At 33.8% G+C, this 72,089-nt stretch overlaps 1 protein-coding gene and 1 pseudogene across 1 annotated transcript; both read right to left on the minus strand.

The window, feature by feature from the left end:
- Window positions 1-13,750: 13,750 nt before the first annotated feature.
- LOC117905790 (60S ribosomal protein L17-2-like) lies at window positions 13,751-14,122 on the minus strand. Its single transcript, XM_034818657.1, has one exon. It carries the CDS (start codon window positions 14,120-14,122, stop codon window positions 13,751-13,753), a length of 372 nt encoding a protein of 123 aa, XP_034674548.1.
- A 24,756-nt stretch (window positions 14,123-38,878) lies between these two features.
- LOC117906047 lies at window positions 38,879-51,024 on the minus strand (annotated as a pseudogene).
- Between the last annotated feature and the right edge of the window lie 21,065 nt (window positions 51,025-72,089).

Below are 72,089 nucleotides of genomic sequence, written 5' to 3' on the forward strand. Positions count from 1 at the left end.
CAAAGTTGTGAAAAAAATTCATGCATGTGCCATGCTAAATTAGCAAGCTGTAATAACAAACTAAATTGGATCCATTAATTTTGCTAATGGTTTAGCAGTAACTAGATGGACATATTTTAATATAAAAACTATAAAAAGCTATAATTTTTTTTTATTATTGTTACAAGTTTGGAGTCAACCCTTTGTTAAATAGTAAAATACTATATAATTGTGAAAGCATATAACAGTGAAGCATAGTTATTCAAAGCTCGAGTTCATGGATCTATTAGACTAAAACAGAAAACTACCTTGTATCTCAGAAGAAAATAAAAAGTACGAAAAAAAAATACATTTTTCGGTGGTGTTTCTAAGATGGGTTTTTAAAAATTATTTATAATAATTGCTCCTATTTTAGGAAATACAAATAACTTACAACTACAAATTATCTAACAATGAACATTATGTCTTTGAAAAAAACCATTTTCAAATTCATACTCGGAGTTAAGCTTATCTTTCTAAGACTCAAAAGAACCAAAATAAAAAATAAATAAAAAACCAATACAAACAATCTTGCAAGTTACAACGGTTTTTTTTTTTTTATTAAAAAAAAAGTTGCTAAAACCGGTAAAGCTCCATGTAAGTTTGAAATAAGGGAAACAAACAACTCAATTTAGTATTAAATTTATATCTTATATGAAATTATACAATTTATGTTTTTTTTTTCTTTGTGGAAAGTTTAGCTTAAAATATAATGATAGTTATGCATATTCATAAACCAAGATAATAATTAATATTGAAAATAAATATTAATTTGGCCTAATATTAAAAGAAATAGCACTAGAACATTTATGAGACTAGTTATAAATTTTCAAATTATAAGGTAAATGTCACACCCTAAAATTTCAAATTCTTGATTTGTGACTTTTAAACAAATGAAAAAGATAGACAAGATATTTGACAAAATTTCAAACTAATGAGGGTTAAGTATGTTTAAATCAACCCTCATGAAATGTGAGTAAAATTAATTCAACTTTTATTTAAAATTTCGAAGTGTGAGAAAAAAAGAAAAAAAAAAAAAAGACGGTTCTTTTAAAGTACCAATGCTGGATGAATGCTAACAAATTCTTTTATTTTATTTTATTTATTAAATCACATTTCTGGTTTTAGTGGCAACTATCCATGCCCTGATTTCTTAAAATTTTAGTAGGATCCGGATCACAAAAATAATTTTTATAGCTTTCTAAACAAGAAATGAACAGGATTTGAATTTTAAGTTCTTTCTAAAACTGGTATTAATTAGGTTTCCTCCAAAAATCCCCAATTCTACTTCTAACTTCTTCTAAGTCTTTCAAAGTTGAAAATGGAAGTTTGGACATTTAAGAAGCTGAGAAAAATCATTACAGTGTAAAACTGTGAGTTGATAAAAAGAAATTTTCTTAGACTTGAGAGTTGTCTCAAAACAATCATGGAGAAAGAAGGGGGTTGCAAGCACGTCTTTATCACCTATCATACTTTCAAGTTTTCATACTTCAATTGGAAGTAGGGAAAAGGCCCTGAACTCTATTAACAATGAAATATTTCTTCACGGCTGACCCTTTTGGACAGAATGCACTGCTAAAAATGACTTAATTTTACTCTTTCAGCATTCGTTGTTCATCATTTTCATGCATCATTAGACAATTTTGACAATTGAAATATAATTTCTATTTAATCTAAAGGTCTTCATATACAACGTAGTAACTTAAATATATATATATAATTTCTATTATGTAGGCTTCTGACATAGCAAGGAGAGGTTATGTCTGTCCATTTTATTCTTTCGATATTTACTACTGAGCAAGGAAACATATTTATAAGTTCCAGTTGAGAGAGAAAGCCATATAAAACTCATATTTATAAGTTTCAGTCATGTTACCTCTCTCTCTCTCTCTCTCTCTCTCTCTCTCTCTCTCTCTCTCTCTCTCTCTATATATATATATATATATATATATATATATATATATATAGCTAACTACATTACATGATTAAGAGGTAAATGCTAGGGTTAACTACATTAAAATAAACATTCAAACCTTTAATCCAAATATTTTATTTTAATCTAACCATATAACTCATACATATTTTGATAATTAAATAAAATGCAAAGAGAGATGTAATGCATAATCCTACAATGCACTATTCTTATTGAGCTTTCATCAAATGATACACAGTTGTACCCAAATACGCTACCCAATCAGAGTTTTCTTATGATAAATTTTTGTGTATTTCACACTAAGGATCTCACTCTATTCTTAATTTTACATCTCTTGGGTCATTACTTTTCATCATTTTTTTTCTTTTTTTCTTTTTTCTTCTTTCTATTTCACACAACTTTTTATCATTATTTTCATTTTTCATACAACTATAATGCAAATGAAATGCACTAAAACCTATATATTGGCAACCATTAATTCCAAAATAAATTTTTATTCTTCAAACATAACTCAATCATTTTAACAATCAACACCAAATTTTTTCTCCAATTCTTATAAGCTATATCATCAACAAATGATATTTCTTTATTTCCTTAACTAGCAATTCATAAAATTATGAAGAAATAACATTCTAACAATAATCATATACCAAATCACATGTAGAAAACATAAATATAAACATATTTATCTAACAATAAAAAGATCTATAATTTTTTTCTTCAAAAAGAATATTAACTAAAAATTTTAGGGCTAATCAGTCTTACCACAAACTAAAAATCCAACCATTAAACTTGAAATCAAACTTTGGAGGGTTGCTCCTCATGACAAATAAAATATTTCCCTAAAATCTCTTGTAAAAATGAAGCACGTTTGGCTTGTTAAATGGCCTCTCAAAGACCGGCAACCAAACCCCCCTTTCTACTTTCACTTTTTTTTAAAAAAAAAAAATATTATTTTTTATTTTTTTATTTGATAATTTGAGAAAATTTATTTGATTTGATTTGATTTTACTATCCAATTGTTAAAAAATGAATTTGGTTTATATATAAAGCGATTTCTTCTATTAATGTAAAAGTAAACAAATTTCAATTTTTCCATTAAAAAATTATCTTAAAAAAATGATAAGTTAAAAAAGAAATCCTAAAAAATATCTTAAGTCTTAAATCAACTTGCTTTAAGATTTAAGTTTATAAAAAATAAAAATAAATAACCCCTAATTCAAATACAAAATTAAGGTAAAATGGTTTTAAAGGCATCAAATTTTGTTGAAATTTTTACATAAAATAATTATTTAATTTTATATATATATATATATATATATATATATATATATATATATATATATATATATATATAAGAAGTCTAAAACTTCTGAATAAGAAGACCAAATTATTTTGGATCTAAGATAAAAAAATATTTTTATTTATTAATATAAAATTCATTTTTTATTTAAGTAATATTACTACATTCAGATGCAGCTTTTTCTTGTTATTCTAAAAAATAAATTTTTTTATGTAAATCGTAGGAACTCTTATACAAAAACTACAAAATTATCTAATATTCTTGAAAACACTTTCCAAAATTTTTCAAATTTAAAAAAGTGTTTTTAAGAACATAAGATAATTTCATAATTTTTGTATAAGAGTTTTTATATTTTACAAACGAGTATGTTTTCAACAATGAAAAAAATAATAAGTGTTTTCAAACAAGTTATTTTATTGTAGATACTTAATACATTTATTAAGTGTACCTTCTCACTTCATTAAGCACCCTCTAAGTGAGGTCGGGGAAAATGTCAATTGATACTTTTGAGTGTGATACCAAATAATAGTTTAAATTTTAAGTTGGACACGATCTTTATCAAACATGAGATTTTTATGAATTTTAATACTAACTAAAACTGATTATTCTAAAATATTTGAAAATACAAAGTGTGTGAGTGCAATATACTAATGTCTCAATTTAATTAACCAACCAATTCAATGCTCTTAATAATTTTCTATAATTACCCAAGAGAAACCAAAATTCACAATAAAATTCAAAGATATAACCTATTGTCTTAACAACCTAAAGTTCTATATTAATCACAAATCACCTCAATTTTTAACTTTAAATTAATTTAAAATTTTAAGATACAAGAAGCAACTTTTACATGAATCTTACACTAAATTTGGTTTTTGATATGAAAGGAAAAAAGTGCTAAGAAAAATAATATTCTTCATTTTTCGTTTATCATAGAAAAGCAAAAAGATTAAAATATTAATGAAATTGTTTGAAGTTATTTAGGTTATATTTGGTTGTCAAAAAATTTGAAAGAAAAAAAAAAGAGGGAAAACAAATTAAATAGATAGAAAAAGTAGAACGAAAATTAATGTCAATGAATTATTTTCATATGCTACATCAAACATATTTCACTTATTTTATCTTTTTTATATGAATATTAAATAATTTAAAATGCATAAATTTCTCATTAATGGTAATTATATTTGATTTTCTTTTATATTTTGCATAATAAAATTAAATGAGAAAATCATTTTTCTTAGTATTTATTTTTTTCTTGATACTCTTGAAGAATTAAACATAAATATGTGCAAGCAATCAAATTTGACTCAAATGAGATGAGAAAATTTTCATGGTTTGAAGGTGACTAGAACTTATGATTTCTTGTATCATAACCACTCAAATAATATGTAAAAAAATAAATAGGTAGGAAGTGTATGATATGTTTAACATGAATTATTGGAAGTGTAAACAAATCATACAAAGTAAGTGGCATCATTTACTTAGCACCACACAATGCTATAAAATCGAAAGAACTAAGAACATGTATAAATATTCATTTACAACCTACTACTATAAACTCGAAAAGTATGTATTTTGAGATATTGAAGGAAATTAAAATTCAATGACTTTTTGGATTTACTTAGTGAATATGATACATGAGAGGAGATTTCAACTATGATGAATTAGAAAATTTAAAATTTACATGTCATCAAACTGACCCAATTATGACAAATGGTAAGTATTTCCTTTAAAAAAATTTGATCTATTTTTAAAATTGGGGAAGTGCAAGATTTGAATGGTTGCATGTCACAAAACGAACTTAGATATCACATAACCATGTATTCACTTCAAAAAAATTTGGATCTATTTTGTTTGAGAAATTTAAACACTTTTATGTGCTTATCTAAACAGGAAACTACATACTACTTACAGAGATACTCCATGATTTGTCACCAACCTTGATCATATGTTGATGCAACACAGATGACAAAGAATAGATTTGATTGTAGAGTTTCATCGGTAGCCAATTTAATAATTCTTCTCAATCTATGTAACTCATTTAACGAAGAATAAGAATATGTGGAAAATTATGTACATATTGTTATTACATGTTTCATTTTCAAGAGAGATGTAAGTATATGTGATTATTGTTATGATGATTTTCAAGAGAATGGAGGGAGGAAATTTGAGAACGTAACAATTCTTCACATTCTCGCCCTTTGCTTGGATATATGTGATTATATATATATATATATATATATATATATATATATATATATATATATATATATATATATATATTATATGGATACTTTTTTTATATATAGATAATGAGAAATAAAAAAACCTTTTTACAATTTTTTATTATTTTTTACCATTCTTATGATGCGTTCATTTGCTTTATTTAGTATAGGATGAGACCCCAGTGCTCATAGTTGTTAATTTCTTATTTAATATTTGTTTAAGAATGATCACATAATTTTTTAAAATTTTTTGCTATTAAATTTTGAAAACCAAAAGTAAATACGGATGATTAAACATGATTTTGAAATTTATTTTCAAAATTGTAATTCTAAAAATAGAAATTAAATAACAAAAGTTGCATCCAAAACATAATAATAATGTAATTTAAATGCTAGTCTTCTTTAGTATCATTTTGGTATATTTAGGAAAAATTTTGTAGTTAGTAAAAATTAGTTGTTATGAATCATAGTTAATTGTTTGGTAGATTATGGTTTAAAATTATTATGAGTTTTGAATAATAACATTTGTGAGGTTGATAAATTTGATTATTAAATTATCATCAATATGTATAATAATTAAAATAAAGTAACAATTTCTTATAAAATTAGCCTCTAATTAAAAAAATTATTATATAATTTAAAACTAATTATCTTGTATATCTACTATAAAATATAAAAATCTTAAACAATTTAAATTCAATAAAAAAATATTCATTATAAATAGATTTTTTTTTTTTTATAATTTTCACATGAGTAATATAAAATACAAAAGAGAGTATTATTAAGGCAAAGAGGTGAATCCTTTCCCATCTCACATCTAAAAGAAATGAGAAATGTGGACACTATATATCCTATAAATAGGCACCCACCTATGCTTGTTTATATCATCCCATAAAAATTTGAAATGAAGGATTTTTTTAACCAAAGGGAAAGAACATGTGTGTTGTCTTATTAATAGATTACCATGTACTTTGATTGGGGAAAGACGTCCCGTAGACCACCATTTTAAAGTCATTTATACCCATTTTAGAAGAACCCATTCATTCCTCTAAAAGCCTAAAGATCTTTCTTTCTCTCCTCACCCGCTCACCCCATTTTCTTTTTTCCCTTTTTCTTTTCTCTTCTATCCTTCTTCTTCTCTCCATTTTCCTCATACACCCATTTTCCTTTCTCCATGACTAGCAGCAGCATCTCCGTCCACCCACTAGGACGCCAGCGACACTACCAACCACAACGCCAGCGACACTGCAAGCCATAACGCCGACCGACGACAACCATCTCCCCCTATCTCTCTCTCTTCTCGCTTACCTATTTACTCTCTATCACCATCCCTTCTCACCATTCTTTCCACCTTCACCACACCAAACCCGCCACCACATCTCTGCTACCGACGATAGCGAGCCACTGTCGGCATGGTCGGCCACCACCATCTCCACATTCTCTCTCTCTCTTCCCCTCTCTCATCTTTCTCCATTTTTCTTTCATTTTCATCCCTTGCCACCTTCTATCCATAGTTCTTCAAGATTGGTTAAGATGTATTTTTGTTTTCCATAGTGATTGTTTCATTAGATTTCGTTTGTAGTTTTTCATTTGGGTTTCCATTTATTAATTTGTGTTTATAGGTGTTGGACTTAGGCTTGTGGATGTTCTGTTTTGGCTTTGATATTTTATTTATTTATTATTTTAATTGAGTTTGCGCCATATGATTTTGGATCGATGATATTCTTATTGCTTACTTGGTTTTGGGGCTCATTATTTCATCTTTGGGCTTATTTGATTAGGCTTGCATGTTTCTCATTTGGACCTACTTTGATTCAGGCCAATTCTTAACCTTGTGGAGAGGGAAGTGGAAGCCTTGCATGTTTATGAAACCCAGTCCACCATAGCCATCACCATTGGAGTCAATCATAGCCCACCATAGACATCATTCTTGCAGTCCACTATAGCCTTTGCTACCCCACCGTAGCCACTGCAGTACACCACCATAGCCTTTGCTCTTCCTGCAATCCGTTCCATTTCAAACTATAATGCATCTAATCGAAGGAGTGCACTTTAACTGAGTTTTTGACTGTTAAATCCTATAGGCAAGACATCGGTTTCTCTTGCATCAAAATTGATCTTTAAGGACTATGCTTTGTCACGTCTCAATCACTCTCGATAAGTGCCTAAACTTATTCTTCCTTTTTTTATTGTTATTTATTATTATTATTTTTTTTTGGGCTCAGTTTGGTTGCTTTGTACTAGTCCGCTGGTAATAAAAACAACACTTCTTTCAAGAAGATGTTAGTCTAGCAATTCTTGAGTGATTGTGGATTTCACTATGGGCAATATTACCCAATTCATTTTCTTGTATTATTATAAGTTAAATCCTATATGAATAGACAACATAAATACAATTGAACTCTCAAATTAGAACCCGAATCCTTACTTTGCATTCCTACATTCACTTAGTTGGTGTTATAGCTAAGGTTTGATGAGTTAATCTAGTTGTCTCCAGGAGTTGTCTATGTATGGCTTGCACGTTATGCATATTGTTAGGCAGTTAGGAGTTAGGTTCAGCAGTTACTAAAATTAGGGTAGCATTTATTTTTGAGCAGTTTTATTTTTAGAAAACGTGGGCTGTAATGTTAGTGGTGCAGTTATGATTTTGTATTTGCTTATATAATGAGAAAAACCAGAAAATGATGTAAGTAAGTTTTAAGCATCGCAAAAATCCTCTGTGTTTGTTTGAGTTTCAATTTTGTTACTGGCTTTAAGAGAACCAACATTTGGTATCAGAGCCAAGTTGTCAAAGCAATGGCCGGTGACGAAGGAGATCCATCTAAGACGCTTGCAGTCGTCAAACTGACGGCAAGAGGAGCCCCAATCCCGATCCAATATCCAATGTTAAGCGAAACGAACTACGGCATATGGGCTGTCAAGATGAAGATAATCTTGCGTTCGCTAGGAGTATGGTCAGTGATCGAAGGTGGAGACACAGACGCTGACAAAGATCAAGGCGCCATGGTGGCCATTTCTCAAGCTGTGCCAGATGATGTGATGATGGCAATCGCGGAGAAGCAGACGGCCAAGGAGGCTTGGGACGCACTCAGGGAGATGCGAGTTGGTGAAGATCGCGTCAAGAAGGCACGCGTACAGGTGCTGAAACGGCAATTGAACAAGTTACACATGGAGGATTCAGAAACAATAAACGAGTTTTCCATGAAGCTTACCACTCTGGTGGGTGAGATCCGTTCGTTGGGCACGAAGCTCGACGACAGCGAAGTTGTTGAAAAACTGTTCAGTGCAGTTCCAGATAGATTTCTCCAAATTATCGGAACGATCGAGCAGTTTGGCGATATTGAGAACATGTCGGTTTCAGAGGCGGTTGGCCGTCTCAGAACCTTCGAGGAAGGACTTAAAGGGCGACTGCACTCAAAGGGCAGTGGAGAACAGTTACTCGTTACCCAGGCCGAGTGGGAGGCAAGAATCCCAAAGGCAAAGAGAGATGAAGGTTTCAGCAACAACAAAAGAGGAGGACGTCACGGGAGAGGACGTGGTCGTGGGCGTGGATATGGTGGAGGTCGAGGAAATGGTGAACGCACTAACGAAGACCGAAAGCCACGCAACTTCGACAAATCCAAGGTTAAGTGTTTCAATTGTAATGAATATGGACACTTCGCGAAAGATTGTCCCAAGCCAAACCGAAGAGAGAGGGCCAATCTTGTTACAACACAAACCGATGATGAACCGGCACTGCTGATGGCCGAAACTTGTGTTCTCAGCCACGCAATACAGAACGAGCATGTGTTACTGCACGAAGACAAGGTGGTGCCAAAGATTAAAAGCACCCGAGAGAAGGCTTGGTATTTAGATACCGGCGCAAGTAACCACATGACCGGTTGTATCGAAAAATTTGCTGAAATTGACACGACCATTAAAGGGTCAGTCAAATTTGGGGATGGCTCGGCTGTAAAAATCCAAGGAAGAGGTTCGGTTTTGTTTGAAGGCGTCACAGGTGAACATCGAATACTTACTAATGTCTACTACATCCCGATGTTGAAGAGCAACATAATAAGCCTTGGCCAGTTAGATGAGAACGGATGCAAGGTTGTGGTTGAAGGAGGTGTTATGACTATTTTGGACAGATCACAAAGGCTACTAGCAAAAGTGAACAGGTCAAGCAACCGGTTATATGTGTTTAACATAGCACCAGCTCTACCCGAATGCTTTCTGGTAAGGAGCAAAGAAGAAGCGTGGCGATGGCATGCAAGATACGGGCATGTGAATTTTCATGCCTTGAAGTCTCTAAGTCAGAAACAGATGGTGCACGGCTTGCCCATAATCGAGCATGAGGACCGCATCTGTGATGGTTGTTTGATTGGAAAGCAACACCGAAATCCTTTTCCGGTAGTGGCAAACTTCCGAGCATAATCACCTCTTGACCTGTGGCATGGAGATTTATGCGGCCCAATTACCCCTGCTACTCACGGAGGGAAGCGCTATTTCTTGTTGTTGGTTGACGATTGTACAAGATTTATGTGGCAGGTGCTGATTCGAGACAAAGACGAAGCATTTGAGGCATTTAAGAAGGTCAAAGCTGCAGCCGAAATGGAGAAAAACAGTAAGCTGAAAGCTTTGCGCACGGATCGTGGCGGCGAATTCACCTCAAATGAGTTCGAGACTTACTGTGAGCTGTTGGGAATTAAGCGTTATCTCACGGCGCCTTATTCTCCTCAGCATAACGGAGTTGTTGAACGAAGAAATCAGACAGTGGTCGGCATGGCAAGGAGCTTGTTGAAAAGCATGGGAGTCCCAGGTGGATTTTGGGGAGAAGCGGTATCAACTGCCGTATATCTCTTAAATAGAGCACCAACAAAGAGCGTCGTCGGCAAAACTCCCTATGAAGCATACTATGACCGCAAGCCAAGTGTCGATCATTTTCGTATTTTCGGATGCCTTGCACATGTAAAAGTAGTTACACCGCACATTCCGAAGTTGGCTGATCGTAGCAAGCAAATGGTGTTCATTGGTTATGATATGAATACGAAAGGCTATCGAATGTTCGACCCAGCGACAAGACGAGTTGTGGTGACACGAGATGCAGTGTTCGAGGAGGAGAAGAAGTGGGAGTGGAGCAACTCTCCAGTAACAGGTACAGGATCAACAGGGAACACTCTTACAGCACACTATTTTACCATAGCAGGCGCATCTGATACGACAAATCAGGAAGATAAAGTAGCGGTCAGCGATTCTGGTATGGATTTCCCACAGCCGACACAGGAACAAACTGGTAACCGATACCAGTATGCTTCACCAGTGATGAACATGAGATCCAGAACATCTGTTTCAGACCCCGATTCATTGACACCACACACTCCAGATGCAACTTTTGATGCTTTTGAAGGTTCGGCCTCAACAGAAGGAGTGCAGCCCACAACATCTGATGAGAGTTCATCAGAAGGACCACGGGGTAAGCGTGACATCAAAAGCCTTTATGATAAAACCTTCCCAATAGAACTAGAGTATTCGGGACTGTGTTTGCTAGGAGAGGAGGAGCCATCAACTCTCGAAGAAGCTAAGGCAGACCCGATGTGGAGAAAAGCAATGGAGGAGGAAATTTCTTCCATTCGAAGGAATGAAACTTGGAAGCTCGTCCCATTACCCGACAGCCACAGACCTATAGGTCTAAAGTGGGTTTACAAACTAAAGAAGGACACTCAAGGCAGAATCGTGAAGCACAAGGCGAGACTAGTGGCAAAGGGGTACGTTCAGCGACAAGGCATAGACTTTGATGAAGTTTTTGCCCCTGTTGCTCGGCTAGAGACGGTACGTTTGCTGATCTCTATTGCGGCACATGAAGGATGGGAGGTGCATCATATGGATGTAAAGTCAGCCTTCCTCAACGGTGAGTTGGAAGAAGAAGTGTATGTAATTCAACCGCCGGGATTTGAAATAAAAGGAGAAGAGCACAAGGTATTGAAACTGCACAAGGCATTGTACGGTTTGCGACAAGCACCTAGAGCCTGGAACTCAAAACTGGAAAAGTCATTGAGGACACTCAGTTTTGAGAGGTGTTCTTTAGAACATGCCGTGTACATGAGAAATCAAGGTAAAGGGAATTTAATTGTTGGAGTCTACGTGGATGATTTAATCATCACTGGAGAGTATATTCAAGACATAGACAAGTTCAAATCACAGATGGAAAAATTGTTTAGCATGAGTGACCTTGGGTTACTAAGTTACTATCTGGGAATTGAAGTCTGTCAGAATTCTCAAAGGATTACACTCAACCAGTCGGCATATGCAAGGAAGGTTTTAGATAAATGCGGCATGAAAGATTGCAACCCTTCGCAAATCCCGATGGAACCTCGTCTGAAACTGAGCAAGGAAAGCACAAGTCCACCTGTAGACACAACTCTGTACCGAAGTATTGTTGGCAGCTTAAGATACCTACTGCACACGCGCCCAGATTTGGCATTCTCTGTCGGCATGGTGAGTAGATACATGGAGAAGCCCACAACGGAGCACATGGCCGCGGTGAAGCACATACTGCGGTACGTGAAAGGAACTTTAAACCTCAGTTGCGTTTATGAAAAGAAGGAAGGAAGCTTGAAGCTGATCGCTACTCTGATAGTGATCTAGCTGGTGATACTAATGATAGGAAAAGCACCTCAGGTTTAATATTTTCCTTGGGTCAAATCCTATTAGTTGGTGTTCACAAAAACAAAAAGTGGTTGCGTTATCTTCCTGTGAAGCAGAGTATATCGCTGCCTGTGCAAGCAGCATGTCAAGGAGTATGGCTGGGACGATTGTTGGCAGAGTTGTTAAAAACCGAGGTTAAGAAAGTGTTTCTGAAGATTGATAATCAGTCCGCAATTGCGTTAAGCAAGAATTCAGTTTACCATGAGAGGAGCAAACACATCGATACCCGATTCCACTACATTAGAGATTGTGTTGAATCAGGAATGATTGAAATTCAACATGTTTGCACAGAAGATCAGCGTGCTGATATTCTGACAAAGTCACTTGCAAGATTGAAGTTTTTGGAGATGAGAGAGAAAATTGGTGTGCGGATCGTCAGTGGAGGACAACAAGCTTAAGGAGGAGATTGATGAGTTAATCTAGTTGTCTCCAGGAGTTGTCTGTGTATGGCTTGCACGTTATGCATATTGTTAGGCAGTTAGGAGTTAGGTTCAGCAGTTACTAAAATTAGGGTAGCATTTATTTTTGAGCAGTTTTATTTTTAGAAAACGTGGGCTGTAATGTTAGTGGTGCAGTTATGATTTTGTATTTGCTTATATAATGAGAAAAACCAGAAAATGATGGAAGTAAGTTTTAAGCATCGCAAAAATCCTCTGTGTTTGTTTTGAGTTTCAATTTTGTTACTGGCTTTAAGAGAACCAACAGAAAATGGATGCTTGCTCATAGTATTAGGGACTGGCTGCACTGTATTAGAGGACTCTCCTTTGTGATGCATGGGTCTTCCTATTGTAGCGTCGTTTTTGACCCGCTATTACGTCTATTGGAGGAAGGATCATGACAGGCGTTAACCCCACCATAATAAAAATACAGGAAATTATCTTCTATAGGAGAGCAGGCCCATTATGCTTTTTATCAGGTGCAGCCTCGGCAGTAGCAGTTGCTGCTCCTCCAAAAGGGGATCCGGCAGCTGCAATATCAAGGCCGCCACCGCTGATAGAAGCAAGCAGTGCAGAGAGTCCAACCGTGGAAGCGCCACCAGGAACCATACCCAGCCCGAGGAGAACAAGAGTGGTTGGCTTGTTCACAAATAGCGATGATGGACCCATCATTAGCCCGACTAAAGCAGGGCCTCCCTCCGAGGGAAGTCCCAATCCCAGCCCAGCTCCTACCAGATTGCTATCTGCCTTTACATGCCCGCTCCACTGGGTGGTGCTGCTATCTTGCTGTGCAGACGAAGACGGTGACATTGCCAAATCCTAAACCCCGAAGCAAGGACGCGTTTGATGCGGCTGCCCCCATTTGTGCTGCCTTCTGCAATGATGCGGTAGCCGACATTGCCGGTTGCGGAGATGGAGCGTAGTGCCGATGGTTTTTTATCAGGGGTTGGAAAGAGGGAGGAGGCACTGTTGGATAGGTATAGAGAACTGAAATGAAAACCTCCAGTGCATGGCTCTATGTCAGTCCTTTTTCTTCATGCGCTCTACAAAGTGAGCTGCTTATGTGCAAAACGATGGGAGCTAAAGAGCTCATGCTCGTTTTGGTTCTGTAGGGCCATACACTTGCGATTTTATCTGGTGTCCTTTGTTTCTATGCCTGAGTCACTTGGATGTGAGATATGTAGGGTGAATTAACATCCAAACCTTTCAAATCTGCGTTACTCTCAGCGTGTTTAAGCAAAACTAGGATGTATTTAACAGATTTGACAGACGACCATCCTTGCCCATTTGAATGTCTATTCTTTGCCCGAGCAGTTCGTCCAACACCTCTACAAAAACGGGTGAAAGGCATGGCTTGCTCGTGAACTGGGGCGTCCTCCAAATACTCTCTGGCCATGGTCAAAAGCAACCTACTGGTTGCATGAGTAGTCTCCCTGGTATTCTTGAAATGAACTCTGAGATCTGAGCCCCTGGCCTTGCAAGACTTGGTGGGATTGTCTGGCTCTCTGGAGTACTTCACCATGGCGGCTTATGATGCTGCTGCTTCTCCTTCCTTAGACACCGATGAGAAAACTGATGCACACCATGGATGGGTACCAGGAACAGGGAAAAACAGAGAAAACAGAGCACAAGGGGAAGGGATAAAACGAACCCATACAAAGCCACATTTCATGTTTGAATCAATGGGCTTAGATGAGGGTGAGTGAAATCAAACAAGTATCCCATGGAATTGAAATAAAAATAACAAGACTTCCACATGATGCATAGTGAAACTAAACCAGAGCTGTGCTACTCTCGAATCATCCCAAAGAAAATGAAGGAGATAGCAACCAAACATGAACCATAAAAGCTAAACACAAGTCAAGCAATCCACAGAAAATATCGAGAAAAGAGAAAGAGACTATTTACCAACGAAGCAAAACAAAGGATTAGTGGCAGTCATACCTTTACCTTCTTCTCCTTTAAGCTGACTGCAACTCTCTCTCTTCCTAGTAACCTCAAAATATCTCAGGCTCTCTCCTCTCTCTGCTCCAGGAAGCCTCCTCTGTAGATCTTTAAAAATGCACCCCCTCTCGTCTGGCTTGCCCTCCAAGAAAGAATCCCTCTCCGAAAATATACCTGCAACTCCTCTCCTCCAGCAAAACTCTCCTCTCAAGCTAACCTTTTCTCCTCCCAAAATATCTCCCAACCAAAACGTCTCGCACCTCCCTCCTCTGCCAACCCACCTCAAAAACCACCTCCTCTCTCTGCCAAAAACCCCTCCTGCCGGTAACAGAAGACGCTCCTACACAACGGCTTCTACAGATTCTCTCCTTTACAGGCGTCTCATCCTCATTGGCTCATTCAATAGCACTAGCTGAATCCATAACAGCCTCTCTTGAGGCAGCACGTGGCTCTTGAAAGAGCCCTCCACTTGGCAAAGAAAATGACCTGCAGAAAAAATAAGAACGAGCCCCAAATGGGGGTCTGGTATTTTATTTTTGACGATTTTAAAATTTTGTTTTTGTGGAATATTTTTTTTGTCATAATTTTTCTTCTTGTTTTTATAAAGATAAAAAATATATATATTTATTGTACAATACAAAGGTCATAATCGTATTTGACGATTTTAAAATTTTGTTTTTGTGGAATATTTTTTTGTCATAATTTTTCTTTTTGTTTTTATAAAGTTAAAAAAAAATATTATTGTACAATACAAAGGTCATAATCTTTTTTGGGTGAAAACATAATTTTTATTTTTTTATTGTTCATCTTTTATTCCTTTGAGCATCTGTCATATGAATCCGATCAAGTTGCACTCTTATTAGTTATAAATAAACTCCTAAAACTATGAAACAGTTCAAAATAGAGAAAATAAGGGGATTTAAATTAAATTTTTATCGATATTTATGTGAATTCAACTGTTTGAATGGATAATATTTATGAAGATTTATTCAAATAATATTTGGGATAAGAAGATATCAAAATTTTTAAAAGTTTCATAATTATCCTCATTTTAAATAAAAATATTTTCAAAATGAAATTCCAAGATATAAAATTCAATCTTTCTCTTCTCCCCATTATTTAGTTTAAGCTTCTGAGTTTCATCTTTAATTCTTTTCCTTTTGTTTTATATCTCAGAAATGACCTTCTTCCTTAGCAAGCCTGAACGCTGTGTACGCTGTGTCGATGGTATCGAGTGTGTAATGCGGTCGGAATTAGAACGAAAAAAGGGAAAGGGAAGGTATGAATGTGATGGTAGGAGAAGGAGCGTCAGAATTTTGGCATGTAGGAATTGTAGAACCCCAGAGCAGGTCATATCTCTACAGTCTCTCATTTTCTTGATATTTATTTTTTCTGCCATTTATGTTTTACTTTATTATATTTTTAGGTGCATCTTCCCAATGGATTTTTTTTTCTTCATTTTTAATTTAGGCATAAAATTAATAAATTATTTATATATATTAATCCAAGTGAGTTTAATTTATCTTTTCTCCCCTCATTAAATAGTTTGAAATAAAACATAAGAAATAAGGGTGGTTTGGCCATGTATTGTTAAATTTGTTTTTAAAAATTATTTTTTATTTTTTAATTAAAGAAAAAAAAACAGATTTTAAAAATAAGTTTCAGAAAACATAATTAAACGAACCCATATTTTTCTTAATGGTTATCCAGGGTTCATGACATCTAGGTGAGTTTCAACATTCAATATCCATGATAAATGGAAATGTTCTTATCATGACAAATTGATTTTTAAAATTAGAATCTATAAAATTTGAAGACAAAGAAAGGGAGAGAAGTTGAAGTGAAGTTCAATAGTTGGTTTTGTTTTTTTTTTTTTTTTTTTAAATTTGATATTATAAAATTTCATGTTTTGTATAAATAAAAAATATAAGAAAGAAAGTAATATTTTTATTGACTTATATATTAAATGATTTTTTTTAAAAAAATAATAGTGATTCTTTTAAAATGTTTTCTAGAAATGGTTTTTAAAAATAAAGTGAAATGGAAAATAATTTTTAAATAATAAGTAGAAGTTTTTCACAAATTTTTAAAAATAAAAATAAAATAAATAATATTAACAAAAAGATAAATTTGAATTATTCTCTTCTCTCTAAGATCTACGACCAATATTAAAAATCTTAAAAAATAATATTCATTTAAATACTATATATAGTTTTCTAATTTTTTTTAATAACTATTTTTAAGTTAATTTTTTTAATAACTATTTTTAAGTTAAAAGAAAAAGAAAAGTATTGGTATTTTTATAAAAATATGGGTATTTAGGGAAAAATATTTTTAAAAATAAAAAAAAAAACAAAAAAATTGGCATGTGTACATGAAATGAATTCAAGAGTGTCCCTACTGAGGGAAATAGCGGGAATGAAAATCTATGACACGTGTCCGCCTGTAGAAGACAAACTCAACGAACTACCAACAAACAACCGTCATGGTTATAGAAGGCTCTTTTATCCTCCAAAATCTCTTCTCGATCTCGTATACCACACCTGAGAAGGTTTTAGAATTGTTGATCCAGTCGTTTGGACCAAGAAGATCAAAATATAGAATTGTTTCTTTGTTTCTTTGTTTATCTTTGTTAATCTAGCTAGTTTTAAATCTTGTGAATTCAATCAATCTTGAAATTTATTCGCTTGTTAACCCCCGAAAGAAACTATAGTGAAGCTTACTCACTGATTGCTATGAAATCCATATGGTCTTAAAAAACAAGAAGGGTCTCCATTTTTTTTACTGCTATGAAATCAATAAGAGAGAACAAGAAGGTTTCGTTGAATCAACCTTACTGTTTCCGCCTCTAGGGTACTGAGGCATCATCCATTGAGACAGATGATGCCGAGTTACCAAACAAGGGAAAAAGCACAAAAAAAAAAAAAAAAAAAGTAAAGTTTTCCTTTTTTAGACAATTTTCTGGAATATATACGGAGAAATAAAAAAATTCCTTTTTGTTTTCCTCCTGTGCAGTGACACAGAGGAAAGAAAATTTTGCACTTTCGGTTTTGCAGCTTAAAACATGGCATTACGTATTACGAGACTGGAAATTATTGCAGATGCGGTAGTGCAGATTATGGATGAACACCTTCAACCGATATATGCCACTCAAACAACCATCGCTGTTCCCGTGAGAATACTGGTGTCTACACTGTTTTATGCCCTTCTGCACCCACAATCAGAGTCGGTGAACCTTTCCCGAATACGTTTATGGGTAGGGAGGCGTAAGTTTTTTTTTTTTTTTTTTAAATTTATTTTTTCATTATGCATTTTGTCAATCATGCCAACGTGAGGATAGATGAAAAAGCCGTTTCCATGGCGTATCCGTCCAGCGGCATATGCATTGTTCTGAATGCAATACGCTGCAAAGGTTGTGACAGAGGGTTGGTAACAAAGTGGTAAGTAACTTTCGTGTTTTTCATATTTGAGATGTTTTTTTTATACCTATCTTTTCTAAAAATATGATTATTCAGAGGATGTACGCAAGGGACAGTTTATTCTCGTTGGAAAGTAAAATTTTAAGATCATAGGTATTTTTAGTATATTGATGTTCTTGAGTTTAATTAGGTTTTATTTATGTTTTTTAGGATGTCTGAAAAAATCCCTTAGTTGAATACTTTTTTGAACAATTTTTGTTCTATTAAGAAATATCCCTTGTAACAGAAATGATTGATAAAACTCAAATAATAATTTTTTCATTGTTATCACATGTAAAAATATGTTTTATTTTTTATTTTTTTGCTTCCATTGCATAGGATCTAAATGATAGTTTTGCTTGCACTTATATGATCTAGGATAAAAGAATGGAGAAATTCAAGTTTCCAACAATGAGTGATAGGACTTGGGCCAATCATCAAACCCAATTGGCTTGAAAGCACAATTATCTAATATTAATAAGTGTGCGAGTGTAGTTTGATATTTGATTTAATGTACAACACTTAAGATTGATAAGCAATAGATTCAAGGTGCCTTTTTAGCATTAAATGAAATTTGAAGCATTTGTTTATAAGATGCATTGGAAAACTACTCGTTTAGATACAGGTTCCTTGAGAATCAATTGGTATATCAACCATTAGTAGCAAGAAGTACAACTACTCATTGGAGGCCAAGCACCTCAGACCAATTGATCTAGGTGGTGACTGGTGGTTATTGCAAAAAAAAAAAAAAAAAAAAACAACTTGTTTGAGCAATGCAAAGTTATTGCCAAAAATATCTCTTACCATTTATGTAATTTTTCTTTATTTGACTCAAAAGCAAGGGCACAAACCACTATTAACTCCTATTAATTTTGAAAATATTTTAGGCCACTTTAAGCTCATGTTTTTTCTTCAAATAAATTTTTGACCAAATTACAAATGAATAAAATCGATTTTAAGAACATTTTTAATAAATGAAAGGTGCCTTTTAAAAAAAAAAAGTTTTAGTGCACCAATTTTACATAAATGAGTCCCTCGAGGTCTTCAAAGCACTTATATCATTATGACATTTCTTGATTGACTTAATTTCCTTCAAAATTCAACATCAAAGTTTAAAAATTTTATTAGTCATATAATCTTATTTTGTGATAATCAAAATATTATTAAGACAAAACACAGAGTGAAAAATAAAAAAATAAAAAAATCTCAATCCACAATATGTGAAAATAAATTCAAATAGATGATCTCATCACTTATTTGATATCATTATTAATTAAATATAAAATTATCAATTTTAATATAAAATATAATATAAAAAAGATTATAGTAAATAGGGAGCGAAGTTTTTTCAGGTATTAAATTACTATAAAATAAAATATAAAAAGATTATTAATTATTAATAACATTTGATAAATCTATCTTCATTGTGAGCTTCCATTGGAGCGAGAAAATTCAAAAACTAAGGGCTTGTTTGGCCATATTTTTTTAAATTTGTTTTTAAAAATTGATTTTTATTCTTCAACTTAAAAACAATTTTTAAAAACAAGTTTTATAAAACATATTCAAATGGGTCTATATTTTCCTTTTGTTTTTCAAAACTATAAAAAATAACTCTTACATATTATCTAAAAATTGCTCTTTATTTCACTTTGTTTTTAAAATTTATTTTTAGAAAACAACAACCAAATAGTATTAGAAATTTAAAAAAAGTATAAGTAATTTATAAATATAAATTTTTTTATCTAATTTTAATTATATTGGATTATTTTTCTTAAGCATTTTTTTCTTTTTTACTTTCTGAAATGAAACATAACTTTAAATAGAAAATTTTAATAAATTTTCTCAATCTTTTTCTTTTGTTAGAATTGTGATAACATTTTCTCACTATTTTAGATTGATTTATTATACATACAAGGCAAACTTAGAGGTTGAAGGGCCTTGAAATTTTCATCTTGCCTATCTCTCCAATGGAAAATCAATAGTGTTATTGACAGTGGCGTGCATGGCATGTCACGAGTCAGCTGGCTTCTAAGTGGCATATATATATTGTCTTTTTCTTTTAAGTGATATTTTAAATTTAAAGCAAATAATTTCTTGTTTTGTTTTAAATTCCTTTTAGCTTGGTGTTGATGATAATGATTTTGGAGAGTGGACCTGGAAGTAGGACACTTCATTTTAGATGCTGGGTAAGTTATATAGTATTTATAATATAATATTTGAATGTTTTTTTCTAAAGGTAGTTTTTAAATTTTTATCACCGATTGTATTTTTATTTAAATTATTTTTAATGTAAATATTTTTAAAAATATATTTTTAGAAGAATCACTTATCAAATATTTATTTAAAAAACACTATAAATTTTTTTTCAACATGAGTGATTTTTTTTTTAAATATTTCTTAAATTTTGCTTAATACTTAGGATGTGATTGACAATTGTTTTCGACAATAATTTATGTTATCTAGTATAAAAAAAATTAGAAAAATATGTTTGATAAAAAAACTATTTTTTATTTTTATATTTTATTTTAAGAACGAAAAATAGAGTGTTTTCAAATAACATTTTAAAATTATTTTTAAATTATTTTCATTTGTTTTCTATGGATTGTTTAAAAAAATAATTATACAAATATGTAAAATGATTAAAAATAAAACATGAAATATAAAAATAATTTGAAAACATATTTAAAATATTTAAAATATGTTAAAAATATTTTAAATTTTCAAACAAACTTTCATTAGAAAAAAATATTAGAGAACAATTTTCAAAAATTATTTTTAAAAATAATTATCAAACATGTCCTTAATTTTTATTTTCAAAAACACTTTTTGGGATGATACTAACCGATTGTTGGACTTTTCTCTAAAGATATTTAATATAAACAAGTATGAATATAAAATATTATATTTTCAAAACTAGATTCATAGCTATCATTTGTTTAAGATTTCTTTTTTAAAAAAAAACTATATGCTATTTTAGATCTTACATATATTTGTATTATACTTTGAATGTATCTGTATTATATTTGATAAGAGTGGTTTGTGGTTTGTGGTTTGTTGATCTCAAATTGTCCGATTACATTCCATGAGTTCATGAAGTAACCAGCGAAAGGAGAAGTTGAATCCCTTCAATAAAATTTATTTTGTTTTTTGATTATTCCTTCCATGTGGGATACAATGAAGCAAAATAATAAATTGAGAGGTCCAATGCATTTTATGCCTTAAGCATTCATTCCAATTTTACATTTATCATCTTTTTAGATTATGTTTGATTTCAGAAGGTACTAAAAAAAAAAAATATTAAAGAAAATGACTTTTCTTATATTTGATTTCATTATAAAAAAACATAAATATATATATATAATTAAAATCTGGTACAACTTAAGGTTGGCCAAATATTTAGGTGGACTTGATTTTTAATACTTGGGTTAGGTTTGAATTAGGTATTTTTAATTTGAACTCAATTTGGGTGAGGTTCAAAGCAAAGTTCAGATAATCCAAGTTACTTGATTTAATATTTTATAATATATATTATCATATATAATAATATTTTATAATATTTTTTTATACTATTTTAAACTTATTTAATTAATTTTTTCTTTTTCATGCAAAGATTAAGTAATTTAAAAATATAAATTTTTTATCTAATTTTAATTATATTGGATTTTCTTTCATTATTTTTATAGTAAAATCAAAAATTATTTTTTTAAGCATTTTTTTCTTTGTACTTTCTTAAATGAAATGTAACTTAAAAGAGAAAATTTTAATAAATTCTCTCAAAAAATCTTTTTGTTAGGATTGATATAACATTTTCTCACTATTTTATATTAATTTATTATATATATACATGGCAAACGTAGAGATTGAAGGGCCTGGAAATTTTCATCTTGCCTATCTCCCCAATGGAAAAGCAATAGTGTTACTGATGGTAGCTGCATGGCATGTCACACATCGGCGGGCTTCAAAGTGGTATAAATATATATATATATATATATATATATATATATATTGTCTTTCCTTTTTAGTGATATTTTAAATTTCAAGCAAATAATTTCTTGTTTTGTCATAAAGATGGGAATAATGCTGGAGACATAGACCCGGAAGTAGGAAACCTAATTATGTTTTTAAACTATTTAACTCATTTTAAATTTGTTTTAAAATAAATAAATGAATTGGATTATATACATATTTGATTGAAACATTAATCATATAGATGTATACAAGGTCTAAATTTAATTATTAAATAAGAAACTTTCATTATTAAATAGGTTAAATGGGTTACATGAGTGTTACCTACTTAATAATCAGGTAGTATTTGGAAAAGTGAAATATGATTGAAATTAATGATTTTTTTAGGTACAATGGAAGATATTAGAGGTTATTGTTATTTCTAAGATAAAAATATTGGTAATCATGAAAAATTTACTTTGGATTTGTTTTATTCCTAGAAAGAATATATTCAGGAAAGAAAAATGTTAAGCAAAAATGATTTTCTTATATTTGGTTTTATCATAGAAAGTATAAAAGAAAGAAAAATATAATTGAGATTAGTGAAAAACTTATATATTTTAATTTTATTTAATCTTTTAGAGTTAAATAAGTTTAAAGTAATCTATAAAAATTATTGATTGACTTCAAATTTATTTATTTATTTATCTTTCACTTTTCTTTTCCTTTACTTTTTCTCTCTAGTTTTTTTCATCACACTTTCCCTCAAACTTTCTTTGAACCAAACATAGCTTTTAAGTATTTGAAATCAATGAGAGATAGCTAGGCACAATACATATTAATAGTTTAATAATTGCTTGTTTTGATCCATCTCGGAATATATTATAATTTATTGAGTGAAAAGAGAAGTTTCATTTTAGCATTAAAAGTGCTTCGCAACTAGTTTATTGTATACTACCTTGTCTATACTCAGTTTTCTCGTATTTTCTAGTTGTTTTTTACTGCTAGTGTCATGAATAATTTTAATCTTGAGAACCTCTCAGGTATCTCTGAATGCAAGAGTGGATATGAGTTGAGCCAAATGATCAAAGTTGCAGGGAAATCAAAGGTGTTACCCTATTTTGACCAATAAAAGTTTTAATGAAGTTAAAGTGGTTAGAGATATCCAAATGAGTTCAAATATACTTTATTAAAGTCTAGACTAAGATTTGGATGTCATTTTCCTATGTGAATAGATTGTATTTACATTTAACTACATTACTCTTTAATGTTGTATAACTTTGAAACTTAATCTTGGTTTTCAATGCTTCTTTTTGTTCTTTGTTTTGATTCAATTTTCATGTCATTTGAGTACTGGATTAAGCTTTAGGAGATGGGGGTCCTTACGACTTTCCTTTAGCCCATGAATAATTAATGATTTATTCAACTTTTAAGTTTGACCTCTTCATTTTTAATTAGAAAACTATAACTTGAAGCTGGAAAATTGGAGTTTAGGGGTTCCTTTGAGGGTATCCCAAGAACATAATGATAAGAGCCATTTTAACTTGAGACGACCATTAATGAACCATTAATGCTATAATTTGGCAAGTAAATAGGGACTGGATGCTTCAAGGATATCATAGATTGTCTATTTTTAGTTAGAATATCATACCTTGATGCTTGGAAATTGGAGTTTAGGGGTTCCATTGAAAGCATCTCAAGTGCTTAATGGTGAGAGTCATTTTCACTTGAGATGGTCATTATTGAACTCTTAACACCACAAATTGGCAAGCAAATGGAGGCTTTAAAGATTTCACAAGGAGGTTCAACTTGCAAGTGTAATGCATTGGGTTTAATTAAATTGTACTTGTATTGAAACTTCTCCAACTAAGAGAACCTATAGGTAGTCTTGGTTGTGATAACTTAATTGGACTTTTCATGGAAATAAGGGAGTCCATGGAACCACTCATCCTTTTTTTCTGAAAATTCATTAACCTCTTTTTTATTTTATTTTATTAATTGAGTGAAAGAGTTAGCCCAAAAAATTTTCATTCATCTTTCAAACCTTTCCATTTCTCATGCACCATAAAGCTACCATTAAAGATTAGTGGGGGACCATCCAAACCCAGCCAGGGTCAAATTAAAGATTTGTGACCCCAACTCAACATGTCCTAATCGGACCAAACATAATGCAGTTGCTGTCAGTGTTGAGAGGCATGGGAGCGAGAATCCATATGCTAATATCAAAGACTTGGAGGAAATCTATTTCACCTTCCAATTTGGAAATGTTTTAGTGGATTATTTTCTATGAAATTCGCAATGGTTTTTTAGTGTGATAAATTATTCTTTTCCCGAATTGACTTAGTAGAACAAATTAAAAGAAAAGAATTCCCACCAACAAGATTCATGCCTCAAAGGAATCACTCAAGGTCCTATGTAGAGACGCAGCCCAAGTGAAAGATGGATCTATGCAAGCCCATAAACACAAACCCAATCCATTGCTTCAATGCCTTGAAGATATAGTAGCTCAAGGAGTGGATATTTTAAGTGAAGGATGAACCTCTAAGCACTACACGTCAGTCTCCTAATACCAGTAAAATCTTGAATTACACGTCATTTACTTTTAAACAGCAGCCCAAAACCTGAAATTTGTTATTACCTTTAATACTTAGTGTTGATCTCATAACAATCCTTAATGACCCTATCATTTAGAGTTTCAACAATCTTGGGATTGCATAATGGGCATAAAATCTGTAACCTTTCTCAATATTCTACAAATTAACAACTCACTATTCTAGAATCTAATATTCATTCACGTGGGTTATATAATTTGGTGTTGCACATCCCTAAACATGTAGATGTTTTAGACTTGGTTTTCTACTTGTTCATAACTGAAAAGAGTCTTTGAGATTGCCTTACAAGGCACTTGGTTTAGGATATATGAACACTTCTTAATGCTTCAATCCATAATAATCCTAGTAAGGTTGCATTACACAACATCGATCATACCATATCCATAAGAGTATGATTTCTTCTTTCAACTACATCATTTTCTTGAGGAGTACCCGACATGTTATATCAAGCAACAACTATACCATACTCTTGAAAATGCAAGGAAAATGATTCTAGAATATTATGTTTTGTTTGATTGTATCTTTTGTAGTATTGACCACCACGATCAATTTGTATCACTTCAATTGTCTTTTCAAGCTAATTCATTTGGAAAATTTTAGTATCTAATGCCTCTATCTTTTTACCAATAAAATAGACAACAAAAAGAGAAATATGATGAATAAAGGTTATAAAATATCTCTTCCCACTTAAGGTAAAATGAGAAATGGGTCACATATATTTTAATGAATGACTTCTAGAAGCTCTTGACTCCTGGTAGTACCTTTATTTCTAGATTTTATTAACTTCCTTTTAGCACAATTAATGCAAACACCATGATCTCAAAAGTCTAAAGTGGTAGAGCTTCTTCTATAACTAACCTCTCTAGTCTTTCTTTAGAGGTGTGGCCTAAATGTCTATGCCACAATGTTACAGAATTATTGTTAAGATATTAGTACTCACATTCACAGACTAGGTAAAATTTGGATGAGGAATTAAAAGACAAAGATTATCCATTAATGAACTAGAACCAATAAGGTAAGTGTTATAAAATAAATTTGAAGAGAAAGCATTTGTGGAAGTGCCTAATTAGTTGCAACCAATGTTGGAAGAATTTAAAGACTTCAATGCCAGTGATTTACTTGATGGTTTGCCTCCAAGGCGTGACATCCAACATGATATTGGTTTAGTCCCAAAAGCAAACTTGCCTAACTTACCACTTTACAGAATGAGCCCGAAAAAAGGTGAGATTTTGCAAGAAAAGGATTTATTTTCGAAAGCATGAACCCATGTGCAATCCCAACCTTGCTTACTACAAACAAAGATGGTAGTTGGCATATGTGCATAGATAGTTGTTCTATAAATTAAATAAGATCAATGTAAAGTATTGATTTTCGATTTTGTGCTTAGATGACGTCTTGGATCAGTTGGAATGTTCAAAATTGGTTTTGGAAATAGATTCACCAGAATTGCATAAGACTAGGGGATGAATGGAAGACAACCTTTAAAATTAAAGGAAGATTGTGTGTGAATGGATGGTCATGCATTCTGGATTATCAAATAGGCCAAGTACTTTCATGCAGCTCATGAATCAAGTGTTAAGACCTTTTGTTGGGAAATTTGTTATTGTACATTTTGACAATATTCTGATTTATAGCCAGAATGAGTAAGAACACATTCAACCCTTGAGAGAAGTTCTAATAGTGCTGCAAGAAAATAAATTATTTATTAATTTGAAGAAGTGCGGTTTTATGACCAACAATTTGCTATTTCTCAAATATATGATTAGTTCAGAAGGAGTTCATGTTGACAATGATAAAGTTCAAGCTCCACAATGTTGAGATATTAGGAATGCTTTCCTTATATCATTTAGTGTTGAGATATTAGGAATGTTTAGATATTAGGAAAGTTGAGATATTATGAATATTGAGATATTAGGAATATTGAGATATTAAGAAAGTTGAGATATTAGGATATTAGTTATTATTTCCTTATATCATTCTTTCCTTGTATCATTCTTTCCCATTCTTAGAATGGTGATTACCCTCTATATATACTCTGTACATGAATGAATGAAAGAATGAATGAAAAAACTACCATTTATCAATTTGAAGATGGTATCAGAGCCATGGAACTGAAATCCTAGATATTTTGTCGCTATGGTAGTCCAACAGCAATCAACCATCCTAAGACAAGCCCTAATATTGATAAGTCAACCTTCAAATGCACTCACTGCAATAAGACTGATCCCACTAGTCTGGATATCCCACAATTTCAAAGCAACGACTCTTGGTATGACCAGGAAAACAATGAGGAACCGAGGGTTTGAACCATGGACCTTTAAATCATGTTTAGGCTATCAACACTTTGTTATTAATGATAATAATCGTGATCAACGGAAGAAGGATTCCAAGAAAACCTCGATTACAACTATTGCCGAAATAAAAACAAAGGCTAATGTTGCTGAGAAAGCCTTTGCATTGGTAGCCGCTACAAATCATGGTGGTTTGGGAAAAGTTTCTAAATACTTTTACACCTGTTATTAATAGTGCATGGATAATTGATTCTGGTGCTACAAATCATATGACTTTTGATTCTAGATAGGTTTCACTCCTTAGACCTTCCTCACAAAAAATTGTTTCCACAACCAATGGTAACACAACCCCAGTCATTGGGGAAGGATCCTTAACTCTTACTGATACTTTGAATTTGAATTCTGTTTTAGTTGTTCCATCGTTAGATTAAAATCTCTTTTCAGTTTCTCAAATCACTGTAGCCTTATCTTGTATTGTCATTTTTTGGCTTGAATTTTGTGTGATTAAGGACATCCAAACAAGACAGACGATTGGTTGTAGTATTAAGCGGGGAAAACTCTATTACTTGGACTTGTAGTCAAAGGATTCAAATAAGTTACAACAAGCCTTGATGGTAGATGGATTTGAGGGGGAAAAGAAAAAATATGAAATTTGGTTGTGGCATTGATGTCTGGGACATGCTTTCTTTGATTATTTTAAAAAATTGTTTCCTAGTTTGTTTACAAAGAGTGATAATTCTAGTTTCCGTTGTGATATTTGTGAATTGGCTAAAAGCCATCATGCTTCGTTTCTGTTAATTTTGAATAAAAGTCTGTTTCCTTTTATGGTTATACATTCTGATGTTTGGGGCCCATCCAAAGTCCCAACTTTGAGTGGCTCACATTGGTTTGTTACTTTTATTAATGATTGTACCAGAATGACATGGTTATGCTTGATGAAGACCAAAGATGAAGTGAACTTGTTGTTTCAAAAATTTCATAAAATGATTGAAACTCAGTACAATGCAAAGGTTCGGGTTCTGCGTAGTGATAATGGTGGAGAATATCAAAGTTCTGATCTTCAAAAGTATTTGGAAGGACATGACATCATTCATCAGACTACTTGTTCCAATACACCCTAGTAAAATGGAGTCCCTGAATGAAAAAATCGGCACTTATTAGAGGTTGTTTGTGCTTCCTTGATAGCAGCAAAAACACCGATATCTTATTGGGGAGAAGCAATCACATCTGTCGCATACTTGATCAATTGGGTACCTTCCAGCTCAATTAACTTCCAAACACCTCTCCAAGCTCTTACTAATTTCGTAGTTGCCCCAACCGTCCCAAATCTACCTTCTCATGTTTTTGGTTGCGTGGCATTTGTGCATTTACACAAACACCAACGCACCAAGTTAACTTCCCATGCATTGCAATGTGTGTTTGTTGGATATGCATTGCACAAAAAGGGATATCGATGTTACCATCCTCCAACTTGACGAATGTATATTACAATGGATGTAGTGTTTCATGAAGATTCGATGTATTTTTCATCTGAGTCTGAACTTCAGGGGAGTACCATAAGGAAATTCAAACTCTCGATTATGATTATCATATCTCTGAGGAGGATGAATCTGGACAATCTGAACTAGTGAACCAAGAAGCGGGTGAGTTGGATATGAGTGGTCAACAATTTGGGTCCAAAGATGTCTTCACTGAAATACCAAACCAATCGTCGTCTGTTGAGGGTGTTCTTAATTTGGAACCTGATCCATTCATGAAACGGTTACCACACCGTCATAATAGAGGTATTCCTAAACCCACATATGAACCTGAATTGTCTACCAAAGTTAAATATCCCATGAGCAACTATGTGTTTAACCATCGTTTGTCTGAATCAAATAAGTCATTTGTAAATCAATTATCTACTGTAGCTATTCCTAACAGTGTGCAGGAAGCCTTAGTTGATCCAAGGTGGAAAGCAGCCATGAATGAAGAGATGAAATCATTGCAGAAGAATGAAACATAGGAACTCATAGAATGTCCACCAGGAAAGAAGCCAGTTGGGTGTCGTTGGATCTATACGGTGAAGTACAAGACAGATGGTAGTATTGAACGATTTAAAGCAAGACTGGTAGCAAAAGGGTACACTCAAACTTATGGAATTGACTACATAGAGACATTTGCACCTGTAGCTAAGATCAACATAGTTTGAGTATTACTGTCTTTAGCTGCAAACCTAGATTGGCCATTGCAACAGTTCGATGTGAAAAATGCCTTTCTACATGGCGAGTTATCTGAAGAAGTATATATGGATCTTCCACTAGGATGCATGGTGTTAGAAAAGCAATGTCAGAAAGTGTGCAAATTGAAGAAGTCATTGTATGGGTTGAAGCAATCCCCGAGAGCATGGTTTGGAAAGTTCACAAAGTCAATGAGAGCTTTTGGCTATCGTCGAAGTAATTCAGATCACACTTTGTTCCTAAAAAAACAACATGGTAAGATTACGACACTCATCGTATATGTGGATGACATGGTAGTTATAGGAAATTATCTTGAAGAAAAAAAAGCTTTGCAAAATTATCTATCTAGAGAATTCGAAATAAAAGATCTAGGTCATCTAAAATACTTTCTTGGGATTGAAGTTTCTCGGTCAAGTGAAGGATTTTTTCTATCTCAAAGAAAGTATGCCTTAGATCTTTTACAGGAGACTGGAATGTCGGGATGTCAACCTGTTAATACACCAATAGAAGAAGGTCTGAAATTGTGTGTTGAGCCTAATCAAGTATCAACCGATAAGGGAAGATACCAGAGACTTGTGGGGAGATTAATGTACTTAGCTTATACAAGACCAGATCTTGCTTATGCATTGAGTATAGTGAGTCAATACATGCATAATCCTGGAGAGCAATATATGAATGCAGTCATGCGTATTTTGAGGTATTTGAAGAATGCTCTTAGGAAGGGAATTTTGTTCGCTAAAAATGTTGATCATCAGAGTATAGAAGTATATACTGATGCTGATTGGGCCAGTGCAGTGGATGATAGGCGATCTACATCTGGTTACTTTACCTTTGTAGGTGGTAATCTTGTGACATGAAAAAGTAAGAAGTAGAATGTCGTCGCTCGTTCAAGTGCAGAAGCGGAATTTAGAGGTATGGCTCTAGGACTTTGTGAGGCATTATGGTTAAGACTCCTCTTACAGGATTTAGGTTACCTATCTAGGCAACCAATCCGATTGTTTTGTGACAATAAAGCCGCATGTGACATTGCTCATAATCCAGTACAACATGATCGTAGAAAGCATGTCGAGGTGGATAGATTCTTCATTAAGGAAAAGTTGGATGATAAGATTGCGGAATTGCCTAAGATTCGATCATAAGATCAATTGGTTGATATCCTCACCAAAGCTGTCTCAAGTCAAGTGTTTTCAAAATTTTTAGACAAGTTGGGCATGTGTGTCTATGCACCAACTTGAGGGGGAGTGTTGAGATATTAGGAATGCTTTCCTTATATCATTCTTTCCTTATATCATTTAGTATTGAGATATTAGAAATGTTTAGATATTAGGAAAGTTGAGATATTATGAATATTGAGATATTAGGAAAGTTGAGATACTAGGATATTAGTTGTTATTTCCTTATATCATTCTTTCCTTGTATCATTCTTTCCATTCTTAGAATGGTGATTACCCTCTATATATACTCTGTACATGAACGAATGAAAGAATGAATGAAAAAACTACCATTTATCAATTTGAAGACACAAGAGTAGCCTACACCAAAAACTGTGATGAAAGTACACCACTTTCATGGTTTGGCGACCTTTTATCAAGATTTATAAAAAAAATTAGTACCATAACGACACTAATAATAGAGCATTTGAAGAAAGGGAGATTTAGTTGGAGTGATGAAGCAAAGACTTTGCTTTGATTAAAGAAATGCTTTGCACCACACTAATATTGGTTTTACCAAGTTTTGAAAAGCTATTTGAGGTAGAGTGGGAAGCAAGCATTATTGGAATTGGAGTTGTTTTATCTCAATGTGGACGACTAGTGGCTTTTCTCAGTAAAATTAAGTCAAGTAAGGAAAAAATGGAGTACCTACAATCAGGAATTATATGCAATTGTACAAAGCATTAAAGTATTGGGAACATTATTTGATACAGAGAGAATTTATATATTATATTTTCACTATCAAGCTTTGAGGTTCATTAACTGTTGAAAGCATTTAGATAAATTTCATGTTGGTTGGTCAACTTTTCTGCAAGATTTTTCTTTTGTTACACGACATAAATCTGGAGCACTAAATCGAGTTGTTGATGGTCTTAGTTGTCGGCTATATTACTTGTGATAATTAGGAATGAAGTTGTTGGTTTTGAATGTTTAAAAGAGTAATACACAGAAGATGATGATTTCAAAGAAATCTAGAACAAATTAATTCAAAGCCAGCTTGCCAGTGAGTTTCATATTCATGATAGTTGTTTATGTTCTGGAAATTGTTTATGCATTCCTCGAGTATCTTTATGAGAAAAGGTTATTTGAGCCTTCCATGGTGGAGGCTTAAGTGGACATTTGGGAAGGGATAAAACTGTGACCAGTATTGAAGGACGTTATTATTGGCCACAATTAAAGAGAGATACTAGTAATTTTGTCCGAAAATGCTACACATGCCAAGTAGTAAAGGGTCAAGCTCAGAATACTGGACTTTACATGCCTTTACCAGTTCCAAATGCTATTTGGGAAGACTTGTCAATGGATTTTGTCTTAGGAATTCCTATACTCAAAGAGGAGTGGAGTTTGTTTTTGTGGTTGTTGACAAGTTTTCAAAAATGGTTCATTTTATTCCTTACCAAAAAACTTCTGATGTCTCACATATAGCAAAGTTGTTCTTTTGCAAAATTGTTAGATTGTATGGGGTTCCTTAATCTATCTCCTCCAATTGAGATGCTAAGTTTCTTAGTCATTTATGGATCACTCTTGGAAAGATGTTTGATACCTCATTGAATTATAGTAGCACTACACACTCACAGGCATATGGTCAAACTGAGGTAATAAATAGGACTTTGGGAAATTTGATTCATAGTATTTGTGGAGACAAGCCTAAACACTGGGATTTTGCATTTGCTTAAGCAGAGTTTGCATGCAATAATGTTGTTCATAGCACAACAAGAAGGTCTCCCTTTGTATTAGATATGAAGAAGTCACCAAAGCATGCTTTAGATTTGCTACAATTATCGAGGGCTCTTCGTTTGAGTACTATAGCAGAACATATGGTTGAGAAGGTTCAAGCAATGCAAGCAGAAACAAAGATGAGGCCAGAAGAGGTAAATGGCAAGTATAAAGTAGCAGTTGATAAACATCATCGACACAAAAGTGTTCAAGTAGGTGTTATGGTGATGGTATGTTTACACAAGGAAAGGTTTTCTGCTAGAAATTATAAAAAGTTGAAGCCGAAGAAATATGGACCATTTCAGGTGTTAAGGAAAACTACTAGAAGACATGGGAATTTTTAAGACCTTCAATGTTTTTTATTTGTATGAGTATCATTCATCTAACAAGGCGACTAGTTTTATCAAGATTGTGACTCAAGATTGAATTTTGTTCAAGTAGAGGGGACTCCGAAGAAAATAGTCAAGTCAGTTTTAGAATAATATTTAAATTACCTGGGAAACTTGAGACTTATAATACTTGATTACTAATAGTAGATATTTGAGATTTTATTTCCTCAATGTTGGAAGTTGTGAAGACATTGAAGGGTTATTAAGATAAACTGGAGGAAAAAATGGTGGAAAAAGATCCTTTGTCTTGTTCTGAATTTTTAGTCAATGAAAATCTCTTCTTGAGAGTTTCTTTAGTGGATTCCAGATTTTCTTGGATTAGACATATTCTATCCTCTTTTCTTTCTTGCTTATTGCTATATCACTCATTAACAACTCTAGTCATTTTTTAAAATAATTTGAACCTCGGATAGTAACCTTATTAATACAAAAAACTTATGAATAAAAATTGGTTTAAAATAATTATAGTTTCTTTATTGTATATTAATAGACAAACACCCGCATCAGCAGATGATTCTTCTCCTTTCTAACAAATGCTGTTATGATTAGTTAGAAGATGGTTAGGTGGTTTAATAGATGGTTAGATGGTTAGATTAGTTATACTATAATATATATATATATATATATATATATATATATAGCCATTGGTCTACTGTAAAAACTGTAAAATAGAAACAGATTCTTCATTCTTGCTAATTTGTGCTTAAGCATTTTCATGGTATCAGAGCCATAGGCTCCTGAATTTTTTTTTATTTTTTATTTCTCTCCCGGCAAGACGATCAAGAAATCTCCAACAACTCTTTCTGCTACAACTTTCTTCTGATATACATCATCTGTAGATTACCTTCCACTTTTCTTACTCACCTCAAGAAAGCTTCAAGAACATACTGTACCTAGTTTCCGATGGCTTCATTAACACAAACCACGCAGGAGATTGTCTCTTCTCAGGTAACCTCTACCCTGAACATGAGCATGCTGAACCATTCTCTTCTTATCAAACTAGATAGAGATAACTATATCCTTTGGCACACACAAATGGAAAATGTGATATATGCCAATGGATTTGAGGACCATATTGAAGGTCTGAGACCATGTCCTCTAAAAATAATATCCATCGGTGAAGTGAACCCAGATTTTCTGATTTGGAGGAGATATGATCATATGATCCTGAGTTGGATCTACTCCTCTCTCACCCCATATGTTATGGGCCAAATTGTTGGGCTACGAATATCCCATGAAGCATGGGCAGCCCTCCAATAAAGCTTCTCTGCTTCCACTAAAGCAAGAACAATGCAGTCGAGACTTGCTTTTCAAACAACCAAAAAAGGCCCTCTCACCATGATGGAATACATCCAAAAACTCAAACACATCTTTGATAGTCTAGCAGCTATTGGAGAACCAGTGCCAGAAAAGGATCAAATCCTTCAATTACTAAGTGGACTAGGGGCTGAATATAACCTCATCGTGGCTTCTCTCACAACTAGAGGTGATCATCTTCAGCTTCATGCGGTACATAGCATCCTTCTTACTCATGAACATAGGCTGCATCTTCAAACCACGGCTACTAAAGAAGACCTCCTCATTGCCAATATTGCAACTCATAACATACCACAAAGGTCACAGTCCAGCAAACCCTCTCAAGGGAAACCACCTCAGTCATTCATGCCAACCCCACGACCTGACACTCTTCCAGATTCAAGACAGCAACATCCTCAAGGATATCGCCCTAACCGATTCAACAATAATCGATCCCGGAGAAATAATCGACCATAGTGTCAGTTATGTGGCAAGTTTGGGCACATGGTCCTCTCTTGTTATCACAGATTTGATGTGAATTATCAAGGGCCACATGCACCAGCCTCATCAACATCTCAAACTAGTCCCACTCCTTCTGCTCAAGCCATGATGGCAGCACTTTCCCCAGCATCAACGGACTCCTGGTTTTTAGATTCAAGCGCCACCCACCATCTCTCCCACATGGCTGCTAATATCCACAATGGTACTCCACACAATGGTACTGACTTTGTGATGGTTGGCAATGGTAAGTCCCTACCCATAACCCAAGTTGGTCATTCCTTTCTCCACACTTCTACTAAACCCTTTGTCTTACACAATGTGCTTCATGTTCCACAACTCACTTCAAATCTCATCAGTGTGTCAAAATTCTGTACTGATAATAATACCATTCTTGAATTTTATCATTCTTCATTTTTTGTCAAGGACAAAGATACTAAAGTGACTCTTCTCCAAGGCCAACTTGAGCATGGATTCTACAAATTTCCTACCTCATATATCAGCTCACCTACTGCCAGTTCTAAACATCAAGTGTTTCTCATAAAAACTCAGCCCACTACTATGTTGTGGCATCAACGAGTTGGCCACCCTTCTGCTATAATACTTCAGAAAATTTTTCATACATGTAATATTTCATATAACTCAAATAAAATAGTTGATGTTTGCAATGCTTGTTGTTGTGCCAAAAGTCACAAAATTCTTTTTTCTTTGTCCACTTCCCGAGTCTCCTCTCCTCTTGAACTCATCCATGCAGACTTGTGGGGACCAACACCTGTTCCTTCTTCCATAGGTGCCCGGTATTTTCTGTTGCTCATGGATGATTACTCTAGGTTTTTATGGTTATATCTACTCCCCACCAAGGACTTTAAAACTCTTGTTGAAAACCAGTTTCAGACCACTATTAAATGCCTTCAAACAGACCATGGTGGAAAGTTCACTGCCCTCACCCGATTTCTATCTCTTCATGGTATACTCCATTGATTTTCTTGCCCTTATACACCTGAACAAAATGGCCAGGTCGAACGCAAGATGCGCCATGTTGTAGAAACCAGGCTCACTTTTCTTTACACAGCTGTCCTTCCATCCAAATTTTGGTCCTATGCTTTCACTACAACAGTTACCCTTATCAATTGCATGCATTCTCATTTGCTTAATTACAGCTCCCCATTTTATCTTCTTTACAAACACCCGCCTAATTATTTCCATTTCAAAGTCTTTGGTTGTCTTTGTTATCCACACCTCAGACATCTAAACTCCAACAAATTTCAGCCACGGTCCACACCCTGTATCTTTCTTGGTTATGAAACATCTCACAAGGGTTATTTTTGCCTTAATCCTACAATTGGCAGAGTGTATATCTCTAGGCATGTAGTCTTTGCAGAGACTGCATTTCCATTTCAGGCATTGACTTCTCCTTCCCACCAATCATCTCACTTTCCTGTCACTCCAGCATTTCCTTTTCCTCCATCTCCTGTTCTCTTCCTCTCTACAACCAGCTTTCCTCCAGTTATCCCATCCCAACCTGCTCCCACATCACCTCTATCCAGCTCTTTGTCTTTACCCCCACTCATTCAGGTGCCATTTGTGGATGAAGCAGCTGAGATTTCTACTGCTCCACTCCAGGATTCCACAACTCCAATTCCTGGCCATCCTATGATTACCATATCCAAATATGGTATCTGTAAGAAGAAGACCTATCTTACCTCACTCATAGCTGAGCCACATACTGTCAAACAGGCTCTTCAAGACCCTAACTGGAAGCTTGCTATGGAACAGGAATATCAGGCTCTATTGAAGAATCAAACTTGGTCTTTGGTGCCACCTCCGTTTAAGGCCAAAATTATTGGGTGTAAATGGGTCTTCAAACTCAAACATAAACCTGATGGCAGCATTGACAGGTACAAAGCTTGGCTGGTTGCCCAAGGTTTTCATCAAACCTATGGCATTGATTTTTTTGAGACATTCAGTTCAGTTGTGAAGCCTTGCACTATTAGGCTTGTTCTCTCCATTGCCGTCTCTTCCAATTGGCCTATTAAACAACTAGATGTCCACAATGCTTTTTTAAATGGAGATCTTCAAGAACAGGTGTTCATGATGTAACCTCCAGGCTTTGAAGATAGCTCTTGCCCCACTCATGTTTGTCGTCTACAGAAGGCTCTCTATGGCCTTAAACAAGCGCCTCGAACTTGGTTCCACAAGCTCAGCTCCTTTCTCTTACAACTGGGATTCCAATGCTCAAGGGCTGATGCATCTTTATTTTATTTCCACTCTGCATCTGATATTATCATCATTTTAATCTATGTGGATGATATTCTCATTACTAGCAGTAATCCACCACAGGTCCATCATATCATTTCTCAGCTTAGCTCCCATTTTGCTCTTCGAGACCTTGGGGATATTAGCTACTTCCTTGGCATTAAAGTCACCCGGCTTCCTCATGTTCTTCATCTCAATCAACAACGCTACATACATCAGCTACTTGAGCGTGCTGATCTTCTTGGGGCCAAATCTGCTAGCACACCTGGTGTTTTGGGAAAATTGTTATCAGCAACAGATGGAGAACCTTTATCTGCTCTTGATGCTACTCACTACCGCAGTCTTGTGGGTGCTCTTCAGTACATCACTCTCACAAGACCATAAATCTCATTTGTAGTGAATCGAGCTTGTCAATACATGGCTCATCCTACCACTTCTCATCTGCAAGCTGCTAAACGCATACTCCGCTATCTCAAAGGTACTGCTACTCATGGTCTTTCTATCCATGCCTCACCATCTTGGTCTCTTCAAGGCTATACCGATGCGAATTGGGCTTCATGTCTCGATGATAAAAGAAGCACCAGTGGCTTTTGTCTTTTTTTTTTGGCACCAATCTCATTTCATGGTCCTCCACTAAGCAACGTGTCGTCTCTCGTAGTAGTGCAGAATCGGAGTACCGAGCACTTGTTCTTCTCGCCGTTGAGGTCTCCTAGGTTCAGTTTCTTCTCAAAGAGTTGTGCATTCCTCAACCGGATACTCATCTGATCTAGTGTGACAATATCAGTGCTGCTGCTCTTGCAGTTAACTCTGTCTTCCATGCCCGCTCCAAGCACATAGAGATTGATCTTCGCTTTGTCCGTGATAAGGTCCTCCGCAAAGAGCTTTTGATTCAATATGTTCTTTCTACCGACCAGTTGGCAGATGTCTTTACTAAACATGTTTCAAGCTATTAGTTCTCAGCCGCTCGTACTCGTCTCTCTGTTGTCCCGAGACTTGTCATCTTGCAGGGGGATGATAGACAAACACCCGTATCAGCAGCTGATTCTTCTCCTCTCTAACAGATGCTGTTATGATTAGTTAGAAGATGTTTAGGTGGTTCAATAGATGGTTAGATGGTTAGATTAGTTATACTGTAATATATATATATATATATATATATATATATATATATATTATATATATATATATATATATATATATATATAGCCATTGGTCTACTGTAAAAATTGTAAAATAGAAACAAATTCTTCATTCTTGCTAATCTGTGCTTGAGCATTTTCATATATAACTATATTCTTATAAATTTTCTCACTAGGAAAATGAAATTTAAAACAAGCTACACTTAGTATTGTATTTATTAATGTATTGAATAATTTTTAAAAAGTATTTAGAACTCGAAAAATAAATCTAATCACTATAGAAAATCATAGACAATAATTTTTCTATTATGAGTTATGACTTTACTATTTCTCATATATATATATATATATATATGTATATATATACAATTATAATTTCTAAATTTTCTCCCTAGATAAATAGATTCTAAATTAAGTGAGACATAATTAGTACTTTAATCTTCTATATTTTTTAAGAATAATTTGAAATTCAAAAAATAGATCTAATTAATTATTGACTAAATTAAAAGTATTTAATAACACTATGTTTATAATTGACTACTAATTGTATGTATGTACTAAAAAACTTAATTCATTCAAATGTTAAAAACTTCATTTTTTAAATTCATTTTAAATAAAATATTATTAACAATTATTATTTTAAATTACCGTTATCTATTTTTAATAAAATAAATCAATCATGTTTTTATAAAGATATTAATATCCATATTTTTATAATATATATATATATATATTGTAAAAGAAAATATAATTTATGATTTTATTATAATATTGCTATTCATATTTGACTAAAAATAAAAACTACTTATTTTTAAAATCAAAATAAAAAATTTTAAAAACAACTTGTCCAAATAGTTTTTTATTTTATTTTTTTGAAAAATATTTTTAAAAATAACTTGACAAACACTCTTTTTTTAAAAAAATACTATTTTTTTTTTTATTCTTTAACTTATCAATTTCTAAAACAAGTATAAGAATGACAACTTGTCCAAACAAGTATACTTTTCAACCTAAATTATACCTTTTTATAGAAATATGTTAGATTACTTTTCTTTTTTTAATTTATTATTTTGATCAAACCAATGTGGTTTGGTTTTATATTTAAAAAACCTGAAAGTCTTAGAAAATCTTTATAGATTGATCGGTTTGGAAAAATGATACCATATTCCATATATACACTAAATTTTAACTGGGAAAATTCTACGGTCAATATATGGGTGTCAAATGCTTTTCAAAATAAATACAAATGCTTGGAATGATCTCTACTCCATCGTCTAATGCATGAAATGCAACATTCAAAACAATTCAGTACAACCAAGAAATGATAGGGCCTTCAAGAAAATCCAGAAAGGGATGAACAACAGCAAGAAAATCAATGGTTCCAGGTAATGGAATGTATCCAAAATTCAACTTGTACTCATGGCCACTCGTGTTTTGGCCTCTTTCGTAGTGTCAGAAACCTCATATTCTTGTACAACACTGGCGCATATGTTTATGCAATTACAGATATGAATCAAAGGGCTTCGATCTCCGTCCATTTTCATCCTGCAGGATTGATTAATCTAGAGCTGCTAACTCTTTGAAAGATCTCTGAATGTCTTGGCATACATGTTGTAGACAATTTTTTTTTCTTTCCAGGCTGAACATTTTTCACCACACGATCATACCATCACAGCTTAAAATTTTGAAGCATCCGACCTCCTCTCACTCACCAAGGTTTCAAAGAGTTCAAACCGTAGTGCAAATTGATCCATCAGGAAACAGAATTGAATCTGTTGAAAAAAAAAAAAAAAACAAGAAAAAAATTGAGGATTCAATAATGCTCTTGAACATTGACGAGCTAACAACAATCATTCACTTGTAAGCCATAAATTCAATAGCTTACTGATAGTAGAATCATGCGGGTGGATCGGGATCTTTTCTTGATTCAATTCAGTCAAATCTCAGCAGATGGCTTCAAGTTCCCCTCCATAAAGACTTTCACACTCGCTCTCACTTGTACTATGTGTTCTCTCCTCTCCACCCATCATCATCCAAAACTCATTGTATGGGGTCAAGATGTATTCCTCTACTAGAACATTTGGAAGGAAAATTTTACAATTGAGATGTTTGTCTCCTCTTGAATTTGATAGTTTGTTCTTAAGTTGAGATTCCTCCTTCCCTGTGATAAAATTCTGCAATTGAGATGTTCAAGTCATTTGAGCTTTTCACATTTAATTGCCTGAGCTTGTCGCCTTCAATTGTTTGAGCTTCAGATATTCCATCTAGATATCAATCAAACCCATAACTAAGGCATTACATTCACTACAACAAATAAGAGATTTTGCCATAAATTAATTTTTTGTTAAAAGAAAATATTTTGTGGTAGAATATTTTTTTTTCACAAATAAATATTTGTGGAGTTTGTTGTTGTGAACAATTATTTACCAAATCATTTTTTCATAATAAAATACTAAGTGTACCACTCCCGCCAGCATTAATTGCCTCCTTTTTTTTTTTTTTTTTTTTGACAAAATGGGCTATATTCCCTCCATGGCCCAACATTAAATGTCCACCCCCAGCTTGCAAAATGGGCCCTTAATCAAAGGTTGTGCCATAAGGCCCAACTACCACTTGGCTTAACCTCTTTGCTTTGGATGGTTGAGAAGAGGTTTATAAAGCACTTTATTTTTCCTCTTACTTTCGATATGGGACAAGGTAAAGGGATTTAAAAGAAAAACTAACTTTGTTCCTACACAAGAGGGTTTGAATCACAAACCACAAGGTCATAATGGCATAACTACTCTATTGTGTTGCATCCATGTTTATATCAATATTTACAAGAAAATAAGTAGGCAATTTAAAAAATAATACATATATATAAATAAATCACATTTTTAAAAAAAAAAAATTTGTTTTCGTATTAAAATATGATATTTGTTTTTTTACCATTTTGAATATATTTTCATATTTAAATATTGTGTATATTTTGTTTAATAAATTTAAACCATTAATACATTTATATAAAATTGAATAAATAATATTATAAATATTATTTAATTTTTAATTATATATTTAAAATATTTTATAATTATTTTTAATTTTAATAAAATATAAAATATATATTTATGACGTGATTGATTCGACCATGGTTTGACCACGATTCGACCATCGATCTGACCAGTGAACCGTGAACCGGTAACATTTTAGGTTTAATATCCGATCCAATTCTGAAAACATTGCTTTTTAATTACCACAAAAGAAAATTGTGGCAATATGTCATTTTTTGCCCTAAAAAAAAGTTTATAGCAATATGTCATTTTTTTTTTCAAGAAAATAATCATGGTAAAAGGTTACTTTTTTGCCAAAAAAAAAAAATTCATGGTGAAAAATTACCATTTTACCATGATATAAAATTTCTATTGCTGCAAGGATTAAACCCATATAGGTTTCATGTGACTCACACGTAAAAGAACTAGTTGCATAACTAGCTTTTGTCAATGATGGAAAAGGTTGCATACTCCTGTTTTCTAATACTTCCCAGTGACATGGGTTTTTTAAGCAAAGATTAATGGGTTTGACGTTTGGCTTACTCCTGTTTTTTCTTAAAACAGAAATTGAACTGAAAATTGGAAGGAGATTCTTCCCCTTCTAATTCCTTTAATTGTTAGTATTTTTTTCCTCTAAAAAAGGCCTAGCAGAGTTTAGCTGCAGTTATTCAACATCTAGATTGATAACGAGATTTCTGCATTATATAAAAACAAGCTCTTAAATCATACCACAAATATTGATGTGTTGCTTTTCAGAAGTTCCTCAATGTGCAGTTGAATTTTCCCACCTTTTGGATCAGTTTCCTGAAAACAAATCAATAAATATCGTAAAAAAAAAAAAAAAAAAACTGCAATCACCCAAGGAAATTGTCCCCTTTTGGAGCATCCAACATGGGTACTCTTTTAAGTGAAATCCATTCTTAAGAGCTTCACAAAATCATATGCAACAACAGATTTTAACATTTGGGAAAGAAAACCTTGAATGCATGGCATGCTGACCTGAATACCGGGATTTTAAGAAGCTGCAATGCATGGAAAGCATTAGCAAAAGCAATCAACACCTGAAAAGCGACCTTATCATATTACAATACTAATGCATGAAATGAAAACAACCTATACCTGAAAGTTAGCACCATCCAAGATAGGGTCTGGGGACACAAGGTCAAAAAGCCAGTTAATGAACAACCTGAAATATGGCCTTGGATGACACTCACAGTTACAAAAAAAACATCTATAAAACCCGAAAGATAGAGCGTAAAATTATTGCTACTAAAGATGCAGGAACATACATGCACCAAATATAAGACTCTCAAACCTTTGGCAAGAGGAGGAGTTTACTTGGTGCATGCTCCATTACACAGAACTGATAAACAAATAATAAACCATAAAACAAGTTCTGATAATGAACGTGTTAAATAATGTATTAAAAAAAATATCAAGCTTTGCATACACATCTATTGCAAGAAATGACAAGTTCTACGCTGTTTGAGGTGAATGCAGTGATAACGATCCAGAATTCATTCCTTCCTAAGAGAGACAATATGCCATAGCAAGTTCCTGAAACCATAATTTTTCCAACAGAACCAACAAAAATTATTATGCCAATGCCACATAAATTTACAATTTCATCCTTAATAGATAGAACATCAAACAAAAGAGAGATATTACTGTGAGCAGTTGAAAAACCGATCTGACATATCATCCCCATGTAGAAAAACCTCTTTGTTGTAATTGTGAGATAAATTGGGCAATGGCGGTGTCATTTGTACCATGAAGTTTATATATCTGGTACCATCCAGCAAACAGCACGGTAATCAATGCGATTCAGCAAACAACACAATAATATTAAAATTAAATAATATTATTTAATTTTTTTTGTATCAAACTAGTTTAATGGAATAAAAATGATTTTTTTTTTATAAAACAAAATTTGGATTTTACGCCTATGGACTTGACTTTCAAAAAAGAGTAGCTAGGTAAAAATAAGAGAGAAGAAGAAGAATAAATCTTTAGAAAGAACATAGCAAAAGCTTACCAAAAGAAAGGTGGCTTACCAAAAGCTTGAGATGAATGTTTAGCATCTTCTACAACATATCCATTGAACAGATTTGCAAAGAAGGTCCAACCACTTGTGCATATGGTCTTCTTCTTCATCTTGGGCATCAACAACATTATCATCAACATTATGTGTTATTGTATCCATTGGAGAATGGTTGTGTTCTGTACTATGTGTGTCATCACAGCAGCTCTGTGCATTAACATTAGTATCTTCTGGTACTGATTTGGTGTCACAGCATCTTTGAACATCTGGGTACTGTATCAATATTGGTGGACGATTGTGCTCGACGCCTTTTATACTTCTATCTTGTGGGATGGTTCTGTTGACAATCTTGGGCATAGATATAAGATGGAACCCACACTCTTTCACTTTCACTTGTTTACTACCCAAGTAACCATGAAATGAAGCCTTCAAATGTCTCCATTTATTTGACCAATACTGATTCGGAATAGCAACCTTCGGATAATATGCCACCCAGACTTCATTTAATTCATCACCATTATGGTGGCACAAATAACCCCTTCTAAACCAGAGTTCATCCACGGGCCAAAATTCATATGAAAGACCATTCATAGACCAGAATTTAGATGGTAGATCATCCAGAAATTCAAATTGATGGACATGGAAATTCAATTGACATGTTAAACTACAAGGATCTTCATTGGATTCAATATGAAGTGGAACATAAACAGAGTATAAGGCAACTCCCAAGAAGTCGTTATTATGGTACCAATCCATAGGAAGCTCTATTGTTATTTCAGATCCTTTTTTCTGTTGGCTTATCCACTCTGGAATTCCATTATTTCCTGGAATAACAATTTGGATTCCCTTCCTCCAATAGGACCCGCATTCAAACTCCTGCATGAAAGAGTAGCGTAAATCTTATGTTTCAAAAAGAAAAAAAAAAAAAGGTTAAATGTCTCAGAAAATCATACCTCAATTGCTGATTTGAAGCATCTGAACAAAGAAAAACCAAGTAGACTTGACGGACTTGATAATGTTTCCAAGCATGGGCAGGCGTGGACATCAAGAATTCGTAAACTTGGTGGAAGCTCTGGAATTTGTAGAAGCTTCTGGCAATGACTCAAGTCAAGGACTCTCAATTTAGAAAGTTGAATGATGCTGATAGGAATTGTACTACTAAAATAGTTGATGCTTAGATTTAATGCTTTCCATGATGACATGCGGCAATCATCACTCTGAATTGCTCCTAGAACTTGATTAGAATCTGAACCTGCAGCTCCCAAAAGCTCTAAACGTTGCAAACTCCCTAAGTTCTGAGGAAATTTCTCAAGTTTTGAACAGAGATTAACATTGAGATTTTTGAGAAATCTCAAGTTACAAATGCTTTCTGGAAGATTCACAAGGTTGCTGCAATTTGACAGGCGCAAATCTTGAAGCCCTCCTAGTCGTTCAATTGATGTTGGCAGCTCTTTTATGGCAGTTCCATCTAAAGAAAGCTCTCGTAAATTTTCGATATTCTCCAGGATTTCTGGAAAGCTCTTTAGTTGTGAACAACCAGTGCAAGAGAGAAATACGAGGGATTTCAAACGATAAATGGTTTCTGGAAGGCTCACAAGGTTGTTGCAATATGCCAGATTCAAATACTGAAGCCCTCTTAGATGTTGAATTGATGATGGTAGTTCTTCGATGGCAGTCCCTTCTAAATGAAGCTCTCTTAAATTTTCCAAAGTCTCTAAGATTTCTGGAAAGATAGTTAGTTGTGAACAGCCAGAACAAGAGAGAGTTGTAAGGGACTTCAACTCACAGATGGTACTTGGCAGACTCTCTAGGTTTTTGCACTCCCGCAAACACAGACTACCAAGTTCAAAGGGACTCTCAATAAAGGGAAGCTCATTAATAGCACTGCCCTTTAAACAAAGCTTCTGTTGGCATTCTTTATCTCGTCGACATTTGAAGCAGCCATATATAGGATGGATCCCGCACTCTTTCGCTTCAAGGGTTGCGCTTTCAAATGAAGCCGTAAAGTGTGTCCATTGATTGGAGAGATATTGCTTCTTAATAGCATCCTTGGGATAATATATAACCCATACTAGATCTGATGCACTACCATGATCATCATCATCATCAGAGCAATAACATTCAGATTCAATTTGGAATTTGCCCACATCTTTTGATTGACAATTTCCCGAGATAGCCAATTTACAATCCAAGCACGATAATGGTCCATATCTAGGGTTGAATTCATCAAGTACCCAAACATAAACACAGCATAAAGCAAATCCCAGCAAGTCATTGTTTTCATACCAATTCTGAGGAAGCTCTATTCTTACTTGATGACTTCCCATACTCTGATTCCTTCTTCCCTCTAGAATTCCACTACTCCTAGGAATAACAATTTCCATTGCCATGTCTCGTAATTCAGAAGCACCAAGAGAAATCTGGGGTTCCTGCACAAAAGCACTATGTAAATCAAGTGGGTACAAAAGTAAAAGGTCTGTGCCATGAAAATCATACCTGATATAATTTTGATTTCAAGCAATTGTGCAGAGAATGATTCGACAGTGATGAAATACCATCTGAACTGTGCATATCTAAAAGTAGCAAATTTGATGGAAGCTCTGGAATTGCTCGAAGCTTTTTGCAGTGGCTCAAGCAAAGTTCTCTTAAACTTGATGGAAGCTCTGGAATTTCTTGAAGCTTCTTGCAATGTCTCAAGTTGAGGGCTCTTAGATTGGAAAGTAGTCTGATGCCAGCAGGTATGCTACTAAAATGGTTCCCATTCAGAGATAATTCTTCCAATGATGGCAGGTGGCAAATACGATTGAGGATCTCTCCTTCCTTTAGATTGCAGTGATTTAGAGATAATTTCACCAGTGAAGATAGGTTCCAAATATCACTAAGGATTCCTACTTCCATTAGATTGCAGTTATATAGAGATAATTTCACCAGTGAAGATAGGTTCCAAATATCATTGAGGATTCCTTGGATTCCTACTGATAAGGGAGAATCATTTGATTCTCCCTTATCACCTACTTCCATTAGATTGAAGTTACCTACAGATAATCCTACCAATGATGGTGGGTAGAAACTATCACTGAGGATTTCTCTTCCCGTGAGATCAGAGTTTCTTATACATAATTCCACCAGTGATGACAGGGACCAAATATGATGATTAAGGATCTCTCCTTCCATTTGACTGCACCGTAGATGTAATGTTTCTAATGAGGAGAAGCGGTCATTTCTCCAGATTACACCTTGCTTTATTATGCAGCAAGCTGGATATAAAGATCTTAAGAGGAGTGAAGCTTCCTCTAGGTTCACCTCCAATCTCTGGAGTTTTGGACACTTTAGGACAAGCTTTTCAAGAGAGCTCAAATTGCAAATACTCTCTGGAAGATTCACAAGGTTGTTACAACATGATAAATCTAGGTGTTTAAGAGCCTTTAGAAGTCCAATTGAATATGGAAGCTCTTCTATAGCTGTGTAACTCAAATCAAGCCTTTCTAGATTTTCCATGTTGTTCTTGATCTTTGGAAAGTCCTTTAGCTTTAAACACCTCCTCACATTGAGAGTTTCAAGAGAGCTGATATTGAAAATGCTCTCTGGAAGATTCACAAGGTATGTGCATTCTGATAAATCTAGGTGTTTAAGAGCCTTTAGATGTCCAACTGATGATGAAAGCTCTTCTATAGCTGTAGAACTCAAATTAAGCCTTTCTAGATTCCCCATATTGTCCTTCATTTCTGGAAAACCCTTTAGTTTTGAACAGCTATCCAGATAGAGAGTTTGAAGAGAACTCAAATTACAAATACTCCTCGGAAGACTTATGAGGTTGAAGCATCCACTTAAATGGAAGTATTCAAGCCCATTTAGATGCTCAATTGATGATGGCACTTCTATTATAGCTGTTCCACTTAAATTAATCTCTCTTAGCTTACTCATATTTCCCTTGATTTTTGGGAAACTCTTGAGGCTTGTGCACCCCTTACAAGAGAGACATCGAAGATGTTCCAACTTATCAAAGTTCCCTGGAAGAATCTTGAGGCTTGTGCACCCTATTATATTCAATAAAAAAGTTAGTTAATAACTCTAATAATAATAGTAGTGGATGAACCTTTTAAGTAAATTTATACAACCTTCTAGATTCAGGATCTCCAAAATTGGCATTTTTGGAAAGTCTGGGATTTCAACAAGATACCGTGAATAACTAAGGTTGATGACTTTCAAGTTGTCAAAAATCTAGAACAAAATAAAATGTGTTAGTAGATAACTTTTGATAAACTTTTAAATTAATATAAAAATTATTAACTAAACAACACTTATAAAAGTACCTCATCCCCTTTCCAAAGTTTCTCTATCCTGCTACATACTAAATCAAGTTCAACAAGATTCCTTCCATTAAAATTTGTTGGTAAAGATTCTAAAGAGCATCCATAAAATTTGAGGTATCTTAATTGAGAAGAAGGAAATTCAAAGTCAACCTTAAAACAATCCCAATACCATTGATTATGGACTATGAACAATCTAAGTCCGTTCATCTTTGTGAAAGAATTTGTAGAAAATTGCATCCTGTTTGATGTAGGAATTTTTACAAATAGTCCTTGAATTGCTCCAGTCCCCTAAAAAGATAAAAGTCAAGAATAAGCCAAAAATAAGATACATAAAAATTAATTAAATTATATAGATATATAACTTCTTCAATAAATGACATTTGGCTCTTACCGTATTTCTTGTTAACATACTATCAACATCATTGTAATCCCAAAGTCTACTCCTTTCTCCAGGCTCTTTAAGACATTCTTGACGAACAATTTCTTGGCCCATTTGTTGCAATAAATCATGCATATCTAACTTATTTTGAGAAATTGTAATGAGACATCTCTCATGAAGAACTTTTATCCCAATATCTGCATACCCTCCTAATATTCTTGAAACAAGATCTTTGTCTTTTCCCTTGAAAAAACATGCAATATCCAAGAATATTCCCCGTTCTGTATCGTCTAATCTCTCATAACTTACTTTAAGAACACTTTGGACTTTCATGTGTGGTATTTTTTCTAGTTTATGCAATGCGCTTTTCCATTCATCTATTTTCTTACCAAAAGAAAGCCACCTAAAACTTTAAGTGCTATTGGAAGACCTTTGGCATATCCTACTACACAATGTGAAAGGCTTTCAAAATCTTCTTTAGGCTTGGGAATATTTTGTTTGAAGGCCCACCAATTAAAAAGATCAATGGCTTCTTTATGATTCAACTCCTTTACCTCATAAAGTATGTTCACTCCATGTTGGCTCAACAAACTTGTATCTTTAGTTGTTATAATGATTGTACTTTTTGCCCCATACCAACCATTTTTTCCAGCTAAGTTTTCCAATTGCTCTAATTCTTCCACGTCATCAAGAACAATAAGGACTCTTTTTGAGCAAAGTCTTTTCTTTATCTCATTGATTCCTTCACTAGTATCATCGAAATCTGGACTTTGACACTTTAAGATATCTTTAAGAAGTTTCTTTTGTAATTCATGTAAACCACCTTTGGATTTCTCTCCAACACCTCTAAGAAAACTACTACCATCAAATCGGGATGAGATATCATTATAAAAAGCCATTGCGATGGTAGTTTTACCAATTCCACCAATTCCATATATACCAACCATATGAACATCATCCAACTCGGTTTTTACCAACGAATTTAATTGCTTCAAATGAAAGTCCATACCAACTATGTGGTCACCCACATATAAAGGCTTACGATTCAATCTTGTAATGATAACTTCACGAATCTTTTGAATAACCTCTGCTTCATGTCTGTCAATCATTAAGTACATAAGATTGGAATTAATTACAAATATAATCAATATAAAGGAAATTGGTGACGTTGGTGTCATTCACAGTACTAACCAAAATTTTAACAATAGAATGTAATAGAAAAAAAGATCAGGCCAATTTATTAAATGAAATATATTATAATTATTCCTAGCATAAATTCAAGTGAGAAAAAAAGTGGAAATATATGAACTTTAGTTGTTGGCTTAGTTGAAAAGTTCAAATTGAAGTTGATTGGTATCAAAAGTTACTAGATTCCAAGTAGAGATAACTCCTCATATGCCAAGCTTTATGATAGCTTCTAGTTTGTCATCTAAGTTCCCCAATCTAGTGACACCTTTATTGATTGAAAAATTGTTAAAAACTCTCTTTGATGCTATCATATGGTTTCCTTTCACCATTTATTTTGCAAAAAAGTTTATTATAATTTCTTATTTGCTTGTTTCCATGTCTAATCAACTTACCAATTTTTTAAGGATTTGTTTGTTGATTAAAAACCTTGAATTTATTTAAGGATTTACTTGTTGATTAAAAACCTTGAATTTAACTAAAGAAGAGTTGAAATACTTCTAAGAGACAATTTAAATAGTTAAATTTTGTTTTGTTTTGTTTTTTATTTTTATTTTTATTTTTTTGGGTGGGGGATCAACTTAAGGAAATGAAGACTCATTTGTTAGTGCTTTCATTAAGAGAACAAAGTTGGTAGATTAATCCCAAATAAGCATAGTAGGAGTACTTTTTGGGGATTAAGCCTAGGACTAGCTTATCCCAAGGTCAATGGAATAGACTTTTTATATAAAAATAAAATAAAATAAAATAAATGACAAAACAAGCTTACAAAGAACATTACACTCAAAACATGATCATTAAGGTGCAATAAATATGAATAATTAAACAACTCTCTGAATAATTTTGACACAAAAAATAAGAAAATTGAGACACTAAATAATAGGGGAAGGTGCATAGGAATCTTTGTATTATGTGAGCATGATGGAATTCACTGACATTATACAATCACAAATGGGTTAAACATATGAATAGTACACAATATTGTACTAGGTTTATGTCGATAGAATGGAAAACCTCAGAAGAGATGTGACCATCAAAAGTGTCATAAAATAAATATGATAGAGATCATAGATTATAGACGAGTGTGAGGAATCCCAAAGAGTTGACAAAATCCTTCATGCATGAAGTTAGTAAACTACGGTTCTGAGCTAATGCTAAAAATAGTTAAAATTTTAGAGATACCTTTTCCATTTCCTCTCTCCAAAATAATATCTTACTAGAGGTTTTCAGTAAACTAAACTACAATATTATGCAGAAAAAGCTAGTACAATATATGTAAGTGAAGTGAATAATAATAATAATAATAATAATAATAATAATAATAATAATAATAGTGAATTGGAACAGAAGACAAAAATGACATGCAACCATTTTCTATATAAGTATACTGTACAAGATATTTGCAAATATATATATAAAATGTTAATGATGTGGGTATATATAAAATATGTACCCCTAAATAATAAAAGCATAGTTAGCTAGGTGGCACGGGCATCTTGCTATGTACAGAAGGTCATTTCTTCTGAAGTTAATACGAAATCATGTTAGACAAAATATTTAATGTTATAAAATCTCATAGTTTATTTATTTTTTATTTTTGAATAAAAAAACCCCGTCATCTTGCCTAAAATAAATTAGCCATATAAACAAATTAAAAGAAAAGGCAAATGGGTAATAAAACCAATATTAAGTAGATTGAATCCGAGAATGGATTGGTAAGCCCACAATCCAATCTTAAACTTAGGCTAGTTTAGAATTATTCAACATATTCATCTATTTTGTTTAAAATTAGATAGTGATATCATGAAGTAAGCTTTCGATATAAATAGAAAAGAATAATTTACATAGGAAATATACCCAGGTTTGTAATTAGAGAAAAAAAAAATGAAATAAAGCAAAGGTAAAGAGAAGAATTATTACTGATTATCCACATGGTATCCAGATAGCTTAGCTGCTTTCTTCAAGGTAATCCTCCACTTCTCTATTAGCTCCTTCTTCTCTTGATCTGCATCTTTCTCATGGTTGAAAAACGCGACTTCAAAGCTTTCCGATTGGTGTCCTACATCTGAAGGCTTGACATGGTAGAAGACCGGTATAACCTTATTGTCCTCTAGCGTTGTATACTCGATGATCATTGCGAGTTCATTTAAACACCACTTGGAAGTAGCATAGTTTTCTGAGAAAATAATAATAAAAATCTTCGATCCTTCGATAGCTCTGGACAGACCCGATTTGATGTCCTCTCCTTTCAAAAGTTCTTCATCATCTCTGAAGGTGTGAATTCCATATGCAACCAAAGCGTTATAAAGATGATCAGTAAAATTCTTGCGAGTGTCTTCACCTCTGAAACTCAAGAACACATCATAACTATGAGGATTGGGAGTAGCAGATGAAGCCATTTTTGGACTGGTTCCGGAGGAGTTACAAGAAGGCTTAGAAAGAAAAGAAAGGGTCTTTCAATGCTAAATGGCTGTTCTTCTCTTGGCAAGCAATCTTTTTTTGGTCAGAGGCTAGAAGGAAGAATGGTTCAGAGGAGCCAACAGCTGGCAGCACTCACCTTCCTTTTCTTGGCTCCTTCCTTTGTCATTTTTCTTCTATTTTCCTCCATTTCCCATTCAACAACCAGCTCTCTCCTTTTCACATGTGGACCAATTCATTTTCTTTCATTTTTTTATTCATTCTTTCCATTAGTTTTGAATTTTTCCAATGAAGCTGTCAGACTAATCTTTAATCTCATTTGTTTACGACATGGAGCGTGGAGTATGGGTTGCAAACCGCGTAAAACAAGGGCAGTGTTTGCCATGGAGCGTACCGGATAAGCCGAAAATTCAGGGGAAATAAATACAATCTTCCAAGGACATTTTTCGATTTTCGGACACTAACATTTTTCCAATCATATTTTCTATTGACCTGCCCTAACCACCAAATTTCGGCATATATCAAATATTTTTTTCTCGTCTATAGATACCTAAAAGAAAATATTTTTATTAAAGTAAGTTTATTTCCATGAAATGTAATAAAATTAAATAGTTTCGATATAGGTTAAGATTAGAAATGTTTTTAAAATAAAAAATAATAGTAATTAGTTTTTCTACACGGATTTTTATTATTTTACTATTTTTTTTGACACATACTTACTTTTGTTCATTTATTTATTTTTTGTTTTTCGTATATGATTGTTATTACTTTGATTTTGTTTGTCATACTAATTGATTTTTATTATATTTTATTAAGTTAATATGTAAAAATACATATAAATATACACATGTATTGATATGCATACACATATTTTTTATATAATTATATCCTCCCCCTTTTTTAAAATTTTTTTCTCAAAATAATCATTAAAAAAACCCTTATTATATTAAGTTTGTATATAACTTTTTTAAGGAAAAGTCCTTGTTCCGTGTTGTCATCCTCCAATTATTTAACTTTTAGCCAAGTCACTTTGAGACCACCACAATTATTTTTTATTGCATTTTTTTTGTGTGCTTCTTTTGTTCTTTGAGGAAATTATTCTTTAAGAACTACCAAAAAGTCAATTAACACCCACTAATTTTTCACATGGAAAGATAATGCTCCTCTAATGTAAAGTATGTCAGTTGATCACATAAGAAGTGAGATCTATAATTTAAGGATTAAAGAGATAATCTTGATAAGTAATAACACTATCTTGTTAAATTACAGACATCGATTTATGAAGAGCCTACATGCAATAAATAGTAGGTCATAGACTTGATCTTTACTCGTTGTAATTTTATAAGATATTGGGGTGCAGTTGACTCTTTTTAGTAGAGTGTCAAGTCAAATTCAACATTAGATTATGAAGGAGTTAGTATTTTCCTATAGGTCTCAATGGTGTTTACTTGAACTCCTATTTCATGGTGGAATGCTTTGAGAGTATTTTGGGTATTTGTAATTCATAAGTCTACATAAGGGCGTTTTGGTAAAAATGCAAGCTTGAACTAGATCTTATAAATTGACTTTCTAGAATGTGCTATTAATTAATTAGAGTCACTTAGAGCTAATCACCAAATTTCTAATCATATTTTCTATTGACCTGCCCTAACCACCAAATTTCGACATATATCAATTTTTTTTTTCTCGTCTATAGATACATAAAAGAAAATATTTTTATTAAGGTAAGTTTATTTTCATTAAATGGTTCTGGTGTAGGTTAATATTAGAAATGTTTTTAAAATAAAAAAATATTCGCAATTAGTTTTTCCACAAGGATTTTTATTATTTTACTATATTTTTTTGACACAAACTTACTTTTGTTCATTTATTTATTTTTTGTTTTTCTTATAGGATTGTTATTACTTCAATATTGTTTGTCATACTAATTGATATTTATTATACTTTATTAAATTAATATGTAAAAATACGTATAAATATACACATGTATTGATATGCATACACATATTTTTATATAATTATATCCTCCCTTTTTAAAAAAAATTTCCCAAAATAATCATTAAAAAAACCCTTATTATATTAAGTTTGTATATAACTGTTTGAAAAGTCCTTGTTCCGTGTTGTCATCCTCCAATTATTTAACTTTTGGCCAAGTCACTTTGAGACCACCACAATTATTTTTTATTGCATTTTTTTTATGTGCTTCTTTTGTTCTTTGAGGAAATTATTCTTTAAGAACTACCAAAAAGTCAATTAACACCCACTAAATTTTCACATGGAAAGATAATACTCCTCTAAGGTAAAGTATGTCAGTTGATCACATAAGAAGTGAGATCTATAATTTAAGGATTAAAGAGATAATCTTGATAGGTAATTACCACTATCTTGTTAAACTACAGACATCGATTTATAAAGAGTTTACATGCAATGAATAGTAGGTCATAGACTTGATCTTTGCTAGTTGTAATTTTATAAGATATTAGGGTGCAGTTGACTCTCTTTAGTAGAGTGTAAAGTCAAATTCAACATTAGATTTTGAAGGAGTTAGTATTTTTGTATAGGTCTCAATGGTCTCTACTTGAGCTCCTAGTTCATGGTGGAATGCTTTGAGAGTATTTTGGGTATTTGTAATTCATAAGTCTACATAAGGGCGTCTTGGTAAAAATGCAAGCTTGTACTAGATATTATAAATTGACTTTCTGGAATGTGCTATTAATTCATTAGAGACACTTAGATCTAATTTATTAATTAGTACCAAAGTGGGTTGGATTAAGTGACCTAAACCCAATTTGGACTTAAGATAATTAAGCCCACGGGGAAGCTTATATAAACTCCTTTAAAGGGTTAAGGTTTCATTCTTTCTAGTAAGATTTTTTATATTCTAGAGAGATGAACCCTAGCCACCCTCATGGGGGAGGGGGGGAGAGAGAGAGAGAGAGAGAGAGAGAAGCTCACTCTTCTCTCCTGTTAGGTTCCATAGAAAGAGAGATCAGGTGGAAGGCTTTTAGGTAGACAAGTTCTACGATGCTCACGACATCTTCATCGACTTGGATTCAAATCTCTAGATTTTTATTCTAAAATGGTTTTTGAAATTATTACTTTTTGTTGCATTAGATCTAGAGAACTCTAGGGATACATGCATTCTTACAAGATCTAGGACTTGATAACGAAATAATTTAGAGTTCCTAGCATAAGCCACCCTTGAATTTCCTGAACCCATATTTGTTACTCAAGCGCTCAAACTCTCAGCATAGCATCCAACATTGTTTGATGAGTTTGTTGTCCTACGTCACAACAGAACATGGGACTTAGTTCTCGCTTGAACAAAAAAAAATTACCAGTTCACAATTCAGTGGTTGGACTGGTGGTTGAACTGCGGTCGAACCGATGATATAATAAATATATAATTTATATATTGTATAAAATTAAAATTATTTATGAAAATTAAAATAAACAAATAATAATGCATTCTTTATATTTGATGTTATCAAATTAAATGGTAAGGATAAATATTAATATTTTAAAATTTATTAAATAAAAATATATAATATTATAAAAAAAATTATAATATTTAGTTTTATGTCCAAAATTGTATATTTTATTATTTTATAATATTTAAAAATATCTAGTATTTTCATAAATATTATTATATAATAATATAATTATTTAAGGGTTTTAAATAATAAAATTTTGAAAGAAGGATTTCTTTAATATATAATGTTTTACAATAACAATAATTTAAAATGCTTCTTTACCCCAATGGTTTACTTCTTATTTTGGTAACCTAAGGTGTAACGGTTGAGTCTTTAGTAAAGCAAAATTTTTATCTACTTTTTCTATTTTGAATCCCAATCAAAAGATCACTAGTTATGCGGCAGGAAATATGGGTATAAACAAGGGTGAAAATATCAGTAATTATGAATATATCAGTACTTCGATTTTACAAATATATTAACAGATATGTTGTAAAAAATTATCGATAAACCTAAAATTGATCAAAATTTTATAAATATAAGAAAAACTTCATAAAAATATAATTAGAAGTATAAAGTTGTTTTATTAAAGAATTTGACATATGTATAATATGATTTATCATATTTGATAATAATATTGTATGCATCAATAAAAGTATGAATTTTATAAGTGTACATTTATTATGAAATTACATCAAATATTATTTCATAATAATACTATGATATTTTATTATAATATTTCTAATTTTAAAATATATATTAATATTAAAATTATGATCCATTTAATTCAATTGTATTAAATGATATAAAATTAATATTTAATTAATCTATTAATGATATTAAAAATACTATGAAGAAAATTATCATGATAGTTTATATTATATATATATATATATATATATGTTTAGTGCATTATATTTAACAAGGGGTAAACTTGCCCTAGTGGTAAGGTGAAATAGGCATTTTTGAGAAGGCATTGTAGCGGAGCACTATGGTTGGTACTGTAGCGGAGCACTATAGTGCATTTGATCGTCATTGACCCTCGTTGACCATTCGATATATTAGGAAATATTGGCGATTTTTTCTGAAATTTTGCTAGAACGATATTTCTTCACCAAATATCATTTCCATAACCTTTGATACATGATATCTCGATATTTTCATCCATGGGTATAAATACCCCTTCCAACTCTATAACAACATGTATAGAAATTCATGGGTCATAATCAACCCAATGAGACTTAGACTATTATAATTATGGGCAAGAAGCAATAGACCCAAAGCAGTTAAAATGTTAAAATATTTTGGACAATTTTAGCTTGATCGGTGCTTGAAGAATCAAACGGTTCAACCTTAGTTTGATCCAAGAACAAGCCATTGATCGGCCAGTTCGGTTCGATTTTTAAAATCATGGGAAATGTTATTACCCCAAATTGGAGTAGAATGTGAAAATATTAAAGTAGTCAAAATTCAACACCCTCGTGTAAATAATTAAGAAAGAATCAATACTAAGTGGTGGTTTTTTTTTTAATTTTTTTTGTTTTTTTTAAATTTTTTTTTTTAACTTTTTATTGAAAACAATTTGCTTTTAGAGGAGTTTGTTTTTCTATTTTTTCATAACTTATTATAAACCTTTTACTGAATAGAAAAAACCAAAATATTTGGTTTTTTCTTAATAAAAAAAATAACATGTTGATTTTTCTTTACCTTTTAATGTCTAATAGAAAGAAAATATTAAAAAAACAAACAACTAATACTTAATATTATTAAGCATTAAAGTTCTATTTATAATTAAGAAAAAAAAACAAACACCACCTAAACTTCTCTTGATGAACATTTTCTTCCTATCACAGTGGAGAAGGTAGCCCATTTGAAGATTCTGTTAATGACCCTTAAAAAGGGAACTCAATCCTTGGATGAGTACTTGAAGGCCTTCAACTCAATTTGTGATAGTTTTGTTGCAATAAAAAGGCCCATTGATGATCTTGACAAGGTATTTCAGTCTACGCATGGATTGGGACCAATGTATGAAAATTTTTGCCTGTCCATGCTAATGGGATAAATACAAACAATGCACAACCAGGTTTTATCCCCTTTTGTGAGAACCTAATAGGAATCAATTAAATAGAGCAACAAGAATTCACCCAATTAACAAGTATATTAACACCAATAATTTTTAGCGTGGAAAACCTTATCAAATATGAGAAGTAAAAACCACGGGACCCTTAGGCCACTTAAAAACTCCACTAATATAATCAATGGGTTACACAATTATTTCTAGATAAAACTAGAGGCATACATCAACCATATCTCAAGACAAATTAATCTTGGCAATTTCAACAACTTTGCATAAAAACAATGGAGAGATCTCACCAAACACATCATTGTTCTAGGACTGATATATAACTATTCCAAACTCCAAATCCAATCTCCACCATTCAGAATGAAGATCAATGAGTTCTGAATGTTCTCTCCAAAAATCGGCTCAATCGAACCACGGATTAACGTTTATCGGAGGTCATGATCAAAACTGTCTGGATAGAAAATTCATAAAAAAAGGCTCTATTTTTGGACTGAAAGACGACCGTCTGGATCTCTAAATCCGATCTCCACCATTCAGATTGAAGATCAATGAATCACGAACCTTTCCTTAAAATTTCAGGTTGATCGGCCCACAGACGAAACGGGATTAAACCTTTGATGAAATCTAGGCAATGAAGAAAAACTGAGTTTTTCTCTTCAAAAATGATGGTTCTCCCATTCTCTCTCTTTTCTCCTTCTACTCTCTTTTCTTCTACCTTCGGTGGCTGCAAAGAAAATTGGAAGAAGAAGAAAAGGGATTCTTCTTCTAACCCTTTTATATAAAGGCTTAAGAGGCCTTAAATTTTGGGCCTTCCACATGAGGAAAAACCCAACAAATCTCCCCCTTTCCGATTATGTGGAAGGACTCGCCATCCTGGTGATTGAACAACAAACTTCAAGCTTCTCCCTTGGTAAGGACTTCGTTAACATATCTGAGCCAATATGATCGGTATGTATCTTCTCAAGTTCAAACAAGTTGTCATTAAGAGCATCTCTTATCCAATGATACCTCACATTAATGTGCTTCGATCTTGCATGAAAGGTAGAATTCTTACTAAGGTGAATGGCGCTCTGGTTATCACAATATACCATATAGCGCTACTACTGAAACCCGAGCTCATGTATGAAATGCTTCATCCACAACAACTCTTTACATGCTTACGCTACTGCAATGTGCTCTGCCTCTATTTTAGAAAGTGCAACACATTTCTGTAGTTTTGATTGCCAAGACATAGCACCTCCTGAGGTAGACCTTCTATTATCTATATCCCATGCCATATCTAAATCAGTGTAGCCAACAAGTACTGGTTTTCCACTTCCAAAAGTGAGTTTCAATGTGGAAGTGCCTCACAAATATCTCATAATCCACTTGTCTGCCTCCCAATGTAGTCTTCCTAAATTAGACAGAAAGCAGCTAACAACACCAACTGCATAAGCTATGTCTGGTTTAGTACATATCATGACATACATCAAACTTCCTACTGCTGAGGCATACAGAACTCTTCTCATGTCTTTCTTCTTCTTATATATAAAAGGGCTATGTCTGCTGCTTAGCTTAAAGTGACTAGCTACACCTTTTCAATAAATTGCTCTTGTGACATATACAACTTCTTAGGTGCTCTATCTCGCTCAATTCTAATACTAAGAATTTTCTTTGTTGGCCCCAAATCCTTCATGAAAAATGATTTGCTTAACCGCTTCTTCAGCTTATCAATTCTTGAAACATTTCTGCCAACAATCAAGATATCATCAACATAGAGCAACAATATAACAAAATCATCATCAAAGAATTTTTGCACAAATACACAATGGTCAAAAGTAGTTTTTTGATAGCCTTGCTCCTTCATAGCTGATTCAAACTTCTTATACCACTGCCTCGGTGCCTGCTTTAAGCCATAAAGACTTTTCAACTTATAGACATAATCCTCTTTTCCTTTTATTATGAAACCCTTTGGTTGTTCCATATAAATTTCTTTGTCTAAATCACCATGGAGAAATGCAGTTTTAACATCTATATGTTGAATCTCCAAATCAAGACTAGCTGCCATGCCCAAAACTACATGAATAGACGACATCTTAACAACAGGAGAAAAAATCTCATCAAAATCAATACCTTTCTTTTCATTGAACCCTTTGACAACCAATCTAGCTTTATAACGTGGCTATGAAGTGTGTTCTTCTTGCTTCACTCTATAAGTCCACATATTCTTCAAAGCTCTTTTTCTCTTTGGCAACTTGACAAGTTCAAAAGAATGATTCTCATGTAATGACTTCATCTCATCTTACATAGCATCAACCCACTTCATCTTATTTTCATCTCCCATGGCTTCCTCATAACTTTCAGGTTCTCACCTGTCAGTTAGTAATACATAATCATCAACAAAATACCATGTGGAAGGATGTCGGTCTTTGGTAGACCTTTTGAGTGGAATATCTGGTGGAGCCTCTGCTACTGGTGACTACTCATGAACATCACCATCCATCTCAACCTGTGTGGGAGTTTCAACATCACCAATGTCAAGTTGGACATCATATGCTTCATCTTCAACCTGTGTAGGAAAATGTGTCAAGGAACTGGATCTAAGTCAATCAAATTATCACTATACTGAAACTTTGTTGCATCAGTCTTCTCAATGTCCTGTATGGTATGATCTTCCATAAACATAGCATCTCGGCTTCTTACAAGCTTTTTTTGCACCGGATCATAAAACTTGTAACCAAGCTCATCCTGACCATAGCCAATGAATACACAAGGTCTTGTCTTAGCATCAAGCTTAGACATCTCATCTTTCGGAATGTGCACAAAAGCCTTGCATCCAAAGACATGCAAGTGATCATAAGAGATTTCATTATCTGACCAAATTCTATCTGGAACATCAAATTCTAAAGGAACAAATGGTGTAAGATTGAGAACATGTACAACAGTATTCAAAGCTTCAGCCAAAAGGATCTTGGCAATTGTGACTATGAAAGTAAACATCTCACCTTTTCAACCAGTGTCCTATTCATTATCTCAGCTAACTCATTCAACTGAGGAGTCTTAGGAGGTGTTTTTTTTATGTCGAATACCATGTTGTCTACAATAGTCATCAAAAGGATCAAAATACTCATCCCCATTATCAGTCCAGATGCATTTCAATTTTTCACCAGATTGTCTCTCAACAAGAGCATGAAACTGCTTAAACACTTCTAACACTTGGTCTTTTGTTTTCAAGGTGTACACCCAAATCTTTCTTGAATGATCATCTATAAAAGTCACAAAATATAGAGATCTACCAAGTATTTTTGTTTTCATAGGACCACACACATCATAATACACTAAATCAAACATACCTGGCTTCCTTCTATGGTGGTGTGTTTTGAATGCAACTCTGGTCTGCTTTCCTGCTAAGCAATGAGCACACCTTTTCAAAGGTCCCTTCATACCAGAAAGAAGATTCTTCTTAGCCAAAATCATCAAGCCTTTCTCACTCATGTGACCGAGTCTGTTGTGCCAAAGCTCAACTATGCTATCATCATCCACTGCATTGATATTGGAATCAATTACACGTGCCTGCATCAAATACAATGAGGAACACTTCTTTCCTTTTGCTACCACCATAGAACCTTTGGTGAGCTTCTACTGACTATCACGAAAGGTGTTGTAGAACCCTTCATCATCAAGCTTACATGTGGAGATTAAATCCATGTGGATATCTGGAATGTGTTTGACATTCTTCAAAATCAACATAGTACCATTACTAGTCTCCAAATGCACATCTCCCATACCAATGGCTTTAGCTGAGCCATCATTACCCATCATAACACTTCCAAAATCACCGGATGTGTAGGATGTAAAGAAATCTTTCCGAGGTGTAGCATGGATTGAGGCACTGCTATCAATCACCCAACTGGTCTCCTGGCAAGCAAAATTAACAACATCACTATCATAAACAATAAGGAAATCTGAAGTGGTAGTGGCAACTCGATCATCTTCACCATCATTATCATTCTTCTTGTCCTTCACTTTCCCTTGTTTCATATCTCTCTTCAATTGGCGACAATACTTCCTTATATGCCTTTTCAAATGGCAATAATGACACTCAACATTGGCAAACTTGTTAGTCTTGCTTTTGCTTATGTTTCTGTTCTTCGGACCTCTACTCTTACTCCTCCCTCTCTTTTCAATAACTAGGACATCTGACTGTGAAGAAGAACCTTGTGACTTTCTTCTTATCTCTTCATTCAGAACACAACTCTTAACCAAATCCATATTCATACTAAAATCTGGGGTTGAGTTAGACAAAGATGTTCTAAACGTCTCCCACGAGTTCGACAATGTACCAATAAGCCACAACCCTTGCACCTTTTCCTCAAACTTGATATTCATTCCAGCCAACTGATTAATAATACCTTGGAATGTATTCAAGTGATATGTCATAAGAAATCCATCTTGATACTTCAAGCTAATCATCTTCTTGATCAGAAACAATTTATTGTTACCAATCTTTCGAGCATATAATTGTTCAAGCTTGTTGCATAGACTCCGTGCATGTTTCTCTTCACTAACATGATTGAGAACATTATCATCTACCCACTGTCTGATATAACCACAAACCTACCGATGAAGTAAATTCTATTTTGCATCAGTTTTATTTTCTAGCTTTTCAGAAGCAAACACAGGCAAATAATAATCCTTCACATACAATAAGTCTTCCATCTTTCCTTTCCAAACATGATAATTGGAGCCATTCAGAGTAATCATTCTATTTGTATTGCTTTCCATTGTTCTACACAAGGCACAAATTATCTTGAACCAATGCTCTGATACCACTTTGATGGGATAAATACAAACAATGAACAACCACGTTTTATCCCCTCTTGTGATAACCTAATAGGAATCAATCAAATAGAGCAACAAGAATTCACTTAATCAACAAGTATATGAACACCAATAATTTTTAGCGTGGAAAACCTTCTCCAATATGAGAAGTAAAAACTATGGGACCCTAAGTCCACTTAAAAACTCCACTAATATAATCAATGGGTTACACAATTCTCTCTAGATAAAACTAGAGGCATACATCAACCATATCTCAAGACAAATTAATCTTGGCAATTTCAACAACTTTGCATAAAAACAATGGAGAGATCTCACCAAACACACCACTGTTTTTGGACTGAAATATAACTGTTCTGAACTCCAAATCCAATCTCCACCGTTAGAATGAAGATCAATGAGTTTTGAACATGCTCTCCAAAAATCGGCTCAATCGAACCACGGATTAACCTTGATCGGAGCTCATGATCAAAACTGTCCGGATAGAAAATGCATCAAAATAGAGGCTATGTTCTCGAACTAAAAGACGACCATTCGAATCTCCAAATGCGATCTCCACCGTTCATATTGAAGATCAATAAGTCACGAACCTCTCCTCCAAATTTTAGGTCGATCGGCCCACAGACGAAGCGGAAGCGTACCTTTTGATTCGTTCCCAATTGGTGTCTCAACTGATTCGTGTCCAGCTGGTATCCCTTGATTATGGTTCTCAGAAGGGAGTAATCAACAAAATTTATAACCTATTACACCATGTACTAGGATAGCCTTAGCTAGCATAGCATAGTGGCTTTAGGGTCGTTCATTGGGATGGGTTTTCATTTCGCAATTGATATTAATTCAAAGATGAATTGGTGCCTTTTCATTTCAAGGTTAGCTTTAAAAGAAAACATAAAGACGTTTGAATGAAAAAGGTTTGGTTTTAAACTAACCAAAAATAGTAACTAATTTTACTTACAAAGAAAAGTGTTTCTTGGAGTTTCAAATCACTAGGCTCAGATTCCTCATACAAAAATGAGAGTTCCGGTCACTTGTTTATTTTCCTTGCATTAGAGAATTAACATATAGTTAATTCTCTAACCGGTGTGGTACAGATGCTTCCCTTTAATGGGTTCAAACACTAAATCCCTCTCACTGATGCAACTTGCAATGGCTCGTGCCTCTCACCTAGCATTTGCCATTCAAGGTGATCTTTAACCTTGGATTTCCCTTCTCAAGCTCGCAAGAGATAACTAATGGATGCCTCCTTGGAGTCCAAAAGGTTACCAAGTATTGGCAATTCTAGAAAATCCTACCTTCAAACCACCTTCCAAAGGCTCGCAAGAGATAAACTAGTGCATCTCAATGGATGGAGATCACTTGCCTTACCAAGTGTTGGCCCAGGTGATTAAAAGGAGTTTTAAGTTAACTAAAAAGATAAAAACCATTAACGGGTCACACTTTCTCTTCATTAAAAACTAAAACAACAAAACTTTCAATTTATGCATGAGGAAACTTACCCGGCTTTCTTCACTCCAAGAGACAAAGAGTCTAGCCTCTCATCCTCTGAGGAAAATCCTCAGAGTTTGATTGGCTAGAAAGAAAACTAACGAGAAAGCAAAAATATATATAAGAAACAGAGCAAGTGCTCTGTTCGTTGATTACATATATGATATATGATACGATCGATCTCTCTATCTCTCTCTTCTTTATATTTGTTCAAAGATATATATAGAGAAGATATTTTCTAAGAAATATCCCAATAATATCTTTGACTGATTACAAGGAGAAAGTAGAAATTTACACAAAATATCTTGAGAGAAAAAATCTAACTTAGTCGGTGGCAAATATCTGGAAGCTTCAGGAGAACACCACGGCACTGTGCAAAATCCGGGTAATCTGAAATGTCGGCCGCGGACGCTCTCTGGGTGAGCGCTATCAAATGATCCGGACATGCCTGTTCGGAGAAGTTGAAACGCCTCCTCTCCCATCCGGCGTCAGGGGATCCGGATGTGAAATATCCGGAGAAGATGGAATCATCGGCCGGACAGAATTCCTACCCGGGTGGAATAAGCTATACCTATGCGCCGCAAAGGGGACCGTCTGCGTGTGTAAGGTGTAGGGACCCATCTGACTCAACTCCATCCGGATTCCCCAAGAGGACATGCGCCGCCATGCTATCCGGCTCAACTCCATCCGGATTTCCCAAGAGGACACGCGTCGCCATGCTATCCGGCACTCGTGAACATCACACTCCGGACGATAGCATATCCTATCCGGATATGTTGTCTGGATCATTGACTACAGTGAGCAAGCCTTGCTACAGCCCACGTTCCGCCGCTTTCTGATGGTGTGTCCGGACGCCCTGTCCGGACATCTTTTGCAGGGATTTTTAGGGAGGATCCCACACTCCTTGCATTCCAGATTTGCTTATGGCAAAGGACTTCAAAGCTTTGGTTCTTCATGTTTCTGAGCTTTCCATTGCTTTGCCATGGATTCCAAAGAACTCTCCTCAATCTCTGATTGCTTTGGTGATCAAAAAGCTATCAAAACACCAAAACTTAACACAATTTGATTAGAATTGATTGCAAGGGTCCTTAATATGTTAATTGAGTTAAAAGGTGATAACTACTACTCAAAAGTGTTTAAAAGAGTTAATTACAAACTATGAAATAACACTTTTTGAGTAGTAATCACCTTTGATGAAATCTGGGTAGTGAAGAAAAACTGAGTTTTTCTCTTCAAAAACGATGGTTCTCCCATTCTTTCTCTTTTCTCCTTCTACTCTCTTTTTCTTTTACCTCCGAATGCTGCAAAGAAAATCAGAAGAAGAAGAAGAAGAAGAAGGATCCTTCTTCTAACCCTTTTATATAAAGGCCTAAGAGGCCTTAAATTTTGGGCTCTTAATTTTAGGCCTTCCACATGACAAAAAACCCAATACATGCTTACAAAACCTCCATATCCATCATTTAGCCAATTCATGTTAGCACTTCAAGGTCATGAACAATCACTAAATGCACAAAAAGAAGAGAAAATATTTATTGAGCATGTCCAACCCTTCTTTGGGCAATGTGGACGAGAGGTACATGGTCGAGGTGGTCGAGGTCCCTTTACTTCCAAGGGTAGAGGATTCACCCTAGCTGGGTGCTATAACACTCAAAACAACGGATAGAATACTTAAAACAGCAATTATGGCCAGCTCAATAACAATATGTCACAACCAAAGACCAAACCCATGTTTAGACAATAACATTTAATAAGCCAAAATAATTCAAATAATACTGGTAAAGTCACTTTCCAAATTGTTGGGAAACCTATTCACTTTGCTATTGATTGTTAACATAAGTTTGATTATTCGTATTAATCTAAAGATCTTCCTCAAGCCCTAGTTGCCCTTACCCTTAATGATGCAACTGATCACTCATTTTATGTTGATTCTGGAGCCACACTCACATGACAAATGATGAAGGTAAATTGTCATATCTCAAACCATATAAAGGTAGTGACGTTATTTATGTTGGTAATGGTGATAGGTTACCTATATTCCAAATTGGAAATGCTTGTGTTATTGCAAATGAGGGTCCACTGAAGTTGAAAGATGTACTAGTGGTTCCAGATTTGCAAACGAATTTATTGCCAATTGGAAAACTTCAAATAATCTATGCACATGTGAATTCACTGCACCTAATTTTGTTGTTAAGGATTGCAAAAAGAATAATAGTGAGAGGACATAAAAAAGGACAACTCTATGTCTTAGGTGAAACTTCTTAAGAGGCTTTGAGTGCAAGAATGAAAGGTGACTCTTCTGAAACCATTTGGCACCAATGGCTTGGACAACCAAATTTAAAGATACTTTCTCTTCTAAATAAGAAGAAAACTATTGATACTATCGATGAATCAACCTACCATATGTATTAGTTGTCAAAGGGGAAAGAGCTGTAAATTACCATTTCATCATTTAAATAAAATCTCAAAATATCCTCTTGAAAAGATACACTATGATCTTTAGGGACTTACCCTTCTGGCTTCCAATCAACATGGTCATTTTTATGTGATTTTTGTGGATGATCATTCCAGATTTACATGGCTTTACCCTTTAGAGAAGAAATCTGAAATTTTCATTTGTTTTCTCAAGTTTCAAAAGTTAGTGGAAAATCAATTTGGACGAAAAATCAAGATTTTCCAGTGTGATGGTGGAGGAGAATTTAGTTCTAATGCTTTTCTTGGTCATATTCAGAGTTGTGGGAGTGAATTACATGTCTCGTGTCCTGGAACTCCTGAACAAAATGGTGTGGCTGAACGGAAGCATTGGCATATCGTCGAAACAAGGCTAACCATGCTTTTTCGTGTAAACATGCCTTTATTTATTTGAGTTCATGCATTTTTTTAATTCAACAACTTTGGAAAATTATAATATGGAAGATTCTTCACATACTATTTTTATAGATTGTTGTAACCCATCTTCTGGTGCAGGCTCAAATACTAATGGAAACCATGTTGTTGACTACAATGTTGGAGACAATGCAACTGTCAATGCAGAGTCTACACCTCCTGTTGCTAGAAAAAATATAGAATACAATGCATCTACTAATCCACTATTTACACCTCCTGTTATTGTTGTTGCACCAAATAATGGAGACAATGTTACTGTCACTTCAGAATCCATGTCTCCTGAAAATCATTCTGGTTGTCTTGAAAATATCACCACATTAGCAGCAACTTCTTCCACAAATTTAGCTTCTCGAATTAGCAAAAATTCAAATGACAATTTAGATGTATCAGTGCTCTCTCTAGCCACACACTTGCATGGAGAAATACTTATTGATCCATCTATCTCTCACAATGTTGTAAGTGCTCTTAGCTAAGAAAATCATGAGCCTTTAGTGCAGCATGCTCAATGACCAGCTCGTGCTCACCACCCACTAGTTTATTTATGTGATTATGCTCTTGTTAACACCATCAACAACTTACCAATTGAGCCTAAGACTTTGAAAAGTGCTCTCAAGGACTCACATTGGTTTGCCACCATGAAATATGAACACCAAACTCTTCATGATAATGACACTTGGTAGCTTGTTTCTAGACCACCTAATGCCAATATTGTTGGTTTGAAATGGGTATATCGGATTAAGTATCAGGAAAATGGGTCTATTGATCGTTTCAAGGATCAATTAGTAGCAAAAGGCTTTAGTCAAGTATATGGGGTAGATTATGCCAAAACATTCAGCCCAATGGCTTTGTCTTGTCGTTGGCCTCTCTTTATTGCTTAATTGGAGTATGTGGCTACTTGATGTAAAAAACGCCTTCTTACATGATCATCTTAAGGAAACTATATCCGGGGTTTGTTGATCAATCTTTGCCCAATCATGTTTGTCTCCTTAAGAAATCATTGAATGGTCCCAAACAAGAGCCTTGTGCCTGGTTTGATAGCTTATCACAGTTCTTACTTCAGCTTGGGTTTTACTGTAGCAAAGTTGATTATTCCTTGTTTATTTATCGTGTTGGTGATATCATAGTCAATCTTCTTATATATGTTGATGATGTCCTTATTGCAGGGAATCACAATAACTTTATTATGTCTCTTATTGCTAAGCTCGGTCATGAATTTGCTATAAAGGATCTTGGTCATCCCCATTATTCTTGGGGTAAAGATCATAACTTTTCCTGGTGGCATATTTCTCTCCCAAACAAAGTATACTCGGGGCCTTCTATCAAGGACACAAAAGTTTGATAGCTCCTCTATGCCTACTCCCATGGTGCTCAAGAACCAACCACCTTCTACAAATGACTCTTGTTGATGCTCATGCTTATTGTAGCATTGTATGTGCACTATAAATGTCTTACATTCACTAGGTTGGATATCATCCATCCATGCTGTGAATCAGGTGTCCCAACACTTTTAATAATCGCACTCTCGCTTACATGACAATAGTTAAACGAATCTTATGTTATTTGAAAGGTACACAACATTTTGGTGTTTGATATCTTTCTTAAAATCCCATTTTCGTTTATGGTTTTAGTGATGTCGATTGGGCTAGTTGTCCTACAACAAGGCAAAACACAACTAGGTTTTGTATCTTTCTTAGTGATAATTATATCTCGTGGTGTTCGAAAAAGCAACCAACAATGTCACACTCAAGTTCAAAAGCTAAGTATCGATCAATGGCCATCATGACAACTAAATTAACTTGGCTCACATTCTTGTTACAGGATATTGATGTCTCACTTTCTCACCTTTCTCAGCTATTTTGTGATAATATTAGTGCCCTTTTCACATGACTGTCAATCCTATGTTTCATTCTAGTTCAAATTGTTGTTTTAAGGATATGAAAACAAAGGACTAGCCCAAAACACACAAACAAAGAGCATAATGAATAACAAGAAAACTTATCGATGATAGGCTTAGGTGTGACAAGTACTGTCCTTGAAATAGATCCACCCTCCTTGAAAACGAACTCAATGTACTAGGGTACTAGTGGTCTACCTCCAGGATTCAATAGCGAGTGAATCTTGCCTTGGGTGCACTCTATAGGCGAGATGTGTATAGCTCGAGTTCTAAAATATTTCTCCAAATAGATGTATGAAAGACTCTCTGAAAAAATTGGTGTTTAGAGAGTGAGGGGTGACCTACTTTTATAGGCCACTAACATAGTCCCAACGGGACTCTACTTGTAAGCGGAACAAGACTTTACTTGTAAGTGAAATAAGACTCTACTTGTAAGTAGAATAGGACTCTACTAGCACAGTCCATATGGGACTCTTCCCAAAGAGTCGACCAAAAATAAAATACTAAGTCAAACGGAAAAAATTAAATTAAACAAAATAATTATTTTGAATTTTGTAAAAAATAGCCTAGTTCACTAAAACACTTTTCACATTTACACTCTTCCTACAGTCTCACACAGAGTATATGAAAAAAAAATTGAGGAAAAAAAAATCCAATGCATCAATACTGGTGCCCAAAGGCTATGAACTAGTCTTAAGACAAATAAGTATTGAGTTACAAAACACGATGAAAATAAATTTCTATGAACTAGTATTTCTTGATGAAACTCAAGGGACCTTTATCCACATTGGTTTTCTCAACTACACTACGAGTTATACATAACAGGTTGGCACAAATAGGCCATGTGCCCTGCTTGGATATTCATGAGAGCTCTAGAGAACTTGCCTAAGTCCTCGTAGGAAGTGGCCCTACCTCCACTCTCATATAGGTGAATCCATTTAGTATGTTCTGTATTTAAATATACCATCCATAAGGAATATGGTATTCATTTAAAGTAAACACTCAACCTTAGTCAATGTAGAATACGCCATATCTACACCATAGGGATAAACTCTCATACAATTAAAGTTGATAGATAACCTCAAGTCAACAAGCACTTTGTCATTACCCATATGAACCTACTTCATGGAATTTCCATTCTAATATGTTAGGTTACCACTACTCTTCACTTCTATAATAGGCATAAGCCCCATCCTCCTCGATGTTTCTTCAACTAGTTTCTTATTTAGTGGTTGGGTCAAAGGATCTGCCAAATTCAACTTTGACCTCACAAATTCTATGGATATAACCCTTATTTCAAGCAACTACCACACAATATTGTGCCTTAAGCGTATATGCTTATTCTTTCCATTAAATATTTTACTCTTAGCCTTAGCAATTGTAGCTTGGCTATCACAACGCATAGACACAGACAGGGTTGGTCTTGTCCATAAAGGGATATCTACTAAGAGGTTTCTAAGCCACTCAGCCTTAGAACTTGTTTTTTCTAAGGCAATAAACTCAGTCTCAATAGTGGACCGAGTAATTCAAGTTTTCTTAGTGGACTTCCAAGAAATTGCACTTCCACCAAATGTGAAAACATATCCGCTAGTGGATTTCATCTCATCTAAATCCAAGATCCAATTTGCATCACTAAATCCTTCAAGGACACTTGGGAATTCACTATAGTACAAACCATAGTTAATGGTGCCTCAAAAATACTTAAGACTCTACAAACAACAATCCAATGTGATTAGGACTTTAGATGTACCGACTTAAGCAATGTCAGATCTGGTACAGTTCATTAAGTACATTAAGCTCCTTATGCTATGAGCTACTCGATTTAGGCAACACTGTGTTCTCTATTTTTCTTTAGCTGTGAGTTGGAATCATAAGGAAATGACACTGGTTTACAATCAAAGTGTTCAAATTTCCTTAGGATTTTCTCAACATAGTGCTCTTAAGAAAGTTTAAACCCATTAGGTGTTTTAGTTATTTTAATTCCTAGAATCACCTCTGCCTCTCCTAAGTTTTTCATATCAAACTTAGAACCTAGGAGTTTATTAGTCTTACACACAACCTCTAAGCTAGTTCCAAATATCAACATATCATCAACATAAAGGCATATGACTACACATGTGTTATCCTTATACTTGTTGTGGATACACTTATCAACATCGTTAATGGAATATCCATTAGTTATTAACATATGATCAAACTTGTTGTGCCACTATTTGGGAGCTTGTTTTAACCCATATAGTGATTTAACTAGCCTACACATTTTTTTCTCCTTCCCTAGAACTACACAACTCTCAGGTTGTTCCATATAATTTCCTCTTCCAAATCCCCATTCAAGAATGTAGTCTTGATATTGATTTGGTGTATCACCAGATTATGAATGGGAGCTAGAGCGATCAATACTCTAATTGACACTATTCAAGTCACAAGGGAAAAGTGTCAAATTAATCTACATTATTCTTTTGTTTAAAGCCTTTGACAACTAAACGAACTTTATACTTCTCTTTGGACCCATCTTGTTTTAACTTTCTTTTAAAGATTCACTTAAAACCAATAGTCTTTGCACTAGGAGATAAATTTATTAACTCCCATATATGGTTATACATGATCGATTCAATTTCACTGTTAATGTCCTCCTTCCATAATGGTGTATCAGGAGAAGTTATAGTTTATTTGAAGGATTTAAGGTCCTCAGCTCTTAGGAAGGTATAGAAACCATCTCCAAGGTTTGTTTCTTTCCTATCTCTTTTACTTCTTCTAGGTTCAAATTCAGCAGGTTCAAAGGACTCGTCATTACTTGTTTTATGAACTTGTTGTTCACCATTTAGTTTCATAAGAAAGATGTTTTCAAAGAAATTCACATTCTTTGTTTCTATTATGGTATTGACATCTACAAGACTATTTTTTGACTTAGTAACAAGAAACCTATATGCCGCACTATTCTCAGCATAGCCAATGAACATTGCATCAAAGGTTTTAGGACCTAGTTTTCATTTTTTAGGTTCAAGGAAAAAAACTTTAGTTAAACACCCCCACACTTTCAAATATGCTATATTAGGTGCAAAACCCTTCCATAACACTTAAGGGGTTTTACCAGTTCTCTTGTAAGGTGTTCTATTTTGAATATGACAAACGAAGAGGATAACTTCCCCCCACAAGTTCAAGGATGCTCCTGAACTTACCAACATTGCATTCATCATTTCTTTTAAGGTCTTATTTTTCCTTTCTACTGCTCCATTAGACTTAGGGGAATAAGGAGTAGTTTCATGAATGATCCCATGATCTTCACAAAAAAAATTTAAGGGGTTGGATTCATACTCTCCTCCCCTATCAGTACTAATCCTTTTAATTTTCTTACTTAGTTGTTTTTTCGCTTCGTTGTTGTACTTGATGAATGCATCTCTTGTTTCATCTTTGTTTCTCAAAAGATATACCCTTGTATACCTTGAGTAGTCATCTATGAAAGTTATGTAGAATCATTTACCACCTCTAATCATTGTATTTTTTAGGTATCCTAAGTCACTATGTGTTAAACTTAGTAGATCTGATTCTCTTTCTACTAACTTGCAGGATTTCTTTGTGGTTTTTTATTCTACACATGATTCACATTTCCATGGTTTTCTAAGGATAGCTTAAGGATTAAACTCAATTCAACCATTTTCTTTAATAAACCCTGATTACAATAGCCCTTCCCCACGAATGCATCATTCTTGGTTACAATTATTTTATCAAAGTTAAACAAGATCTTCACTCCTATTTTCCCAAGAAGAGATATTGACACCAAGTTCTAGTGGATATCTAGCACATGAAGAACATTACTGAAGGCGAGCACTTTTCCAGAGGTTACCTTGAGGAGAATTTTCCATTTGCCACTCATTGGAGTAGATCTAGAATTACCCATGGACACTTGTTCCTCTCCTTCCTTTACATTGATATAGGAAGTAAATCCACTTCTATTCCCATAGATGTGCCTGGTAGCTTTAGAGTCTACCACCCAATCCTTCATATTGGTGACCATGCTCACCTTAAAGGAGATTACTATTGTGATCACCTCTATCTCTGCCAAATTTGCCTTTGAATTGGACTTCTTAGTTCTCTTTCTATGGCGACATTGAGTTGTATGGTGTCCAAACTTGCCATAGACAAAGCAATTACCCCATTTTTTAATAGTTGGGTTCTGGACCTTGTTTGATGCATTAGGCTTGGTCCTAGAGTTTTGTTTTCTGGACCTATTGTTTTTGGGTTTAGGTTTTTCTTCTATTATATTAGCCTTAGAAGACAGTTCCTTATTAATTCATATACATAGGTTAATATTTAAAATTTCTCATATCAAAATGACTTGAATTCATACCAATTTCTTCAGCAAAATTCCCTTTCTTTTTCTTTTTGTTTTGTTTTGTTCAGTGTTGTTTTTTATGTAATATGATTGTTATATTTATGGACAAAATATAAATCTTACTTATTAATTCATAAGCATTACAAAAATTTACAACTAAAAGCAATCATATCTTCCATAA

This window comes from Vitis riparia, chromosome 18 (assembly GCF_004353265.1).
Source record: "Vitis riparia cultivar Riparia Gloire de Montpellier isolate 1030 chromosome 18, EGFV_Vit.rip_1.0, whole genome shotgun sequence".
Classification (NCBI taxonomy): domain Eukaryota; kingdom Viridiplantae; phylum Streptophyta; class Magnoliopsida; order Vitales; family Vitaceae; genus Vitis; species Vitis riparia.

Coding starts and splice junctions, on each gene's coding strand:
- LOC117905790 (XM_034818657.1), bottom strand. CDS start 14,122: ATGGTGAAGTACTCCAGAGAGCCAGACAATCCCACCAAGTCTTGCAAG.